Source organism: Benincasa hispida, chromosome 10 (assembly GCF_027475165.1).
Source record: "Benincasa hispida cultivar pf3 chromosome 10, pf3_genome.v1.1, whole genome shotgun sequence".
Lineage (NCBI taxonomy): Eukaryota > Viridiplantae > Streptophyta > Magnoliopsida > Cucurbitales > Cucurbitaceae > Benincasa > Benincasa hispida.
The window spans coordinates 20,377,971-20,450,059 of NC_143487.1; the positions used below are offsets into that span (position 1 = coordinate 20,377,971).

Here is a 72,089-nt window from a genome sequence, read left to right on the forward strand (position 1 = left end):
ATATAACTCAAACAACAATATATTTGATACACAAATGATACACCTAACATATATACTTTTTTCCCCCTTTCAATGAAGAAGAAAGGAAAAAAAAAGGAGTCATTGCTATCAAACTTGACATGAGCAAAGCTAATAGGGTTGAATGGTCATTCTTGGTAGTTTTGATTACTAAAATGGGATTTGATGATTGGTAGATCGAGCATTTCATGAATTACTTGAATTCTGATAGATACTCTACTCTTATCCAATAGAACATTCCAAAAAGAGTTCAAACCTAAGAGCGGCTTGAGATAAAGAGATCCTCTTTCCTCTACCTGTTCCTTTTCTGTATTGAAGGAGTTTCAACTTTTTTTAAACATGGAAGATTCTCTATCTAATATTAAAGGTTTTAAAATCAATAATTATTGTCCAACTTTGACCCATCTCTTTTTTTTAGACATCAGCCTCATTTTTTCCAAGGTGAATGAGGAAGTGTGCGTGAAGATGAAAGATGTGCTACAAGTATATGAAAAGGCCTATGGAGAAACTAAACTTCAACAAATCCTCTTTTACAACTAGCAAAAAAATTGACAAGACAAATTTGAAGATTTCAATAGGACTTGGGTGTTAAGTGGGCTTTAGGCCTTAGACAATATGTGAATCCTTGAACTTGTTTTACTAGTTAATTAAGTTTAAGTTTCCTTAATTATGTGTTAAAGATGTGTATTAATATTAATGCAAGAGCAAGCTAAGTGTATTTAATGAATGATGCGTTTATAATATTTAAGAAAAGGAAAATCTTCTAAGTGTTAGGAGTATATGCTCCTGAGTTGTAAGAGCAGTTAACGCATAGAGAGTTTAAACAACGAAAATCTCGAAAAATAGCAAGAAAATATGCTAAGTGTAGAATGTTGAGTTCTCGGGTAAAGTAGAAAGAAGTTAACACTTAGAAAAAGTAGAGGACTCCATGCGTTTGAGCTATGAGACACTATGCGGCCAACTCTATTGAACTAGGCGGCCAGAAGTCCAAGGAAGGGATGTTATGGCTAAGTACAACAATGCGGTATAAGGGAAGTGTGCGACCAATCTTATCTGCCAATGTTGAGGCTAAGTTGACAAGCGAGGCGGCAGAAGATCATGTATTGAAGGTGTTACTCAGAGGATATGACGAAGAGTAGAAGTATGCGTTGATCAAGAAAAGGCTTAAGTGGTCACAAGGCCATGCGATGAAGTTAAGTTGAGGAGTTTGGCTTAATTAGCTGGTAAGTAAGCCAGGTGGCAGTCTTAGAGATGTCAATTGAAAGATAAGTATGCCAGATGGTGTTTAATTTATTGGGAATGTCCTAGAACTCGTAGTTCGTGTTAAACATTCTATTTATCAATAATAATGACTTGTTAATTTTGCATCTTATTATGAAAATTCAATAAACGTATCCTTGGCTTTGACCCTTTGGGTATAATCCTTTCCCTTTGGGTATAACCCTTTGCTACAAGTCTAGCTTTGAAGGTATGTACCTTCCCAGCTACATTTCTTTTTCTAGATCCATTTACACCCTATGGGTTTGACCCCTTCAGGTAAATCTACAAGCTTCCATACTGAATTGGAGTACATGGACTCCATTTCAAGGTCCATGACTTTGACCTGGTCCTTATCTATGTCATTCATTGTCTGTTTATCGGACAAAGGATCCTCAACACCATCATCTAGTATGACAACCTGAGTTTCAGTAAAACCCAAGTAATAGTCAGGTTGTATCACAACTCTCCCACTGAGTCGAGGCATTCTCAATGATTGAGAAGTACGAGACTGACCTGAAGTGCTGGCTCCTTCATTAACTCTTGATGAAGGACCATTTTCATCAACCCTTGTTGATTCTTCAGTAGCTTCACTTAATACCACTTTGCTATGTGGTTTATGATCTCTCGTGTGGTCTTCCTTTAAAAATGTAGCATTTGTCAATACAAACACTTTATTTTCTTAAGAATCATAGAACAAACCACCTCTCGTCTTCTTAGGGTACCCAAAAAATCAGCATTATCTTGAATGAGGTTTCAACTTCTTAGGATTTGTCACTAACACATGTGCAGAAAAACCTCAGATTTTGAAGTAACGTAAACTCGGTTTACGCCCCCTCCATAACTTGAAAGGTATTTCAGAAACACTCTTCGAGGGAACATTGTTCAAGATGTGAACTATAGTCTCTACTGCATACCCCAAAAACAAGTTAAGTAATTGAGCATAGCTCATCATAGAACAAACCATATCTAATAAGTTTCTATTTCTCCTTTCTGATACATTGTTTTGCTGAGGTGTACTAAGTGTTGAGAGTTGGGTTTGAATTCCATGTTCTATCAAATAGTCCTGGAATTATAAATCCATGTACTCTTCACCCCGATCAGATCGAAATGTTTTAATTGTTTTACCTAATAGGTTTTTCAACTTCAGCCTTATGCTCTTTGAACTTTTCAAAAACATCAAACTTATGTTCCATTAGGTATAAGTAACCATACCTCGAATAATCATCTATAAAAGAGATGAAGTATTCATATCCTCTTCTAGCCTTTACATTCATCGGACCACAAAGATCCGAATGTATGAGTTCTAAGGGCTCTTTGGCTCTATAACCTTTTCCATTAGAAGGTCTTTTAATCATTTTTTCTTTGAGGCAAGATTCACATGGAAGTAATGAATCATCTTCTAACTTATTTAGAAATTCATTCTTTACCAACTTCTGATCCTATCGAAATTTATATGGCCTAATCTCAAATGCCAAAGGTATGCATCATTGTTACTTGGAGAAATTCTTTGCCTTTTAGTTTGAGTATTAATAGTTTTAAACATCTCATGATTTAAAAGTGCTTTTGATTCAGTTGGTCTTAACATATATAAGTTGTTTTCTAGTTTAGCCGAACATTGTCACACCATTTTTCACAATGAACGCTTCATTTGAATTAAAAGAAACTGAGTATGATTATTCAATTAAACAAGAAATAGAACCAAGGTTCCTCTTCATCTTAGGAACAATGTATAAGTTTTCTAAGAACAAAAATCTATTTCCAAAAGATAACTTAGCAGCTCTCACTACACGAGCTGAAATGACATCTCCCATTCCAACCTTGAGTGTCATTTCACTCTCTAACTGCTAGAAGGAACTAATTCCTTGTAAAGAAGTACAAACGTGATTAGTGGCTCCTGAATCAAGTCTCCATGCATCATGGTGAGTTTCCACTAAACAAGTTTCCAAGACTAGTAAATCATATTTACCTCTCTTCTATTTTTTCTTCTCAGTAAGGTATTCGGGGAAAATGTGTTTTCAATGACCATCCACATTACAGTGGAAACATTTGCCCTTGCCTTTGCCAGCAGTAGGAAGCTTCCCCTTTCCTCATTTCTTTTTCTAAATCCTTTTAGTACTAGAACTTGAAAGAACAAACTTAGTTTTAGAGGATGAACCCTTATGAAACTTTTTGGAATGGACAACATTTACCTCTCCTTCTTTTGGTCCCTTACCTTTCATGAGGGACTAAAAAGTCTGTAACTCGTTCAGAAGAGTAGTCAGATTGTACTGTATTTTATTCATCACCACATTGCTGCAGAATTGAAGAAACCTCTTTGGAAGAGATTCCAAAATAAAGGACACCTGACTCTACTCGTCTAGACCACATCGTTCATTTTGACGACATTAAAATGGACCATCATTTCAACAACATGTTCTCTCACTAATTGACTCTCTTTCATGCGCACATTGTAAATGTACTTGAGGGCCTCGTACTGGATCTGAGTGGACAGTTGTCCAAACATCTCTTGAAGGGACTTCATGATTTGACATGCAGTCATCATGTCATGGCCTCATGCTTCTTGGTAAGAACGTCAAATAGACTTACTAAGATGTAGATTCAAGCTTTGTCATTGGCCTTTGTCCAACAGTCATAAGCATCCTTCAATGCTTGAGATGTATTTCGAACGGGGACTGGAGGATATTCCTCCGTAAAAACAAACCATAAATCATCAACAACCTGAATCATATTCAAGTTAGATTTTCACATCGCTAGTTTTCACTGATTAATTTCTCATTTTTAAGCAAAGATATGATTGTGGAAGACATGTCGAAACATATAACAATCAATGGACCTTATTAGTTATATTTGTCATAACCCATTACTTAAATATCCAATCAATTTAGCAAAAACACATGTAACCATAGAACCCTAATTAAACTATTGATCTTAGATTTTGCAACGATACTTCAGAAGTTTAGAGCAACAACCACGGAAGGGTGATCAGCTACTCCTCCTTGAATTGAGACAATCTTAGCCAATCACTAATACTAGAATAACTCTTATTCCTATAGTTCTTAGCTACTGATATTTCAGTCAAGGATTCATTAACTAACTTAATTCATCCCGTAAGTGTGACCTTTCCATTTTCTGATCCCAAAGGTATTCTTCAACATGCTACCAAAGGGAAAGACAACGGTTGAAGATTAACCTAAGAAACCCTATCCAATACTGGAGTTTGCATTGTTCCGACCCCTATGATGAGACCCTTCGAAGGGATGGTCGCTCTAGGATGACATGCATGCGGACCATAGAAATATCACGATGCAATCTAATAGAGAAGACCGTAGCGTAGCATACATTAACATGTGTCCCTCTCCCACTTACTATAAACACTTTCCCCATTCACCTTGTTATTGACCCATGCAAACACTTTTCAAAGGGAGGTCGCGCCTAAGGCGACTCTGCATGGATTTTACGGTGTGAACTCTTGGGGACATGAGAGCTGACATTTGATATATCATATATACCAACTTTCTCCCACTAAAGTATTCTAATATTTTATTAGGATTTTGTTATACTTAGTTAAAGCTCAACTAACAAATTTATCTAAGTCATTTAAATTTGCTTAATATAATATTCATATTAAATAATTTAACAATACTTGATTTCATTTATTAAACTTTTTTAATAAAATCAATTATTTATTGCATGCTTATAAAATATTTTCCCAATTCAGGTCGGTTCTCAAGTAGAGATGTTCCATTTCTGTCAACTTAAATATCCCCTCCTAGACAGAACTTTCCTTAGACAAAGCTCCTTTATGGACAATTATTTTATAAATTTAATCTTTTATTGAAATTTATTTTAATCCTATTAAACGAGTTAAAAAGATTAACCTATTCCAAATCCCACTAGAAATGATATAAGTCAATTTTAAACAATTTTAAAATAATTTGTACCTATGTTTGTATGCAATCTAGATTATAGATTTTAATCTATTTCATTAATACTATAACTCTTTATAAATTAATGAATTATTAAATCTATAAAAACTTTAAGCATTCACATACATCATTCCACTATTTATTGGAACAACTTTAATATATAGTATGATGCATGGACCGAAGGGATGAAATCCCTAAGGCACAACGAAAGCCAAAACACAAAACTATTTTATTTTTTAAAATTGGCATTTAAAAACAAAACAATTTTGCATTGGAATAAAAAACAAAACCGATTAAGCATGCAATTCCCAAAAAGACTAATTATACAAGGGAAGAAACCCTACCTTACAAAACCTTTTGACATTGTAGAATTTCTTTGAATTGGGATTGGGTGGAAACTTCCCTATTCTTGCATGGACTTGAGGTTATGGAGAATTATGAGGTTCTCTCTTTTAGAATTTGAACGATTTTTCTTTCGAAGAAGAAAAAACACACCTAAACCTTGAGACCCCTATCTTGCTCTCGGATGGTGAGAAAGGGAGAGAAAAAACTGGGATTGATCCCACGTTTTCTCGTAACTTTCCTAAAATTGAGAGTTAATTTGTTTAATTTAAATAAAATAAAATAAAATATAATTGATTAATTAATCATATTTAATTAAATGATCATTTAAATCATATTTAAATGATTTCTTCTCAAATAACCTGTAGTTTTAATGTGCATCTAATGTATATTAATTTTAACCTATAGTTTTGAATTAATCAATTTAATTAAATTAAAAATTAATTAATTAATTAATTAATTAATCATCCAATTAAATATCACATATTTAATTTAATTTCTCATTTGAATCATATTAAAAAACATTTATCTAATTTAATCTATAGTTTTAATGCGCATCCATGCACATTATTTTTAACCTATAGTTTTCAGTATGGATCTTATTCATATTAAATTAATATTTGAACTCCTTTCAAATATTTCGTTATCTAATTTATTAAATTTGAATCATATCCAAAATTAACAATAAAGTCTAAAATTAAACTTTTTATTAAAATGTATTAACATACATTAAAAAAAATTCCAATTCTGAATTTGAACATTTCAAATTCAATTTAATGACATATTACCTTAATACCCTTTACAAGCTAGAAAGGGGACCTAATGGACATCCAGATCAGAAGCTCCAGGATGTGAGATTAATTGGCTAAACTCATTTACCAAATTAATCAATATTCGTTAACTATAGATACACTCCATTAAAGACCCATAACTGCACTCTTTTCACTACAGATATGTTTATGTGTCTATGAATATAGACCAATAACAGCAAGTTAGTCCTTCACGAGTGTTCATAACACCAGTTAGGTCAAATTGCCATTTTTACCCCTAGGTTAACTCTACATCCTTAAGTACCAGTGCTCCTCTAATGAACAACCTGTTTATAGCCCAACCATTAAACAGAAACCCCTCTTACGCCAGTGGGAGGGTAAGACCTTTGTTCAAGTTCTGGAGACACTACTTAAAGGAACACTCATCTACTTACCTTGAAGTCGGGAATGAGTGAAAGCCATCTTGTATAGTTATGTTCCCAACTACCCACTCGGTCTTATCCCCAAAATGGTAAGTATATTGATTCAGTGAACTAGTCACTTTCACCCATACAAATCAAAGGACAATCCCTCTTGAATAGGAGTTCATAATATACTCAGAGTAAGACCAAGTTGCATAGGTCATCCTATTGAAATAGAAACCTAACTAGTCAATGGAGTTATATCTAATGGTTACTATTTCGCGGTCCAGTCTTGTACAAACTCATTGCACAGGACACCCCCACTTGTAAGTCTCCTACACAAACGTGTTGGATCATTGCGTTTGTATCAAATACAAAGTATGTCGTATCTATAGTATTACCAGGATAAGGTACCCAATCTTATCCCTATACTATAGACCCTTTAGGTTGTATCTTGAACATTGATCCCTATATGTTTCTACGTATAGCTCAAGATTCATAAGACAACCTAGGATGTTAGTTTATTGGATTTTAAGGTTAATAAGATAAAATTAAATAAAACTCAATAACACTTATTGATAAAAACATTTATAACTATTCTTAATGACAGTCATTTAATTACATTCATTGTCTACGAGTTTTAGGGTATAAAACTCAACGTGCTAAGTTAATCATACATCACTAACATAACACTTATATTATGATGCATGAATATGTTAGTTCAATCACGCATCTATAAAATATAACCCTTTATATTTAATTATGATGCATGTATATGTTTATCCTAAGGTGGTTATTTTTTAATCTCCATGGCATACAATATGTAATATGAATTAAAAATAATAATCAATAAATCATACAACCAATGCATAATTAAATTAAACAATAAAAATTGGGCCGATTTTTGGCACCTTAATGCAAAATTAATTGATTAAATTAATATAACTATTATACTAATTTAATTAATTAATATTAAATTAAAATTAAAAAAAAGGAAATTAGGTTAAAGCTGCCGTCGAAGACGTCTCGCGCGTGCTGCATCGCTCCGTCCATAACTCGGAGTGTTGCAACGTTGAGGGTAGTGTTGCAACACTACGACTGCAATACATCGCCTCTGCCTTTCAGTGGTGCAATGCCGCGATAGTAGCGTCGCGACACTGATCGATAAAACACTCCCGTTTTGCACGATTTCGACTCCAAACTCACCTCGAACACTTCATTTTCTTCTCGATCTCATCACTGGATTTGACCCCCTTCGTCCCGCTAGTCTTGAGTGTGGGGGCAGGGCAGGGGCTTCCCAACCATTGCTCTATCGATCGACATAGAATTACAAATTCAAAACAAGAATTAAATTGTCCAAAAATACAACGACCCCTTATACTTTAATCAAATGAAAGAGTAATCTAAAGTCAAAATCGAAAACATCCAATTTTGCAAACCAACATACAAACATTCATAATGCAGATTGTGAAAACCCACCTCTAAATGATTTTGTTTTGAAAAATAAGAAGAACGAAGATGCGAGGAATTGACTCTGATACCAATTGTAAGAGTAGATCGGATCCCACAACAGAAGTGTTTTGTTAGAATGCCTTGCATCCCGCAATCTATTTTTTTACATGAACATAATCATTGAATTAAAACAGAAAATAAACATGTAAATTAGCATGCATTAGGAAAAATATTAGAATGATTCTTACCTTTGTGAATTCCCAAGTGCCACGAACAATCCTCTCCTAGTTCCAACGAACGGATCTCCAACGATATTGATCACGAACAATTTCTTGAACAATCTCGAAAATTACCACGAGAGGAACCTCGTTATTCTCTGGTATTCCAATTGAGGGATAGGTGGTATCAAACTATTGGGAGAGAGAGGGGAGAAAATGGTTTTGGAGAATAGAGAGAATTTTCTTTATGGCTTAGAGAAAATTCTACACAATAACACTATGGTGTTGTTGTGTATTGTATTTTGTGTTTCAGTGTCTTCCTAAAGAGCCATAAGGAGGTCTTTATATAGAGAAAGATCAACCCCATTTCCTAATATTTTTCTTTTCTATAATTAATTAAATAACACCTATTTAATTATTTATTTAATTAGCCTATTTAATTCAATAGCACATATTTAATTAATTAGCCTAATTAAATAACACTTATTTAATTTTAATTTGCACAATAATTAAATAACTATTTATACATTAAACCCAATTTAATGTATATATATAACTATCATATACATCCCATGTATATATGCAAAACCTCTCTATTCATTAATTCTTTGTGATTCTAATTCATTTGAATTAAGTAATTTGAATCTTATTCAAATATTACTTTCCAATTTAATTACAGATTATATCCATAATTAATTGTAGATTGATCACATTAATATATAGTTTTCTCTAATTAATTTGAATAATTCAAATGATCCCTCTTAAGTATCCTTTAGTGAGCTAACGAGGGAACTTGATGGACTTGTAGATCAGAAGCTCCAACAATATGAGATTAATTAGCTAAACTCATTAACCAAATTAATCAATATTCGTTAACTGTGGGTACACTCCACTAAAGACCCACAACTGCACTCTTCTCACTATAGATATATTTATATGTCCACGAATATAGACAAATACCAGCAAGTTAGTCCTTCACGAGTGTTCATAGCTCCAACTGGATCAAATTATCGTTATACCCTTGGGTTACCTCTGACTCCTTAAGTATTGATGCTCCTCTAATTAACAACATGTTTATGTTTCAACCAATAAACAGAAATCCTTCTTAGGCCAATGAGAGGGTAAAACTGTTCAAGCCCCGGAGACACCACTTAAGGGAACACTCATCTACTTACCCTTAAGATGGGAATGAGTGAATTCCATCTTTTATTATTATGTTCCTAGCTCCCCGCTCGGTCTTGTCCCCAAAATAGTAGGCAAATTGGGTCGTAGTCTAACCACCTTCACCTATACAAATCAAAGGACAATCCTTCATAAATAGAAGTTCATAATATACTTAGGATTAAAACTAAGTCGCCTAGGTCATCCTATTGAAATAGAGACCTAACTAGTCAACGGTGTTACATCTAGTGGTTACTATTTCGCGGTCCAGTCTTATGCAATTTCATTGCATAGGATACCCTTACTCCCGTGTCACCTATAAGAATGTGTTGGATCATTACGGTTGTATCAAATACAAAGTGGGTCGTATCCATAGTATTATCAGAATAAGGTACCCAACTTTATCCCTATACAATAGACCCTTTAGGTTGTATCTTGAACATTGATCCTTGTATGTCTCCACATAGAGTTCAAGACTCATAAGACAATCTTGGATGTTAGTTTATTGACTTTAGGGTTATTGAGACAAAATAGACAACAACACAAGCAATGAAATTTATTGAATTAACATTCATAACTCTTTATTGATGACGGTCAATTAATAACATTTACTATCAACGAGTTTTAGGACATAAAACCCAACAATGGTAAGATACCCAGTTATATGATGATCTTTGCTACCGAAAGAATGGTAAGGTAAATAGGATCTTATTTAGTTCTATGTGTACATAAGACTAATGTTATCGACGTTGATAAGATCGAGTAAAAGAACTCTCTCTCAACTAAGGTTAGTAGGGATTGATAAAAAAGAGCTCTCCCACATGTTCAGGCAAGGGAGTAGAGGAATTCTGCAGGATATGTTGATGAGTTTTAAACTAGGATTTTCATGTTATGTTTTCTTTATTTCCTTATTGTTATTTCTGAACCTTGGTATATTAACAAGAATGTTTTTATTATTAAATTGTTTATACTATGAGTTATAGAAGCATGTTTTCTTAAAAGAAGTCACTCACTGGCCGTTCTAGCTCATTCTTTTTAATGCTTTCCTCCCCAGGTAGCGATCGACATCTGTCACTTCTCAGACTCTTAGAAAATTGAAGCTTAGGTGGCTTATCATGTTTTATTAATCTAGTCTTTATGCTCATGTCATGGGAAATAGGGTAGACTTGTGTCAAACAATGGTTGTAATTGACTTGGTTTTCTAGAGTTGTTATGCGTGTTGAAGTTGAGATTTGGTTAATAGTAATTTGTATGCTTTAAGTTGTTGTTGAGATTGTGTGTTAAAGTGAATTATGAACTGCTAAACAAGTGTAACAAGTGCGAAGGACATAGGTTTACATGAGTATATTGGGCAGTAGTTGCCATATGAGAGTTGGAAACTGTTGTATTCACATCTCTTCTCAGATTAGGAGGGTAATCTGGGAGGGGTGTGATGCAATATCTCAGGATGCCTTCTCAATGTAGGCATAATAAGTATATAATTATGGGCAAAGTGATGGATAGAGTTTAGAAGGTGCTTCAGAGTTGAAAGATCAATATGTTCTCTTAGAGTGGAAAAGAGATCCTTATTAAGGTTATTGCTGAAGGCATCAAATCTTACAGCAGAATCGAGTAATCGCTATGCTTTCGATTTTGTTTTGAAAAATTCAATACATAGAACAGAAAAAATATACATAATATTCACATATTATAAATTTAGCTAAGCATACTTTATAGGGAAGAAGTGGAAACTTACCTTTAAAGATCCTCTTTAAATTTTTAGCAATTCTTCTTCCTCAAAGAACGTCCATATCAGTGGATCTTTTCACAAACAATACCATCAGTCTCCATAGAATCTTCCCTGCTATTCTCTGGCAAAGAATTGATTGGTGGGAACCTCTTTTTGGAAAAGAACAGTGAATTTTATTGTTTGGAGATCCATCTTATAGAGAAACTTATTCTTTATGTTTTCTTGAGAGAGTTGAAAAGGTATAGAGAGGTTAATTAGACTACAACAACTTTTCCTTCCCTCTGTCCTCCCTTCATCCCAAGTTAACGTGAAGTGAGTTTTCATCAAGGACCACCCACTCACATTATTTTACTTAAATTGAATTAAAATTAAAATTTAAATTAATTTAAATTAAATAACAATTAATTAATTGATTTTTGATTAGATATCTCATATTTAGTTAAATGTATATTTGAATTATATTCGAGTGCACATGTCTCTCATAACTAATAGTTTTAATATGAATTATATTCATATTAATTTAATATTTGAATCATATTTAAATATATTAAATTTTCTTTTATTATATAGTTTAATTTTGAATATTATCTAAAACTAAATACGTTATATTATAATGTATCTATATATATTATATTAATTGTATCATATATATTTAATGTATATTTCCTTAAACAATTGAACATTTCAAATTCTTTAAAAAAACTTATTGGTCCTTGTTAATTCGTGGTGAGCTAGTAGGAGAACCTAATGGACCTACCGGTATAAGCTCCAACGATACGATGTTAATTAATTAAAATTTTTAATTAAATTAATCAACATTCATTAACTATGGGGTACTCCACTAAAGACTCATAGTTGCACTTTTAGCAATGTAGAACATGTTGTGTCTATGGATTTAACTATTATAAGTAAGTCGATCATTCACGAGTTGTTCGTAATTACACTTGGGTCAAATAACCTTTTGACAACTGTAATTACTTCTTACTTCTTAAGTATCAATGATCCATCTAATGGATAATCTATTTATGGGTCTACCATAAACCAAGTCCTTTTTGGGTTAATGAGAGTGTGGGTACACTTTGTTCAAGACCCAAAATCAGCACTTAAAACAACAAATCATCTACTTACCCTAACGGTGGGAAGATGTGAATTTCATCTTGTGTAGTTATGTTTCCAGCTTCCCATTTAATCTCATCTCTAAAATGGTAAGCTTATTAAGTCGATGATTTGGGTCACTCTCACCCATACAAATCAAATGATAAACCCTTACAGGCAAGAGTTTATAACTCACTCAAGATTGTAATCAAGTTACACATAGTTATCCTATGAAATATTAATCTCTTCAGTCAACAACATTACAAAGAGAGACTAAGTATTTTACGATCCGGTCTTATACAATCTCATTGTATAAGATACCCCACTCGCATGTCTTTACACAAACAATTTTGATCATATCGTTTGTAACATTTACAAAGTGAGTTGTATCCGTAATGTTACTTGGATAAGGTACCTAACCTTATCCATATACTATAGGTCTTTTAGATTATTACTTGAATACGATCCACATGTATGTCTATTACATACTATTCAAGTCTCATGGAATAATCTGGTTTAGGCTCCCTCAGAGGATTTTGGAGGAGACTGGTTATTATTGTGTGTGATTTTGTTGGAGATCTTAACGAAAAAGAAAGGCACACTAGATGAATTCAGAGAATCTTTGTGTGAATAAAGATCTTGGAGGCATGGAGTTTGAGAGCTAAACCTTTTTAACCAAGTCATGCTCGTAAAACATAATTAGAGAATCTTTAAAAAAAAAAAAAAACTCAGATAACGTTCTTGCTAGAACTCTATGAGGCATGTATTTCAAAGATGGGGACTTTATGAAAGCTCCCTTAAGCAAAAACCCTCTCTAAGCTGGAGAAGCATTATTTAGAGCAGAGATCTGTTTGTTAAAGGGTTCAGATGGAAAATAGGAAATGGTAAGACTTATTCTGATTGATCAGGATCCTTGGATTAGCAAGAGGGCAGTTGTTTACCCTTGAAAACCAAGGAGGAATGGAAAAACAATAAAATTTGTGAGCTTATGGATGAGAAAGGAGAGTGGTGTGCTCAAGTAATCAGAAATTCCTTTACCGCCTTTGACACTGTAGATATTCTTAATATCCGTGAAGAGTGCATATCACCTTGCGAAACAACTAGCCTCCTCTCGCAATGCTTCCCCATCTAACCATGGTGGTTTAAAAGCTATCTAAAGGAGATTCTGGAGAATCAATACCGTTCCTCAACCCAAAATTTGTGCTTGGAAGATCATTAAATATATTATCCACACCAAAAGCAACATTTGCAAAAAGGGGATGGACACTAATCGTTTATGCTTATTTTGCAGGAAAAATGTGGAAAACTTCTAGCCATGTGATTTGGTCCTATAATTAGTTCATTAGGCCTGGATTTCGGAAAAGCTTAATATGCAGGAGATCTCTAAAGCTATTATCATCGGTGGCAACTTAGAACCTTTTGCAACCTTCTAAATCAGATTTAAAAAGATGTTGATCTCTGGAAGATTCATAACCTCATCGACAGATCAATTGTGGAGCTTGATCGGTGAAAGAGTGCTTAGAAGAAGTCTAAGAATCATGTGAGTCAAAAGCACTTAACTCCTCCCTCAGCCAACTCTTGGAAGATGAACTCTGATGCGTCATGGTTCCAAATGCGAAAAGTGAACAAACTTGGTTGTTCTTGCGATTTGTGTTGATTGTTCACCAATCAAGAAAATTCGGTCCATTAAAGCTCTTGAAGGGCTCAAGAATATCTTCAGATTGAATGGCTTGATCCTCCCGATCCTTGTTTAATTTGACTCCCTTAAAATTGTGAAAACCCTAAAGAATATCATCGAAGCCATTCTAAAGCTTTTATCTCAGCTCGATGGGGGTTCCATTGGTTTTTGTCCAAGAACTTGCAATAATGTCAACATGTGAAGTTTGATGTGGATAATTTTTCTTCTTTTTACAACTTGTCTTCTTCTAATTTGGAAGATGAAGTGTTTTTCTTTTTTGGCATTCTAACTATTCTGAATGGATGGTTCGACCTTAAAAGAGGATATGGTGTATATTTCTTATGGCTTTTAATGCAATTTTCTCTTTAAAAGAACATATATGCTTGATTTGATATACAATTGATACAATAGATTATGAGTGTTGATATATAATTGATATCAATCCTGGCACATATATTCAGGAAAGGCTTGCATTAGGTTTCGCAGCCAGCTATTGCCCTGCCACATGCAGGTGAAGCTGAGGAGTTCCAAGTTATTTCTGTCGCACTTCGAGTTGACATCATCCAATCTCTCTCTCCCCCTCACGTTTCGGCCATCCGTTATGCTCGTCGTCTCTATCTAACCCTAGAAGCCACTATACTTTGTCAGAATCTGTTGTGCATCGCCAGAATCTCATGGAAGAATTTTCTATGGGACATGGAAGAGTTCAAGGTTGTTTGTGTCTTGAATATAGGATATATTAGATATATATAATTGATTTGATATTATTAGTTAATGTTATCTCTAAGATTGTCCAAGAAGTTTCTTTGGAGGTTAATTGGAACCGTTGGATCTTACACTTTACCCAATCCTAATTTTGTGACCATTAGATCTTCCACACTATCGAAAGTCAATCTGTGGTCATTAGATCATCTTTCATATTATTCAAGATTAATTTGGGGCAAGTGGGTTTGCTTCAAGTTTCTTTGGCTATAAATAGGTGGAAATCTATATAGTTATCAAACCATCCCAAATCAAGTGAGTCAAAGTGTGAGATAAAATAGAGAGAGTTTCTTTTTATAAGAGAGTTTGATCTTCCTCTACAAGAAAGAGAGTTTATCCTATTTTATATAGTGTCGAATTCTTCTATCATTATTATTCATTATTATTCTTCTCAATTATTGTAGATGCGATATTTAGAAATGTTCAGAGGGTAGGGCGAGGATAGGAAAGGTCCCCATCCTCGCCCCTATTTTAATCTCGAAATTTCCCCTTTAGTTTTGTGAAGATCGAGGTGAGAATTTGTGTGTAGAATTTGTGGGGATCGGGTTCCCGTCGATCATTTGTTTTTTTAATTTATTCTCAACCAAAAAAATTCAATATTTTTTTTTTATATATTAAAAGGGTCATTTCAAATACAATTTTTATTTAAAGAAAACATTATAAAATCTCTTACTAAAAGCAAACAATGTTACATGCGTAAAAGATATAATTAAAATGTTTAATTTCCATAATTTCTAAAAATTAAAATTTAAATATTACAACAACATATTCAAGTCTTCAACTTAGTATTATATATATAATTAACTAATTAATCAATTAATTAGGTGGATCAGGGTAAGGAATTCGGGTCGAGGAATATAATACTCGTCTCAATCCCTGTTTAGCCATCAAGAAGAAAAGTCCCTACTCTGTCTGTCATTTTTCGTCTAATCAGGGATTTTTGGTTTCGTCGGGGTGCGTCCCCACAAAACTAGGAACATCTCTAGGATCTTAATCTATTCAGCCACAATCCTTTCGCAATAAGTAGTATTAGAATTTAGTTTTAGGTGTGAATATATACTTATCGGACGCTCTGTGAGTGCCACTAACAAGTGGATCCTCCACATAAAAAATTAAGTTAGATATTTTCACCTTTGTTTAAAGGTACGAGGATTGTTTGTTTGTGATTGAAGTAATGGCGGAAAAGTTTGAGATTGAGAAGTTCAATGAAACTAATTTCTCGTTGTGGAAATTGAAGATGAAGGTTATATTGAGAAAAGAAAATTGGCTTATTGCCATCAGTGAAAGGTTGGCAAAAATAACAGTTGACAACAAGTGGAAGGAGATGGATAATAATGTTATTGTAGATCTTCATCTAGCACTAACGTATAATTTATAATCAAACATAGAGGAGAAGAAAATCGCAAAAGAGATTTGGAATCATCTCACAAAATTATACGAGGACAAATCACTTCATAACAAAATTTTCTTTAACAGAAAGTTGTATACTCTTCAAATATCAGTATCTATATTAATGACAAAGCACATGAACACGACGAATTCTCTATTTTATCAACTCATAGGGTGGGGTTATAAAATAGATCCACGTACATGTTCTATTTCAAAATCTTCTTAATTCGCATGTTCAACTTGGACTATCTAAACTTAATTTTTTTAAAAACTACAATTAAAAGGTAAAAGAAATAGAAATTAAAGAAGGGGGTAAAATGGTCCAAGGGAGGATTAATTTGAGCCCAAGAAAAGTCTCAGGCAATGGCTAATAAATGAGGAAAATCAAGAGTGGGGCCCCAGAAAAGGACAGATTAAACCTCCCCCACTCACCAACAAGAGAAGGAGAGGAATGTAAAATTAAAATTCAAAATTTTAAAATTAAAAAAGAAATGAAAAATTGATTTATTTTTTGTTTGGCCATTATTTTATTTGTTTTTAAACCCTAAAATATCTTCTTTTTCTTTTTGTGTTTTGTTTTCACACTCTCTCACTCTCACTCTCGGTGGACGCTCTCCTTCTTCTTCCTGTCTCCTTCACGCGCTTACTTTTTTGTTATTTTTCCACGCGCCATTTGCCTCCCGCCACGTGTCGCGAATCTCCGTCCTCTTTTCCTATAAAGTATGTGAATCTTGGACGAACGCCACCGTTGATCCTCTACTCTTTTTACAGCTGAACTCGGATGTACTTATTTCTAATTTTCTAATTTCTCCACTATTAATTATTCATAATATTATTACATTAAATAAATCCGGGTTCTTCCATGTAATTAGTGTAGATGTGTCACATTTATTACCATTGAGAATTGTGTCCAACATCGATATGATGTTTCATGTTTGTCACAACGATAATATTAGTGACTTCGAGTTTAAATGGTAAGTGTAAATAAAATGATTACGTGAATGACATAAGTATAAGAAAACTCAAACATTAAGTAAGACCGTTGGAGATGGCATCATTTGAGCCATGTTGTATGGTTGTGAACAAACGTAAGCTTTTAAATTGTGTATTGTCACATTGAGTGGTTGGTTTGAGTATAACTAAGACAATTAACACTCAAACATGACTTTTATGATTCTCAAATACATTTCAATTTATCATACATCATTATATTTTAATAATTTGTTACATCATTTATCAAAATAAGTACTGTTAAAATTTAAAGATTTTATCACATATAGATCAATTCATGAAAAAAAAACTTGGGTGTAGCCTTCATCTTGGACTGCACACCAATGTAACTCTACCATGTGGTTGATTTTTCAAAAAGTAATCAATTTTTTTTTTTATTGTGTATTAGAATGAACTGCATGTAGTTAGACTTTATCTAATCATTGCCCTAAATTGATTAGGAATCAAAACTATTTACAAAATACAAAACCTACTTGGTAAAATAATAATAAAAAAAATACTTAATTTTGATGAGATTTTTCACAAAAAATATTCAAACATCAAAAATAACTTTTACCCATTTTGAAATGAAGGGAATCGATGTGATATAAATGACATAAATATGAAATATTTGAAGTTACTATAGTATACTAAAATTTCATAAACATGAAAAAACCTATCAATTTCTCTCTCATGGGATTCTAATGAAGATTATTAAGGGTGTTAATGGGCAATGGGAGGGTAAATGGGACAAAGACAGAGGTCAAATATTTGAATTTTGACCACTTGACTTGCTGACTCCTATTTATAATTTTTCTTTGTGAGGGAATCTTGTGTACGAAACACTTAACCCTACCATTGTGCCAAATACCTATTCTTCATTTTTAAATTGACAATCTTCACACGCAATAAAGACACCTTCCTTCCATACACTTTCTTCTTCTATTCCTTCGTTTCTTATTATTTTTTTATTTATCTTTTTTTTTCCCCCTTCTGTTATTATTAAATTGGTTAACTTTTTCCCCCTTTACGGCAACGTTTTTCTTTTTCTTTTTTGTTGTTTGACAGCACGTCAAGGGGATAACCATACAGGAGAATTTGGTTTGGTTGGGACGGGAGAATGGGATAATCCATATCTTAATTCTTATATTGGCTATTGAATTTGAAAATAAAATTAAATGAATATTCATCAAATATATGGGGTTACCCTTTTTTCAATAAAGAAGGAAAAAAATTCATTAATGGTTAATTATCTAAAAGAGGATAAAAGAATGCGACGCTAGCAAAGACAAACAGAAAAGGGATGATTTTCTTTCTTTCTTTCTTTCTTTTTTAAAAAAATTAATTAATTAATTAACATTAATGGTAGCGGGGCCCACTTTATTCTCAGAGATATTAGTTGCCTCAATGCTAGTCCCAAGAGATGACAAATGATGTTCCATTCAAAGGTTAAATTTATATAAATTAAAATTAAGCCATACCAGAAGTTTATAAATACGTCAAAATTAGCCCAATTCAATTGACATAAAACTTCCACTATCAATCTCGGAGTTAAAAGTGACTCCCAGCCCACAAATTGTTGAAGAAAAAAAATATTAATCTCATGAGCCGAATAAGCTTAAGACTTATAGAAACCTACCTTTTATACTATATTGAAAATTTTATGAGCCATAATTCCGGCAAACTAAGCTTCAATTGTACACAAGTATAGATTTTCTGTAACTACCAACCTGAACAAAGCGTAATTGACATAAAATTTATTGATCTCGAGAGATCTAGCTTAATTGGCTTAAATCCATAAAGCTTCACTCCCCAAAAAGATATAAAATAACTTCAATGCTACTGGAGAGCTGGAGTATGGTTTTTTTTTTTTTTTTTTTTTTTTTTTCAAATAGTCCTTTAATAGCCACATCCGCAGTATTCACAAAATAATAATATAATAATGATATGATACTAAAATAAATAATAGTAGAAAACTATTTTACATTATGCTACGGCCATAATACAAGAAGTTGTCCTTAGCACCAAGCCACCTCCAAGTCCAAGATGAGGTTTTTGGGGATGATCAAATTGAGTCATTGACAAAAAGATTAAGGGGAAACTAAAGTTTAAAATGAGATGAAAGAGGAAAGTGATGACAAAAGCATAATTAGCATTGTTATGTTAAAAGGCAAGCAGTTGGCAGTTGGTCAGGGAAGTTAAAGCAAACATCAATTATTGAAATGAATAGGTCAAACCTAAAGCAGAGGAAGTCAGTACTCAATTCATGCATGAAGGTAAAAGGAAAATAAACAATAATAATCATAATAAAGGTCACCTTCAAACTATAGTTTTTAGTACTATAGGGATATTCAATATCTATGGTCCTCAACTTTAGACCAAAATAACCAAAAAGTTCTAGGAATGGGTCATTCAATGACACCCTTTTTTGCTTCTAGTCAAAAGCAGGCTTGACATATCTATGCTGCTGCCGCTTCTGCTGAATCATCCAAAACATCGAGTTCCTAATTTTGTTTTTAAAGCCTAATTCTAGGAGGATTACAAGCGCAAAGAAAGGGCTAAGTTGACAAATGGGATATTTCAGAAGCGGGATCCAGAGAATTTCACTGAATTGTTGACCCCGCCCAAACAGAAACTGTCAATTTGTGGTTTACCGGTAATTATCAAGAACATTCTGAACAGAAAAAGGATAGAGAAACTCCTAGATTTTAGAGTGCAATATGGTCCAAAAGTTAATAAGATTGAAATCAAATACTTGAATAATGCACTGGTCAAGTCCTTTCTCTCGCTGCCTCACAGCTCAACCCCAAACTACCCCATGTTCTCCATTATCTTTTGATGAATCATATACAAGTGAAGATGCTATTTCAAGGCTTGTTATAAGTACAAGGGCATTCTATTTAGTAGTTCATCATATTCATAACCATTTTAAAGAAACAATCTTAGCTTTCAAACCGATGATTGGTTCGAGGACATATTGACTATTGCTAATAGGGTGTGGATAGAGGAATAGATGGTCACCAGAGGCTAGGTATAAAATAACCCACCCAGGTTTTTGATGGGTACACATAGCTTTAACTCAAAAAAGGCCCATCTGTGTTGTATTTCCCTAATATGTGGACTATCGTGAGCATTACATACAATTGAGCTAAAGACGCATCTCTATAGAATTTCTATTCCTAAAAGGTCAAACTGAACTTATTAAACTGCAAGAACCAGCACCTTAATTGTTCCTCGACTGTTAGCAGTGAGGATAGTAGGACTGTCACTCTTCCAGCAAACAGCACTGATGAAATAAGATGCCACATCGTCCTCCACATCAGCTACATCAGGTGAACCAAACCTATGCCACGTCAGAGGTCTGGATATTTCCTGAGACAGAGGTAGACTCTATGTTAGTTTTAAGATGAAGAATGTAAATCCAAGGCTTTGCATATAACTAACCTTGTGGTAGACAAAGACTTCATTTGTTTCACTGCCACAAGCAATGTATTCATTATTCACGGTCAGCCCAACGAAGTTTTTCTCATTTGTATGGCCCCTAAAGGTACGAACCTATCAAAAACAAGATGTAAAGAATTTAGATAATTCCTTAACAAAATTTTATAAATTGGATTTGATGAATTATATACTCACTGGCAGATTTTCCTTTACATCCCATAATCGTAAAGTGCTGTCTGTAGATGCAGAAGCAAGCTCACTGTTGGTTAGAAATTTTACATATGACACAGCTTTCTTGTGACCAGTGAAGATGTGAAGTGGATGGCTGATGTTTCTTAGATCATAATAATGAATATTATGATCTGCTGAACCAACCTGAAGAATAGCCAACGATTTCATGCCTCAAGCCTCCTTTTTCATAACTATTTTAGAAAACCAAATAGTGGTGCTATAAGATGACTACATGAGTACTGAGTAGTGCCATTGAAAAAGCAAAATCCAATTAATTCTGTATACTTTAATCACTTCTCGAGAGAATGTGATGAATACCATAGAGGATTCCCAGCTGTAATTCTAAAATGGTATTCACATATGTTAAGTAATTTTTATGTTATTTCATCAAGTCGGGATTTCACACAAAATTCATCCAAGGAACATCCTAGAATTAAAGTATGATAATAGATTAAACAGCAATTTGTACTTGAAACAGTTTCTTGAATGTTGCACAATGGCAATTTGACAAAAACTATGAAACTATAAGAAAAACATGATATAAGGCATCACATATTTAAAAATAGGACTTCAACAAACTAAACCGCAACCATGGAGTGAGTGATCTGATCATAGAATAAAAAGATGCATGATAAGCAAAGGCGGACAAAAAATCAGATAAATTCCTAAGCAGAAATGAAATGTGATGGTCAGATAGGAAACTCAACAGACAAGTACAAAAGGCAAAGAATAAACTCCAGAAAAATTAACTGAAGGAGCATACAGCAATGTGATTGCCGGATCCAGGATTGAATTTCACACAACATATATTAGCTTTCATGTCAATATCAAGGACACTGGCCTCCTGTTTCATGCACCAAACTTTGACCTGCATGAGAAGTTGAAAGCAGATGCATCAAGCCGTTAGGAAACAGTCAACCCATAACCATCATAAGATTCCAATAAAATCAAGAGTTGCTTTGTCTGTCCCACCCCCACCTCCACCACAACGAGGACAATCCTATCAAGTTGAGGCACTTCCTGCTCAAATCTCACCTTCACTAGTTACTCTAGAAATCCTCCTGGTCCTAAAACTAATTTTTGGCCATTGGGCAAAAACATTCTCGATAAGGCTCAAAATTGTAGGTTTGAGAAACGTAAAGTAACTAAACAAGAGAGGTACAATGACGTTATGAGAATGATACATTCTGGAGATGCCAAATGCTAGGTATCGATTTGCTACAAAGGTCGTAGAAAAATTGAACAAGAGACTAATAAAGACAGGCACAAGACACCATTCCAAACTTGAAACTTTATGTTATTAATTCATAAATATGCTCCTAAGCATAATAAAATGACTAAATGGGTATTCATATCTAAAGCAGAATTTGGTTCACACATCACGTGTCCGTATATTTCTTTCTTTCCTTTCCTTTCCTTTTGTTTTTCGGACTCATGATATCTAATTCTTTATGTAGTTTCTATTATGTCCATATGATTTGAATGCATTTTGGACACCTGGTTTTTAGTTCTTGTGCCGAAGACTGTTAATTGATTTAAAACATTGACAATTACATACTTTTATTTTGACAGGGGGGCGATTTAAGGGCAGTTTTATCCTTCTCGAAATGAACAATGATCAAATTGAAAGAAAAAAACTTTTTTTTCATTAAACAAATAAACAAAACAAAATTCAAACATCTCATTTATATATAAATGTGTTAAAAGATGGAGATAAATGAGGAACACAAACTTTTCAGCAACCACTAATCCTGATGTTTTTGCAAAGAAATGGAAGCAGCAAGAATATCATCCAATCAAATAATGATGCTACGCTAAGAGTACATCATGTAGAATCACATAATCTTCAATCTACAGACTACAACTCACATCTATTTTGAAGCATATCATCAACTATTCCATCTTTTAAAATACGAAACAGCCCTACAAACAATTATGAAGAAATAGTTCTCTAAAATAAATTAATTAATTACCTTGCAATCATCACTACCAGACACCAGCCTTGACGGTTCTGTGCGGGAAAAATCAACACTCCAAGCACGTTTTTCATGCTCTTCATACTCCATCACACTCTGAGACACAATGTTCGACAAGTAAGCTATTCTAGCATAAACTCCAAATCGTATATGAGAAAGGTAGTCATTGTAAAATTTAAGAAACCATATAGTTATGACTTACCTGCCCTCTATTTACATCCCAAACTGTTACTATACCCTCATAGTCGCTGCTTGCTATAATGTTTTTTGATTGCTTGTCCCAACTCAAGCAACTTAATTTTGCACGTGTTGACATTTCCACTATAGGGCAGTGGACATCGGGAGGTTCATTTACAGCCTATAAAACAACAGCAAGAAGGTCATAGAGCAGTTGCATAGCATCATAGAAAGACCTTTCATCATCATCTTCATCAGTACCATGAAATGAAAAAAGTATGCCAATCATAGTCCGCTGGGAAACTCTCCAAGGGCTAATCAACACCAAAAGCCCCGTTCATTAAATCCAATTATGTCAATGATCGTTATATGGAGAGGAAGATCATAGTATGGCAATAATTTTATCAAATCAACCATAGTTTGCATGCTAATGACTAAAAAAACAACCAAGGAGAAATACAAGCCTTATTTATAGGCTTAGACACAATAACCACTTAATTAAAACAAACTTCTCAACAGACTGACAGCTTGACAAAATTAACAATATTAAAACAATTATTCTGATATTAGATTTGACATGTTCACTGAATACAGAAAATGATTAAGAGAAACACCACACGACAGAAAGATCAATGAGTAAAGAATCCAAATAAAGACATTACCGAAGAGAAGTCAAAGACTTTTATGCATCGAGAAACACCAGCAGTAGCAAATAACTCATCATCTCGGTCAAATTCAATGCTGAAATATGATCAAACCAAACAATCAACTTGCAGAAACTTGAGGAACATGATATTGTGACAGCAATAGTCCTGATGAATAATTTCAGTTATATGACAGTTCCAGTTTCAATTTGCATTCTCACCAATCAAATTAAATTTCTGACATTCTTGACAACAGACTGACTTACCTTGATACTATGTTGGTTGAGTGAAATAAGTCCCCATGTCTAAGTTCAGCAATGACTCTCAAGCGACTATTTAGTCAACAGAAAGAAGTTCCAACATGTTAGTCACTTCTGAAATTTTAACCACAGTTATTGCACCAAATATATACACTTCTCTAACAGGACAATAACCTCCGTCAACCTTCCTACCTGTATCGCGTGAAGGTAGTCAATACTGATTGAAAATCTGAAAGGCCTGCATTATATCCTTCTCTGTGTATTACATTTTTATCCTTTTCCTGCGGGTCAAGCAGTTGATTTGGCAGCTGACGTCTCTTTTGCAGATAACATTCTTGTAGGTCATTGAACTGAATCCACAGAGGGAACTAGAATCAGAAGAACAAACATAAAGAGGAAGAGGAAGGTAAGAAAGAAAATAGAACCATGCAATACAAAGATCTGACAAAACCCAAAGTCCTCAATCGAAAAGGGAGAAAAAGGAGAGGGCAATACATTCTAAAATTGTTATGATGGAACCATCGAGGCTGCTATGATCGAAATCAAATCCACAGGAAGATAAAAATTTGGTCTCTTGGTTTTCATCTAAGAAGCACGGACACAAATACGACACGACACCGACACTACAACATATCATTTTTTAAAAATCTAGGACACGGACACGGCAAGGACACGTTCATTAAAACATACATTTTTAAAACTATATATCATTTTTAAACAAGAAGGAAATTCAAAGTTAACAAGTATATTAATTTCTATGCTTAAAAATTAGTTTGATGTATTTTGCTCTCAAATTTTATTATTTTTTTGTGTTGAACTTAATATACGTAAGAAATGTTTGAAGCATGTATACTAAATGTTGGTCCTATTTTGACTTTGTACAAATAGTGTCTAACACATCTATTACACTAATAAGTGTTCGATACGTGTCCAACAAGTGTCGGAGTGCCCAAGTGTCTGACAAGGACATGTTAGCCAAACTAAAGTGTCCGTGCTTCTTAGGTTTCATGAGCAACTAAGTCAATGTTGTTCCATCTACTTGAACCATAATACTGACAGATTTTTCTGTTGCGAAAAATTTGACAAAATGAGTAGCAACATAAAGCCACGAACCAGAGCCCAAGAAACAGGTTCTCTCTCTTTCTCTCTCATTCTTTTTTGAAAAGAGAAATAATCATTAAAGAGAATGAAAATTGACAATTATCATTACACGCCAAAAAAAGCTTAATCCAATTGACATAGACAAGAAGGAGAGTAACAATAAAATTACAAGAGGATTCACCAATTTGAAAGAACAAAAATAACTGTCAAAATGCTCATCAAACTATCTAAGTTCATCATATGTGTAATTCATTCCCCTAGCCTTCCGCACCCCCACCCACCACAACACCGAAAGTTGACCAGTTCATTGTTAGAGCTTCCTTTGGATTCTTTCTGACCAGTTACAGAAAGAACGCAGGATTCCCTCCCTACTCAACCTTACATATGAGAAAGGCCCAATTTCCTTTATATTAACTGAATTTTTTAGCCCCCGAGTCTGAGCAACAAGTAGAAATATTGAGATTGCATAAAGCTCTTGTTATGGAGAATGAAGCATAAGTTATATATATTTGGGTTTTAAGCTTCTCATTCAAATAATCAAATCCTATTTAATCTAGCCACTAACAATGAATATAGAGTAACTAAAAATAACCATATGGCGAGAATGGATGGACTCAAAAGTATACATTGAAAAAAAAAATTTGATGAAAGAAGTATATATTGAAGAATGAAAAATTGTCAACCTGAGCATGGACGCGTTTTTTCCTTGCAACAGATAGACCAGTATGATTCACTTGTGGTTCTGGTGCATTTAATGCATCCTTTTTGTAGAGTCCATAAGTGCTGACATGACTCCTTGAATCTGCTTTCTTATTTTGAAAATTCCCGGCAGACACGACACCCCAAGTATTCAAAGAAGTAGAGGTAGGCCCTTCGTTTCTCTTATCCATTAATGATGACCAAGGTTCCCTAGCTTTCATATCATTTCCAGCCATTCGTAGCTTCATGGAATACCTGTCCCTTGCACAAGACAGCTCCATCCTATGTCTCTCCACTGCACTTATGTCCTCCTTAATAAACTGGAGATCAGTTTGCACCTATCAAAATAGTAATAGAGAGTAAATTAGATAAATGATCGCATAGATAGAGTGCTGAACAAACCAAAATCAACCGGAAAGTTTTTCTTCAGTACAGGTTAGCTAAGACTCTCTTCTAGATGATTGCTTACCTCATGCCCTCCTGCTTGCCAGTTTAAAAAGTAAATTCTCTCTTCTAATTATAACCTAAAATTAACCTTTTTGCACCTCACACATAAGTATGGACTGGAGGTCTACCATAATCATACCACAACTACAACAAATCATATATATTTGATCAATTGATAAAAAGGCAAGTACATAACCACCTGCCGAAATTTAAAATTGCCCAAATAGATAAGGGTCAAGTAATGTGAAATGCAGTAGAAGACTACTCTAAACAGCATAGTCAACAAAATGTAAAAGATATTACTGAATTAGTGGGAAAAAGAAATACCTCGTTGAGTTCGCTTACTTTTTGCTTCCTCAGGCAATGTAAGAAATCTGTTAAAATTTTCATATTTCTATCAGATTCTTCCTGTTCCATCTTTCTCTTCTTCTCAGAAAGCATTGCCAAGAGGGAATCCAACTCCTTAATTGACACATTACAGCCCTAGCAAGAGAATAAGAATACTGTAACGTATATCATTGCTCCATGATGAATAATTTGAAATGCCTGAAGTACATAAACCTGAATACAACTCCTATCAGAGAACCAAACAATTCAGAAACATTTTCAAATGAGTAAATTGAGACCATAGGTGCTAAGATATTAAACAGTACTTCCAATTTAAAATTTATGTAAATGCAAATCAGATGTAGTGGCCCTTGATGACTAACCTCTTGTAAAGCATGACGAAAAAGTTCAATGGGGGTTGCAGTTTTTGCTATTTGATGAGCAGATGTCTTCTTCAGTAGCTACAATGTGGTACAGAGAAACCGTATCATGATAAGCTGCATTTCCAAATAAATCATTTCAAAACAAAGATGTTCGTATCTGTTCACTAATGTGTATACATTAGATACTTCAACTAACTTTTGGCTGCAGTAAAAGAATAGACAAAGAATTAAGTGTATTCATCTGGAAAAATAATATTCTTTTAAGAACAAAAGAATAATCATTTTGATTAGGAAATTAAAAACCATATCAATATGAAGAATCAAAAGACAACGACTGCACAGATCTCAATTGTACTTTAGTCTCAAAAGTAGTAGAATGATATTGGCATTTATATATGTGCTCCACAAAATTACAACAGTTTAACGTTTGCTATAAATGTTGTAAAATTTGATGCTTAAACTGCATCATCAATGAAATTAATCAAGAATATCAATAGAGAAAACGTGCAAGCCAAAAAATGAAAAGTGTAAATAACAGAGGATTTCTCTGGGGGATGATATTCAATATTGCTATATGGAAACATAATATAGCAATATAATGTTCAACTCATCACCAGAAATCAATCATTTTCACTGAACTTCCATTAGCAACATAGTTTTGGTCAATGATCATTCTTAGACAAATCTGTACATAGGACCTTCGCATTTCAAACACCGAGATCACCACATTGTCATGTCCAGCGTCTAATTATATAAATTGACCAAACATTTCTTCTAGACCAATAAAACGCGACACCGAAGAGTAAATGTCTTACATCGCTTTCTGAGATATATGTTACGCTTAACTAGAATCTTAAACTCGACTACTCTAAGAACAAAAAATAGGCTTAAGTGACGCCGTAATGATATAAATCGATAATAGAGGCACCATTCAAGAAACAAGACAAATTACCAATGGAATTCGAAGAGAAGAGGTCGACAAGCTAGTAATCTTATTCATCATCCAGAAAATAATTGAATACGCTATAAATAGCACCCATATAAGTAAAATGATCGAAAGTTTTTCCTATTTCAGAAATAGTTTCGGAATTTCCTCGGGACCGAAAGTAAGTAATCCACAACACAGTATATAAAATCTTCAATCGCAACAAACGGTGCATAGAAACGCGAAATGACAAGTGAATCATAGAAAACAAACCTTGTCAAGCAAGAAGTTAGGAAACAGCTGGTCGGAGGTGAGATGTTGAGCACAGCAAGGGCAATCACTCTTGTTGCGAAGATGAGTGATGATACACATATAACAGAAACTGTGACCGCAGGCAGTGAGGAACGCATCCCTAATGATCTGCATGCAAATTGGGCAGAGAAAGTCCTTATCCAACTGAGCTGAAGCCTCGACGACGGTGTCGAGCTCGGCAAGTGAGCAATCGGGAATTGAAGGCGCTGAAATCGACGAAGACACAGGCTCTGTCTTCACCGCCGGAACTAAGGCTCCGGTTGATCCCTCGTCCATTTACCTTTCTGAGGACCAAGTTGTCTGAACGAAAGAGCAAAGTAGGAGAGAGAGTGGAAAGGGGAGGAAGAGAGAGAGAGAGAGAGAGAGAGAGAGAGAGATGGGGAAGATGGAGAGTGGGACCCATGATAGTCTTTGTGAGGGTTACAACGCCCCACGTGATCATTGGTTTGTACGACGTCGTTTTGTTAAGCAGATTATTTGGGTTGGGCTTCTTGTTCCAATTCTTATATTGACTGCCAGGTCGCCACGTGGGACAATAGAGATTTGGTTTCATTTTTTATTATATATTTATATATTTATGTTCAAGTGACTTCTTAATTTAATAATAGTATTATTAATTACGATCTAAAATATATACTTCAACTTTAAATCTCAAAACGAACATAACTACTAACTTTTATAAAGTCAGAGTTCGAATCCATCTATTTCTATTTGTTGTTCTCGTTAATTGTTGAAGAAAATGGTATATGTTAAACTGAAAACACTAACAAACTGATTACACCTCAGTTACTAAAAACAATATACTCAATGGATAATATTCAAATTCAAACGAAAGCTAGATTGTGTGACAATGCTTAGATATGAAAGTAATAAAAAAACTTGAAAGAACCTCAAAACCTTTGGAGACTCAAACCATAGTCAAGGCACGCTTTTGATAAGCGCAATCCTAAAGACAATTATTCGCTCTACACGGGCTGCAAGCAAACTACAATAATCGTCCCAACAGGATACAACGACTAACTCCGATAAAATTGCAACCTCGAACTACTCAGATCTGGCAGAACTTTTGGATACTTGCTCTCAATTAAACTCAAGAACAAAAGAAAGAAAGAAAGAAAGAAAGAAAGAAAGGAGAAAACTATTCACTTTGGAATGGGATGCTACAAATGAAGAACCTGTTGGGGTTGATGCCCTAAATCTCGTGGGTTTTGTAGTTTGTAATTGTAATGTACAAATAATTTTATTTATTTAATAAAATATGCGATATTTTATTCGAGATTTAGTAGCATTAACCTACAAAACCAATAAACTAACATGCAAGGTTATTTTCTGTAGCTTAAACATGTATGTAGAGACATACAGGTGGATCATGTTTAAATGATAACCTAAATGGCCTGTAGTAGATGGATAAGGTTGGATATCTTATCCTGGTGATACTACGAATATGACCCGCTTTGTAGATGTTACAATTGTTGTAAAGTACTACAAATGATCTGATCTTGATCATTCATGTAGAGACATGTGAGCGAGGGTGTTCTATACAAAAGGGTTTGTATAAGACTGGACCACGAAATGAATAGTCTCATTATATAATTGTTAATAGTTGAGACTTACATTTTACCAAGATAACCATAGGTGACATGACCTGAATCTTGAGTGAGTTGTGAACTTCTGCCTAAGAAGGTGGTCCTTTGATTTGTATGGGTGAGAGTGATTAGATTGCCGACTCAATAAGCCTACCATTTTAGGGATTTGTCTAACTGGGAAGCTGGGAACATAGCTACACAAGACGAAATTCACTCATTTCCCGAATATCGGGGTAAGTAGATAAATTGCTCTCTTAAGAGGTAATTCCAAGGCTTGAACAATGTGGCGCTACACCCTCTTTACTCCAGAGGGATATGGTCATAGTTGGACTAGGACTTATAATTCATTAAGGGAATCAGTGGTGCTTAAGAAATTAGATGTAATTACAGGGGCAAAACATAATTTTAGCCCATAACTTACGAGCAATTTGTGAAGGATCATCGCACTGTTGACTGGTTATATCCAATAGACACAAAAATATATTTGTACTGCGAAGAGTGCAATTGTCGGTCTTTAATGGAATAATCGGTAGTTAATGGATGTTGAATAATTTAATTAATTATTCAAATACCATTGGAGCTTCAATCTACAAGTCTATAAGGTCCCTTTTGTAGCTCAATAAGAATTACTGAGAATTAATTTTGGATTAATTTAAATTGTTCAAATTAATTGAGGGAATTAATTATATTTGATACATTATAATATAAAGTTTATTTCGAAAGGAATTAAATATTTGAATGTGATTCAAATACTAATTATATGGATGAGATTCATATAATTAAATTTAGTATAAATGTGATTTATATTAAATGTCATGCATTATTAAGAGAAATACAAACTATAGTTTATTTTATACTTGATACAATATTAAAACTATAGGTTGTGTGTTATATTTGATATAACATATAGTTTAATATATACTAATGATAAGGTGGTTATTATATATATATATATATAACATTAAATAATTTATTAAATAGTTTGTTATTTATTAAATTAATTTTATATAATTAATTTTTTTGAAAATTAATTTGAGGAGGGAGTTGTGACTCCCTCTCCTCTCTCAATTAATCGTGCTAGTGGAAGATCAATTTTTTCTATCTTAGTCATCTTCTTCACAGAAAGGCTCTATGTTAGTTCTACTGTTTTGATCTCCCTGGAAAAATTCCCCTCTTAATACCTTCTCTCTCCCAAAAAGAACACAAAGCCCACACCTCCTGTGATTCTCTTCCCCTACAGAGAATACAGAGGAAACTTTTGTGGTGGTGTTCTCATTGGAAGTTTTTTTGGTTTGTGATTGTTTGTGACCGGAGAGGAGGATTTCGTGAAGATAATTACGTTCTTCAAGGAGTAAGTGTTTTCCTAACTCTTCCTCCTTTTTTTTTCTAAAGCATGCTGCAATTTAATGTTAATGCATATTTTTTGTACTACAAATTATCATTATGTGAAAATTGGGAATTGGGAACGATCCCCGCTTCCGCAGTGAACCTAATGGTTCCTTCAATTGGTATCATAATAGAGGTTTTTTTAATCCCAATTTTAATTTTCTAGAATTGAATTTATATTAATGGTGGGTTCTGTATATTTACTGCATTTATGGTTGATTAATATATGTAGAATGCAAATGCTTTGCAATTTTGGATGTTTCGGGAATAGATTGTTTAGTTTTATTGCTTTTCTTTACAAATTGGTTCATAAGGGCCCAATTTTTTGGGCATTTAATTTGCAATAGAGACTACATTTTCATTGTCCTATGTTGTTCATGCTGATTCCAGTGATTTTTTTTGGAGAAAACGAGGCCCAATTTGGAGCAGAATCGATGAAGATCGCGACTGTACAACAACGTTGCAATGTTGTGCCCTAGCTTGCAACACTGCGATGAGGTGGATGGATCATTTTTTCTATAGCATTGCAAAGCTAGGTCATAGCGTTGCAATGCTCTGAGACGGAAAAAAATAAACCGATTCGCGCGCGGTTCAAATTGTGGCTCAACTGGTTTGCGTCCGGTTCACTGGGTTCGAGTGGTTCGCAAGCAGTTCAGGTTTTGGGCGGTTCGGTTTGTGCGGTTCAAGGCTTGGTTCACTTGTTTTGAACCGGTTTGACTATTATTTTCGAAATAGTTAGTTTTTTATTAATTAAATTAATATAAATATTATATTAATTTAATTAATTGCTCAGGAAGTCCAATCTCGATCCATAAATTGTCGTTTAAATTATGCATTTGATGTATGTTTTAATTTTATTTATATATATCATAATGTATGCCATATAGTAAAATCCTACCATAGGTTATGCATTATTCATGCATCATTTATATTATAAATGTTATATATATATAGTTGCATGATTTTAATTTTATACATGCCCATGCATCATATAATATAAGTGTTATAATATATTTATGCATGCATAATAACATCGTTATGCATCATTTATATTATAAGAGTTATAATATATAGTTGGGTGTATGTATGTATGTTATTATTTGAATTTTATTACTTTAGCATATAAGTGTTATGTATGTTAAGTAATAAAATAGGAATTGCATGAAGCATGACATTACTTTAGATAATTTTATAAATGTTATAATTTTATTAAGTATATCATTCAATGCAAAATATGGTTTTATTTTGTTTCATTTACTTTATAATTGTTATAATTAAATGAAATTAGAAATTAAAATCAATAATTCAGAATTACATGCAAACTTAGGTTTAAATCATTTTGAAAATAGTTTTAAAATATGATTCACATAGACTTAAGATCACAATATTTCTAATGAGATTAGAAATTAGTTTAATCTTTTAATTAGTTTAATAGGATCAAATTGGTTTTAATTAAAAGTTTAATTTGTAGCAAACGTATCTGTAAGCGATCTTTTGTCTAAGGCTAGTCATGTCTAGGCTGGGGTATTTAAGCTGACGAAAACGGAACACTCCTACTTGGGAACTGATCTGAAAAGGTAAATTAGATAGCTACAAGTATGCAATTATTGATTAAAGTTTATTAAAATATTTAATGATCATTAATCAAAGTTGTTTAACTATCCAAAGTAAGTGTTACTCTTGGGCAAAATTTAAACTATCATTTAATTAAAATAAATAGCCGTATTTTTCCTAATTTAAATTAACTCTAGGTAAAATACTCAGTGGGAGGAAAATGAGGTATATGATATTTCATTTTTTCTTTCACGTTTCTCCTTCAAAGTTCACACCGTGAGATCTATACTCAGCCTCGAGACACCTTTGTTTGTGTCTTGTATAGGTTAATACCAAGGTGAATGAAGAGAGGGTTTATAATAAGTGGGAGCAGGACATGTGTTAACACATCCCTTGGTCTCTCTCATTAGTTTGTAGTAAATTTTCATGCTCGACCTCAAGGCACCTTTGTTTGTGTCCCCCTATGGATGGCATTTACTGGACTATTTACTCAAACTCCAGAAATGGATATGATTGTTTTCGTTTTTGCCCCAATCAGTTTTTCCCTACAGTTAGCTCATTGAGGCAGAACTCCAGAATCTAAAATGAGGGGTTATACTTACAAAAAAAAAAATGTTAAGCTAGTTAACAATTTCTGAATCAAAGAATGGTGACTGATATTTACAGGAACAAGGAGTTGTTCTGTATATTGGTTGAGATGGTCTCATTTCAGTGAAGGGGTACCTGATCACCCTACGATGGCTTTTACCCTACCTCATTGAAATATCATTGTAAAATAGATGTCACATATGGTGCATTAAATTATTTTGCTAAATTTGATTGGTAAATGGGTAATGCATAAATACTAATATAAATAAATTGTATGTTTCAACAAATTACAAAATGACTTCCGCAACTCTAAATTTACTTGCTACCGACAAACTTACCGGTGAAAACTACACTGCATGGAAAAACACTACAGATGATTATTCTCCTTTTTAGCTCAAAACACCACTCAAAATGTTCGGGAGGCATATGAGCATTGGGTACGGGAAAATGAAAAGACCTGAGCATATATCTTGGCAAGCCTTTCTGAAGTCTTGGTCAAGAAGCATGATCACATGATCACTGCCCATGAGATCATGGAGTCCCTATGGGGAATGTTCGGATAATTGTCCGCTTAGCTCAGGCATGACGCTCTAAAATACATCTTCAATGCTCGTATGCAAGAAAGGACATTTGCTTGAGAACACGTTCTCAACATAATGGTCCACTTTAATGTGGCGGAGATGAATGAGTTTGTCATCAATGAGGCTAATTAGGTTAGCTTTATCCTGGAAACTTTATTTGAAAGTTTCTTGCTATTCCGTAGCAATGCTGTTATGAACAAGATTGACTACAACCTGACCATCTTGCTTAACAAGCTACAGACTTTCCAATCCTTGATGAAATCCAAGAAACAAAAGGGAGAGGAAAATGTTGCCTCATCCTTTAAGAAGTTCTTCAGAGGTTCGACCTCTATAATTAAGTGTCTTCTTCTTCCGACACCAAAAAGTTGAAGAAAAAGAAGAAAGGTGGAAAGGGAAAAGCTAACCCACCAGCTATTGCCCATAAGGGCAAGAAGACCAAGGTTGCAAAGAGAATTTGTTTCCATTCCAACCAGGAGGAACACTGGAAAAGGAATTGTCCCAAATACTTGGTAGAAAAGAAGAAGGCCAAGCAAGATAAATGTTATTTACTTGTTTTGGGGTCTTGTTGTGGAGAATGATGATTCAACCTGGATAATAAATTCAGGCACCACTAACTATGTTTGTTCTTCATTTCAGGGAATTAATTCTTGGCGGCAATTGGAGACTGGGGAGATGATGATGCGTGTTGGAATAGGGCATGTCGTCTCAGCTACGGTAATGAGAAGGCTTCAACTCTGCTTACATAAATCTTATACTTTATTAGATAATGTATACGTGATTCTAGGATTGAAAAGGAACCTAATTTCTGTAAAATGTCTTCTAGAATAACAATACTTTTTAAATTTTCATGTAAATAAAGTGCTTGTTTACAATAAAGGAGTACATGTTTGTTCTGATAATCTCAAAGATAATTTATATGTGCTAAGACTGTTAGAAACTAAAGCTCTCATAAATACTGAATTGTTTAAAACTGCGATAACTCAAAATAAAAGATAGAAAATTTCTCCTAAGGGAAATGCTCATCTTTGGCATCTAAGATTAGGACACATAAATCTCAAAAGGATTGAGAGACTGGTTAAGAATTGACTTATAAGTGAGTTAGAAGAAAATTATTTACCTGTATGTGAGTTATGCCTTAAAGGCAATATGACTAAAAGATCTTTTACTAGAAAATGTCATAAAGCCAAATAACCCTTAAAACTTGTACATTCAGACCTCTGTGGTCCAATGAATGTTAAGGAAAAATGAGGATTTGAATATTTCATCACTTTTACTGATGATTATTCTAGATATGGGTTTGTTTATTTAATGCAACATAAGTCTAAAACCATTGAAAAGTTCAAGGAGTATAGGGTTGAGGTTGAAAATGCATTAAATAAAACGATTAAAACATTTCGATCTGATCAAGGTGGAGAGTATTTGGATCTAAAATTCCAACACTATTTGATAGAGCATGGAATTGTATTCCAACAACTCTCAGCACCTGGTACACCTCAGTAGAATGGTGTATCAGAAAGGAGAATTCGAAACCTGTTAGACATGGTTCGGTTATGATGAATTATGCTTCCTTACCTAACTCGTTTTTTGGGGTTATGTAGTACAGACTACAACTTACATTTTTAACTGCGTTCCTTCTAAGAGTGTTACTGGAACACCTTTGGAATTATGGAATGGTTGTAAAGGTAGTTTATGCCATTTCAAGATCTGAAATTTCCTAGTACATGTGCTTGAGGCATATCCTAAGAAAATGGAACCTCGTTCAAAATTGTGCCTATTTGTAGGTTACCCTAAAAGAACAGGGGATGGTTAATTCTATGATTCTAAGGATAATAAAGTGTTTGTGTCGAAAAAAAATACCTTTTTAGAAGAGGACCACATAAGGGAGCATAAGCTCCACAGTAAGATTGTGTTGAATGAATTTTCTAGTGAAACTACTGAACCTTCAACAAAAGTTTTTGAAAAGCCCAACACCTCAACAAGAGTTGTTGAAGTTGGTTCATCTAGTAGGTCACATCCACCTCAAGCATTGAGGGAGTCTCGACGTAGTGGGAGGATTGCGAACCCACTTATTCATTATATGGGTTTAACAGAAACCCTAGATATCGCAACTCATAAATATATTAAGGATTTATTGTCTTATAAGAAGGCAATGGAGAATGTCAACAAAGATGAATAAATCAAAGTTATGGATCTTGAAATGGAGTTTATGTACTTCAATTCAGTTTGAGATCTTGTAGTCAACCTCATGGGGTAAAACCTATAGGTTGCAAGTGGATCTACAAGAGAAAATGGGGTGCTCATGAGAAGGTGCAAACCTTCAAAACTAGACTTGTGGCAAAAGGATTATACCTAAGTTGAGGGAGTCGAATATGAGGAGACAGTCTCATCTGTTGCCATGATGAAGTCTATCTAGATTCTCCTGTCCATTGTCTCATATTATGACTATGAGATTTACAAATGGGCGTTAAGATTGCTTTTTTGAATGGCAATCTTGAGATGACCATTTATATGGAGCAACCTAAGGGATTCATAACCCAAGGTCAAGAGCAAAAGGTTTAAAAGCTTAATGGGTCCATTTATGGATTGAAGCAGACTTCTCGATCTTGGAATATAAGATTAGATATGGCTTTGATCAGAATATTGATGAGTCTCGTGTTTACAAAAAAATCATCAACAATTTAGTAGCTTTTTCTTGTGTTATATGTAGACAATATCCTACTCATTGGGAATGATGTAGGCATGTTAACTGAAATTAAGAATTGGCTAGCGACCCAATTCCAAATGAAAGATTTGGGAGAGGCACAATTTTTTTGGGGCATTTAAATCTTTAGAGATCGAAGGAACAAAATGCTAGCCTTATCTCAGGCATCGAACATGGATAAGATGCTTGTCAAGTTCTCGATGCAAAACTCCAAGAGGGGTTTACTCCCTTTCAGGCATGAAGTTATTTTATATAAGGAACAATGTCTTAAGACACCTCAAGAGGTTGAGGAAATGAGACAGATCCCTTATGTATAGACTGTTGGTAACTTGATGTATGTGATGTTGGGAATAGTCAGTAGATAACAGTCTAATCTAAGATTTGATCACTGGACCGTCATTAAGAATATCCTAAAGTATCTATGGAGAATGAGGGACTACATGTTCGTGTATGGTTCTAAGGATCTGATCCTTACAGGATGAACAAACTTTGATTTCCAGATTGATAAGGATTCTATGAAATCCACATCAGGATCAGTGTTCACTCTTAACGGAGGAGCATTAGTCTGGAATGTTGGGGTTGATGTCCTAAATCTCGTAGAGTTCTATAGTTTGTAAACACGTGTATGAACAAACATTTGTGATGTAATAATATGAGATATTTTCTTCACTGTTGTCTATGAAATATGGGATATTTTAGTTGCATTAACCACAAACCAATAAACTAAGATCCTTTGTTATCATTGTAACTTAAGTAAGTATGTGGAGACATATAAGTGCATCATGCCTTAAGTGATAACCAAAATGGTCTGTAGTATATGGATAAAGGAGGGAAACTTTATCCTTGTGACACTATGGATATGACCCGCTTTGTAGATGTTACAAGTGTTGTAAAGTGCTACAGATAGTCTGATCTTGATCATTCATGTGGAGACATGCGAGCGAGGATGTGCTATACAAAGGAGTTTGTATAAGACCGGACCACGAAATGTTTAATCTCATTATATAATGCCGTCCATGACAAAGACTTTCATTTCACTAGGATGACCATAGGTAACATGACCTTAATCTTGAGTGAATTGGGAACTTTTGCCTATGAGGGCAGTCCTTTGATTTGCATCGGTACAAGTGGCCAGATTGGTGACTCAAACCTACCACTTTGGGGATTCATCTGATTAGGGAGTTGGGAACTCAACTACACAAGATGGAATTCACTCCTTCCCCGAAGTAGGGGTAAGTAGATAGATTGCTCCTTTAAGAGCTGATTTCGGGGCTTAAACGATGTGGCGCTATACACTTTCTCATGGCCCAATAAGTGTTCACTCATAGTAGGACTATGATGTATTATTCATTAAAGGAATTAGTAGTACTTAAGTAGTTAGATGTAACTACATGGGCAAAATGGTAAATTAGTCCAGTTGTACTTATAAACGATATGTGAAGAGTTATTGTACTGTTGATTGGTTATATCCAATGGACACAGAAATATATCTGTAGTGCGAAGAGTGCAACTATCGGTCTTTAGTGGAGTGTCCGACAGTTAACGGATGGTGGATATCGTGATTAAAGAGTTTAGTCAGTTATTCACGTACTGTTGGAGCTTCGAGATGAAGGAAATCGGATGCGAAGAACGATAATTCCAAATTACAATCATAAATGAACAATACATTTACAGTCGACTTCTAACAAGCGGTTATACAATTCAAATGCAGAAATTACAACATGAATAATACAAATGCATAAAGAGATCAAACTCTACGCATAATGGCAGAAGCGTCTCCACACAAAACAACAACCACGAACGCCCGATCTACACGACTTCAACACCGCAACGAACATAGCACGAACACTTTGCGCTCATCTTCAACGTTCGCCTTGGCCACGAACTCCTCAACAACACGAACGGCTTCCACAACACCATGAATGACCTCCAGAAAACCTCGACGGTGTCGAGTTGAGTCTAAGACCACCAATAAGGTGACCTTGGTATTCTCAGTGTGAGAATTTAGAGGGTGGACTGTGTTCGGACTTGGTATGAGGTAGACGAAGGAGAAAAACATCGTACACAACTGGGCAAGTGGGAGATGGCAGAGACCTATCGTATAGGTCAATGCCCAATCGTTTAGATAAAGCTAAGCGATCGTCTAGCAAAAGCTATGCGATCGTTTAGCTCATTGTTTAGCTCGGTCTGTCGCCTACAGACTCTACACGATCATTTACGTAAGGCAAGTGATCGTCTAGCAAATCTATGCGATCGTTTAGTAAATACTGCACGACCGTTTAGCTCGCCACTGCACGATTGTTTAGCTTGCCCAGCCGTCGTTTAGTAAATCCGAATTTACTTGACGACTACGTGAGTTTCTTTTTTCTTTTTTTTTTTCGCGAGAGAGAAAATTCAAAACCTTTTCAATCTCTTGTAAAAACTTCTTTTCAAAATAGGAAAACCATTTTCCTTTTAAACTCACGGATACCATGATTCAATAATCACCCACTACTTTGGTTATTAAAAAAAAAAATTAATTATCCAATAATTAATATAATTATAAATATAAATGATAACCAACTTATCATTCTATATTTATAACCTATAGTTTTAATATTTCATCTCATGAAACATATAAACCATAGTTCTTTTTCTATTCCATGGTATTTAATGTAAATCTCATTTATATCAATCCTCCACTAGATGTATCTTATACATCATATCGATTATATCATATATAATCAAAATACCTTTTGTCAATTTGAAAATTCAAATCAACACCAAGAACTGATCCTCAACTGAATCCACTGAGCTACCAAGGGAACCTCATGGCCTGTAGCTCGAAGCTTCAACGATACGTGAATAACTGACTAAACTCTTTAGTCACGGGATCCACTATTCGTTAACTGCCAGGCACTCCACTAAAGACCGACAGCTGAACTCTCCTTACTACATATATATTATGTGTCTATCTTAACCAATTAACAGTACAACAACCCTTCACATATCGCTCATAAGTACAGCTGGGCCAATAACCGTTATGCTCATGTAGTTACATCTGTCTCCTTAAGTACCACTGATTCCTTTAATGAACATAAGTCATAGTCCTTAAGTACCACTGATTCCAAAGAGAAGCTGTGGCCACTATGCTCAAGCCTCGGAATTAGCCCTTAAGGGAGCAATCTCTCTCTACTTATCCCTGCTTCGGTAAAGGAGTGAATTCCATCTTATGGATTGAGTTCCCAGCTCCCAAATCAAGCAAGTCCCTAAAAAGGTAAGCATGCTGAGTTGGCAATCTGGCCACTCTCACCCATACTAATCAAAGGACCGCCCTCAAAGGCAGGAGTTCCCAAAACACTTAGGATTGAGGTCATGTCACCTATGGTCGTTTAGGTGAGATGCAAGTCTCTAGTATCAACGGCGTTATATACAGAATCTAGTCATCTCGTGGTCCAGGTTTTATACAAACTCTTTGTATAGGACACCCTCGCTCCACGTCTCCACATGAATGGGCAGAATCTACCATCTGTAGTAGTTTACAACACCTGCAAACCTCTACAAAGCGGACCGTATCCGTAGTGTCACTAGGATCAGGTATCCCACCTTAATCCTTATGCTACAGACCTATTTAGGTTATCACTTAAGGCATGATCCACTTGTATATCACATATACATACTTAAGTTCACATAAGATAACCAAAGAGCTTTGTTTATTGGATATGAGTAAATGCCATAATTAAATAACACTTATTTTATTCATTGAACAATTTGTATCTTTACAAAACAACGAGATTTCGGGAGAATTAGGACACCAATCCCAACACAAGCTACAGGTTCATAAGGTCCCCTTGGGAGCTCAATGGATTCAAGTTGAGAATAAGCTTTTGGGTTAGTTTGAAGTGTTCAAATTAACAAGAGGGAATTTGATTATATATGATATAATTAAATTGGTTCAATTATATGTGATATAATTGATTTGATATATTAGATACATTAATTAGAGGATTTGATATAAATATGATTTATATTAAATAAAGGAGAAAATAACTATGGTTTAAATATTACATATGATGTGATATTAAAACTATAGGTTATAAATATAATATGATAAGTTAGTTATTATATTTATTTATAATAAACAATTATGAGATAATTATTTAGTTGGTTATTTCTTTTTTCTATTAACCGTGCAAGTGGGAGGTTAATTTCAGTTTTTAATAATTGAAGAATAAAATGAAAAGAGTTTTCACTTTTACAAAATGATCGCTTCATTATCATACTACTAATCGTTTGAGCGAAAGAAAGCTACACGATAGCCCTTTCGAGAGATTAAACGATCGAGCGAGAGATTGCTAGACGATTGCTCACGAGAGCGAAAGTTGCTACACGATCGTGGTTACTCGACCAACTTTACTAGACGATCACATGGAAAAGCTACACGATCAGGAAACGAGGCTTTGCTCGAGCGGTTCAAGACCCAGTTTGCCTATTTGAACTAGTTTACTCGATGGTTTATATAATAGATAGTTTTTTATTTTATGTTTTTTAGGTTAATCATCCCGGTCCATTAATTTTGGTGAATGTACATGAGATGTATGTTTAAATTATATGTCATGTAGTATGCCATATAGTTTTAAATCCCACCATAGGTTATGCATTTGTCATGCATCATCTCTATATTGTAAGAGTTATGATATAGTAGCTTGCATGATTAAATTACATAAGAGCATGCTCATACATCATATAATATAAGAGTTATATTTATGTATGCATTAAGCATATTCATACATCATCTTTATATTATAAATGTTATAGTATAAGGGTGTATGGAAGCATGTATACTTAGTTCATTACTTCTTAATATAAGAGTTATATATAGTAATGAATGGACATTGCATGAAGCATGACACATAGGTTAAATTTATAAGAGTTATAAATACGTAGTCTAGCTTAGCAATGTGGTTGATTTTAGTTGTTTCTTTTTTATAAGAATTATAATGGAAATTAGAACTAAAATCAATAAGAAAGACATGCATGCAAACTTAGGCTTGAATCATGTTTTAAAAGAGTTTTAAAATTTGATGAAGATAGACCTAAGATCACAGTTCTAATGAGATTAGACACTTAAGGTTAATCTTTTAATCAGTTTAATAAGATTAAATTGACTTAAAAGATTAAATGTGTATCAAATCTATCTATAAAGGGCCTTTTGTCTAAAACGGGTTCTTTCTAGGCTGGGGTACTCAAGCTGACCGAAACAAACCACCCTTACCTGGGAACCTACCTGGAAAGGTGAATTAGATAGATTTTTTGCACGCATGCAAATTTGATGATAGTTCGTTAAAGTGTTTAATGGGACTTGATTCAAACTTATTTAATTATCAAAATCAAGAGTTGTTTTTTAGCAAATTAAACTTACACTTAGATAAAATCAGTAGCTGGATTGTCTAAGTTAATGAAGCCCTAGGTAGAACATTTAGTGGGAGGTACTTGGGGTATATGATACTTCACTTAAACCTCTTCACGTTTCTCTCTAATGTTCACACCGTGAGATCTATCTTTGGCGTCGAGGCACCTTGGGAGTGTCCCCCTAAATGATGGTGTTTGGGTAGATCAATACCAAGGTGAATGGAGAGAATGTTCATATTAAGTGGGAGCGGGACGTGTGATAACATATTCCACGGTCTCTCTCATTAGGTTGGATAAAATTTTGTGCATCGCCTTGAGGCACCCTAGGAGTGTCCCCCTAAAGGATGGCAGATTTGTACGACTCTTTATCTGATCTCCTGTATAGGATAAGGTCGCTTTAGTCTCTTGTCCTAATCTTCTTTTTCCCTACGGTGGACACATTAGGGCGGAACTCTGGGGCCTAAAATGAGGGGTTATACTTATGCATAATTAACAGTTCTGGACTGAAAAATGGTGACTGTTAGAGTTGATGCCCTAAATCTCGAGGGTCCAAAACTGTTAGAGTTGATGCCCAAAAAATGGTGACTGTTAGATTTTGTTCATACACCAATGACTTTTGTCCTGCTTCGCTGAGGCATCATTGCAAAATAGATGTCATTTCACTTAGGGTACATTAGAACTATTTTGCTAAAACTAAAATTGTTGTGAAAAGTGGTAATGCATAGACTTATTAAGTTTTTTCATGTTTTTTCAGCAATTTTAAAATGGCAACAACCACATTAGCTCTATTAAGTGCCGACAAATTGACTAGTGAAAACTACGCTAGTTGGAAAAATACGATTAATACCATTTTTATCATCAATGTCCTGAAGTTCGTCCTTACGGAGGAGTGTCCTCCTATTCCTACTTAAACTATCGCTCGAAATGTTCGGGAGACATATGAGAAATGAACACAGGCGAATGAGAAGGCCCGAGCTTACATCTTGGCTAGTATGAAAGACGTTTTGGCCAAGAAGCATGAGCTTATGGTCTCTGCATGTGAGATCATGGAGTCTCTACGGGGAATATTTGGACAACTGTCTGGACAGCTTAAGCACGAAGCTCTGAAATGCATCTCCAACTCCAAAATGGAGGAGGGTACATTTGTTCAAGAGCACATTTTGAACACGATGGTCCACTTCAATATGGCAAAGATGAATGGGTCCCGCATCGATGAGAGCAGTCAGGTTAGCATAATTTTGCACACGTTGTCAGAAAGTTTCCTGCATTTTGTCAGCAATGTTGTGCTGAACAAAGTTGATTATTCCCTTACAACTCTCCTCCATGAGTTGCAGACATTCCAATCCTTGCTGAAAAGTAAGGAGAAGAAGGTTGGTGAGGAAAATGTTGCTTCATCATCAAAGAAGTTCCATCGGGGTTTGACCTTAGGAACTAAGTCTGCACCTTCTACTTTTAACACTACCGAGTGTAAGAAAAAGAAATGTAGTAAAGGAAAAGGGAAGGCACCTGCTAGCCCACAACCTGCCACATAGTGGGGTAGACAACCAACGTTGGTTGAAAAAGGAAAATGTTTCCATTGTTAACAGGATGGGCATTGGAAGCGGAACTGTCCTTGCTGGTTAAAGGAGAAGAAGATGGCTAAGGCCAAGACAAAACAAGATAATATGATTTACTAGTTTTGGAAGCTTGTTTAGTGGAGAATGATGTTTCTGCCTGGATCATAGACTCAGGGGCCACTAATCATGTTTGTTCTACTTTTTAGGGGATTAGATCCGAGCGACAGCTTGAGGCTGGTGAGATGACGATGCAAGTAGGCACCGGGCACGTCGTCTCAGCTGTGGCAGTGGAAGGGATCCAGTTGGCTTTACAGAATAAATTTATCATGTTAAATGATGTGTATGTTGTTCCTGAGTCTAAACGGAACTTAATTTATGTAAAGTGTTTGATTAAATGTAAATATACTCTCAACTTTTCGATGAATAAAGTTTTTATTCTGAAAGATGGTGTTGAGATTTGTTCAGCAAAACTGGAAAATAATTTTTATGTGCTAAGGCCATTAGCAATAAATTCCCTCCATAACATAGAGATGTTTAAAACTACAGTAACTCAAAATAAACGACTTAAGGTTTCTCCTAAAGAAAATGCCCAACTTTGGCACCTTCGATTAGGGCATATCAATCTCAATAGGATCGAAAGGTTGGTGAAGAATGGACTTCTAAGCGAGTTAGAGGAAAATTATTTGCCTGTGTGGGAGTCATGCCTTGAAGGCAAGATGACTAAAAGACCTTTTACTGGAAAAGGTTATCGAACTAAAGAGCCTCTAAAGTTAGTGCATTCAGACCTTTGTGGTCCGATGAATGTGCGAGCCAGGGGAGGCTACAAGTATTTCATCACTTTTACTGACGATTACTCCCGGTATGGGTATGTTTATTTGATGCAATGAAAGTCAGAATCCTTTGAAAAGTTCAAAGAGTTCAAGGTTGAAGTTGAAAACGCATTGGATAAATGGATTAAAACACTTCGATCAGATCGATGTGAAGAGTTTTTTGACTTGGCATTCCAGGACTATTTGATAGAATATGGAATCGTTTTCCAACTCTCAGTGTTGGGTACCCTTAGCAGGATGGTGTAGCGGAGAGGAGAAATAGAACCTTGTTGAACATGGTTCGTTTGATGATGAGTTACGCTTCCTTACCGAACTTGTTTTGGGGTTTCGTGGTAAAAACTGCGGTATACATACTCAACTATGTTCCCTTGAAGAGTGTTGCGAGAACACCTTTGAAGTTGTGGTACGGGTATAAAGCTAGTTTACGTCACTTCCACATTTGGGGTTGCCCTACACATGTGCTTGGGCAAATCCCAAGAAGTTGGAACCACGGTTGAGGTTATGCCTCTTTGTAGGCAACCCGAAAGGTACACGAGGGGGTTATTTTTATGATCCGTCGGAAAATAGGGTGTTCGTTTCCACTAACGTTACTTTTCTGGAGGAGGATCATACTAGGGAGCACAGTCCATGAAGTAAAGTCTGTTGCATGAGCTTTCCAATGAAACTACTGAAACTTCAACAAGAGTTGTTGAAGAGCCTGTTTCATCAGCAAGAGTTGTTAATAGGAGTTCATCTAACAGGTCAGTTCCATCTCAAGAGTTGAGGGAACCTCGACGCAGTGGGAGGGTTGTGAACCCACTCATTCGCTATCTGGGTTTCATGGAAATCCTTGTTATGGTAGCAGATGGCGACGTTGAGGATCCGTTGTCTTATCAGAAGGTAATGGAGAATGTAGACTGAGATGAATGGGTCAAGGCCATGGATCTTGAGATGGAGTCAATGTACTTCAACTTAGTATGGGATCTTGTAGATCAACCTAATGGAGTAAGACCAGGTTGTAAATGGATCTACAAGCGCAAACGAGGTACTGTTGGGAAGGTGCAAATCTTCAAGGCTCGACTTGTGGTAAAAGGTTATACCCAGTTAGAGGGATTCGACTATAAGAAGACTTTCTCGCCTGTTGCCATGTTAAAGTCAATCCGCATCCTCCTGTCCATTATAGCTTATTATAATTATGAGATCTGGCAAATAGACGTCAAGACGGTCTTTCTGAATGACAATCTTGAGGAGACCATTTACATGGTGCAACCGAAGGATTCATAGCCTAAGGTCAAGAGCAAAAGGTTTACAAGTTGAATCGGTCCATTTATAGGCTGAAACAGGTATCTAGATCTTAAAACATACGGTTTGATACTGCGATCAAGTCGTATGACTTTGACCAGAACGTTGATGAACCTTGTGTCTACAAGAAGATCATCAATGCTTCAGTAGTATTCTTAGTGTTATATGTAGACGATATACTACTCATTAGGAATGATGTAGGTTTACTAACTGCAGTTAAAAACTAGCTAGTGACCTAATTCCTAATGAAATATTTAGAAGAGGCTTAGTTTGTTCTGGGTATACAGATCTTTTGGGATCGTAAGAACAAAGTGGTAGCACTGTCTCAGGCATCGTACATTGACAAGATGTTGCTCAAATACTCGATGCAGGACTCCAAAAGAGGCCTACTGTCGTTCAGGCATGGAGTCATTTTGTCTAAGGACATGTGTCCTAAGATGTCTCAAGAGGTTGAGAAGATGAGACAGGTCTCATATACATCTGCTATTGGCAATTTGATGTACGTGATGCTCTATACTCATCAAGATATCTGCTACGCTGTGGGCATAGTCGGTCGGTATCAGTCCCAGGCCAGGGTCATTGGACAACAGTGAAAAACATCCTCAAGTATCTTCGGATAACGAGGAACTACATGCTCGTGTATGGATCTAGGGATTTGATCCTTACTGGATACACAGATTCTGACTTTCAGACTGATAGAGACTCTCGCAAGTCCACTTCAGGGTTAGTATTTACTCTTAACGGAGGAGCTGTAGTGTGGCGAAGTACTAAGCAAGGGTGCATTGCCGACTCCACTATAGAGGCGGAGTACGTAACGGCTTGCGAAGCTGCTAAGAAGGCTGTCTGGCTTAGGAAGTTCTTGACAGAACTCGAAATTGTTCCAGATATGTCTAAGCCCATTACCTTCTATTATGATAATAGTGGGGCTGTGGCGCACTCCAAGGAGCCTAGGAGTCACAGGCGCGGAAAACACATATAGCGAAAGTATCATCTGATCCGCGAGATAGTGCATCGAGGGGACGTGATCGTCACGAAGATTGCTTCGGAGCACAATGTTGCTGACCCATTTACGAAGGTTCTCACGGCTACAGTGTTTGAGGGTCACCTTCAGAGCATGGGTCTACAAGATCGCCTGTGGCTAGACTAGGGCAAGTGGGAGATTTTTTTGTACTGGGCTTTTATGCCCTAGTTTATTGTTTTGTACTACTTTTTGTACACCCCACTTCGCTTTAGGACAAGTGGGAGATTGTTGAGGTTGATGCCCTAAATTCTCGTATCTTGTAGTTTGTAAACATTTTGTACGGACGCTTGTGATATATAATATATGATATTTTATTTCACTTCTTGACTTTGCTCAGTTAATTGTTCTATTTGCTTTACCACAAACAAATAAATCTAAAATCACTGGTTATCTGGATATAACTTAAGCATGTATGTGGTGACATACAAATGGATCATGACTTAAGTGATAACCAAAATGGTCTGTAGTATATGGATATAGGAGGGAAACCTTATCCTGGTAACGCTACGGATGCGACCCACTTTGTGGAATGGTCACAAGTGTTGTAACTTGTCATAGATGGTCTGATCCTAATCATTTGTGTAGGGGACATGCGAGCGGGGGCGTCTTATATAAAGAGTTTGTATAAGACTTGACTACAAAATGTTAACGTCTCGTTGTATTACATCATTCATGACAGAGACTTCACTTCACTAGGATTTACTATAGGTAACATGACCTCAATCCTAAGTGAGTTGGGAATTCCAACCATTGAGGGTGGTCCTTTGATTTGCATGGGTGCGAGTGACCAGGTTGCCGACTCAAGCCTACCACTTTGGGGTTTGTCTGATGTGGGAGCTAGGAACTCAGCTACACAAGATAAAATTCAATCTTTCCTCTAAGTAGGATCAAGTAGATAGAAAACTTCCTTAAGGGTTGATTCCAGGTGAACGATGTGGCGCCACACACCTTCTCTTGGCCCAAGAGGTGTTCACACATAGTTGAACTATGTTGTATTGTTCATTAGAGAAATCAATGGTACTTAAGAAGTGAGATGGCACTACAGGGGAAAAATGGTAAATTGGCCCAGCTATACTTACGAGCATCTGTGAAGGGTCATCGTACTCATGATTGGTTATATCCGGTGGACACAAAAATATATCTGTGGTAAGAAGAGTTCAACTGTCTTTAGTGGAATGCCTGGTAGTTAACAGATGGTGGATCTCGTGGCTAAAGAGTTTAATCAACTATTCACGTACTTAGAGCTTCGAGCCACAGGTCCATAAGATCCTCTTGATAACTTGAATAAAGTTGAGAATCAAATTTTGGGTCAGTTTGATATGTTCAAATTGACAAGAGGGAGTTTGATTATATATGATATAATTAAACTGGTTAATTATATATGATATAATTTACTAAATGTATGAGATACATTATTTTGGAGAAAATTGGATATAAATATGATTTATATTAAGTAGAGGAGAAATTACTATAGTAGATTTATGATATCAAACTATAGGTTAAGAATATAATATGATTATATTCTTTTTTTAATTAATTAGGCGGTTATGAGATAATTAGCCGAGAATTTCTCTAGAAATGTGCAAAAGTGGGAAAATTGAATTTGATTCTTGTAACTGAAGAATAAAATGAAAATTGGTTTCATTTTGTGAGATACACAGAAATTCGCTCACGGTGTGAATCCATATGATCGCTTAACGTTGAGAGCCTATGCGATAGCGCCCATCGTCGTAAAACGATCGCACACCCGCGCACTAAACGATCGCTTATCTTTTCTAAACTACCGCTTAGCGCACCGAGCAGACCTAAACGATCGCTTACTATTTACTAGACAATCGCTTAGTAAAACCTACATGATCGTGTACCTTTTCCTAAACGACAAGTACCCGACTATACGATAGTCATCTACTATCTCCCACTTGCTTGTTCGTTCCACACGATCATCTTTTCCTCCTTCCTCTACCAATTCTATCAAAGTCCACCATTTGGATTCTCGCTCCGAGAATACCGAGGGCTTCGAGTGGTGGTGTCGTCCCCGATTGCTATTGGTTCGTGCACTGCCGATCGTGTAGACGACCGTGGTGCTGCTAGGTGACTATTTACTGGGCCATAAGGTGCGTAGAGGAGTTGCTTCCACTAGACTGAGTTCGTTTGAAGATTGTCTTCAACTGGTATGTTTACACTTGTATTTTAATTGTTATAGCATGCCTATAATTAGTGTTACAATGCATATCTGTTAGATAGAATGTATGTGTGGTAATTCGGTCATAATGAAATTGGTAAGATCTGCATGTGCTCATAGATACTCTTGTTTAAGAGTTCCATCAATAATATGAGATATTTTCTTCACTGTTGTCTATGAAATATGGGATATTTTAGTTGCATTAACAACAAACCAATAAACTAAGATCTCTGGTTATCGTTGTAACTTAAGCAAGTATGTGGAGACATACAAGTGGATCATGCCTTAAGTGATATTCTAAATGGTCTGTAGTATATGGATAAAGGAAGGAAACCTTATCCTGGTGACACTATGGATACGACCCGCTTTGTAGATGTTACAAGTGTTGTAAAGTGCTACAGATGGTCTGATCTTGATCATTCATATGGAGACATACGAGGGGGGGGGGGGGTGTGCTATACAAAGAAGTTTGTATAAGATCGGACTACGAAATGTTTAGTCTCGTTATATAATGCTGTTCATGATAGAGAATTTCATTTCACTAGGATAGCCATAGGTAACATGACCTTAATCCTGAATGAGTTGGGAACTCTTGCCTATAAGGGTGGTCCTTTGATTTGATTTGCATGGACACATAAATATATTTGTAGTGTGAAGAATGCAGCTATCAGTCTTTAGTATAGTGTCCGACAGTTAACGGATGGTGGATATCGTAATTAACGAGTTTAGTCAGTTATTCACGTTCCGTTGGAGCTTCAGGCTATAGGTCCATAAGGTCCCCTTGGTAGCTCAATGGATTCAAGTTGAGAATCGACTTTTGGGCTAGTTTGAAATGTTCAAATTAACAAGAGGGAATCCGATTATATATGATATAATTTAATTGGTTCAATTATATGTGACATAATTGATTTGATGTATTAGTTACGTTAATTGGAGGATTTGATATAAATATGATTTCTATTAAATAAATGAGAAAATAACTATGGCTTAAATATTACATATGATGTGATTTAAAACTATAGATTATAAATATAATATGATAAGTTAGTTATTATATTTATCTATAATAAAACAATTATGAGATAATTGTTTAATTGGTTATTTCTTTTCTCCATTAATCGTGCAAGTGGGTGGTTAATTTCAGATTTTAATAACTGAAGAATAAAATGAAAAGAGTTTTCAGTTTTACAAAATGAGCACTTCATTATCAGATTACTAATCGTTTGAGTGCAAGAAAGCTATACGATAGCCCTTTCGAGAGACTAAACGATCGAACGAGAGATTGCTAGATGATTGCTCACGAGAGTGAGAGATAGCTAGACGATTGGCTAGATGATTGCTCACGAGACTGAGAGATTGCTAGAAGATTGGCTAGACGATTGCTCACGAGAGCAAAAGTTTTCTAGACGATAGAGTACCCACTGTCTATACGATAGACTATACCTTTCTCCCATTTACTCGATCGTGTAACTTGATCGTATACATCCTTCTTCCCTCTACCAAATTTACACAGAGCCCACACCTCCTGGATTCTCACTCCAAGAATACCAAGGTTACTGAGTGGTAGTGTCAAGGGTTTCCGTTCAAGGATCAGACAATTCGTGTTTGTGACGAGAGCGAGATTTTGCTAGACGATTGCAACGAGAGCGAGATTTTTCCAGAAGATTGCTCCTCGTTTCTTTGCATTCGTGATTGTTGAGAATTCTCTGAGACGCTTGACCAGTGTAGATCGAAGGAATACGTGAAGAAGAGTTCTTCAAAGGTATGTCTCTTGGTTCCCTTTGTTTCAGTAAGAAAGCATTGTAGTTTTCTCTGTAATGCATAACTGTTCTTGTATGTTTGTGAATGCATTTATTCTTTCTCAATGGACTTGGAAAGATCTTGCTTTCGCTCACTGGTTCTCTTGAATAAAAGTTCATTCAATTGGTCGATGAAGCACCTAGCAGGGATGCATTGTTGACTCCACTATGGAGGCTGAGTACATAGCGACTTGTGAAACTACTAACGAAGCTGTGTGGCTCAGGAAATTCCTAACAGATGTGGAAGTAGTTCCAGACATGTCAAAGCTGATCACCCTTTATTATGATAATAGTGGTACTGTTTCTAATTCCCAAGAGCCTAGGAGTCACAAGTGCGGGAAACACATAGTGTGGAAGTATCATCTCATCTGAGAGATTATGCATCGCGGGGATGTGATAGTCACACAGATAGCTTCGAAGCACAACGTTGTTGATCCATCTACAAAGGCTTTCACGAATAAGGTGTTTAAGGGTCACCTGCAAAGTATGGGTCTATGGGACATGTGATATTTAGTCTAGGACAAGTGGAAGATTTTGTACTGGGCTCGTATTATGCCCTAGAGACATACAGGTGGATCATGTTTAATTGATAACCTAAATGGTCTGTAGTAGATGGATAAGGTTGGATACCTTATCCTGGTGACACTACGAAATACGACCCGTTTTGTAGATGTTACAATTGTTGTAAAGTGCTACAAATGATCTGATCCTAATCATTCATATAGAGACATGTGAGTGGAGGTGTTCTATACAAAAGGGTTTGTATAAAACCGAACCACGAAATAAATAGTCTCATTATATAACGCTGTTTATAGTCGAGACTTACATTTCATCAGGATGACCATATGTGACATAACCTGAATCCTGAGTGAGTTGTGAACTCCTTCTTATGAAGTTGGTCCTTTGATTTGTATGGGTGAGAGTGGCCAGATCACCAATTCAATAAGCCTACCATTTTAGTGATTCGTCTGATTAGGAAGTTGGGAACACAGCTACACAAGACGAAATTCACTCATTCCCTAATGTCAGGTAAGTAGATAAATTGCTCTCTTAAGAGCTGATTGGGGCTTGAACAATGTGGAGCCACACCCTCTCTTGGCCCGAGAGGGATTTGGTTATAGTTGGACTATGACTTATTATTCATTAAAGGAATTAGTGGTACTTAAGGAGTTAGATGTAACTATAGGGGCAAAGAAGTAATTTTGGTCCAGCTGTACTTACGAGTAATTTGTGAAGGGTGATCACACTATTGACTGGTTATATCCAATGGACACAGAAATATATCTGTAGTGTGAAGAGTGCAGTTGTTGGTCTTTAGTGAAGTGACCAGTAGTTAATGGATGTTGAATAATTCAATTAAAGAAGTTTAATTAATTATTCAAATACCATTGAAGCTTCAATCTACAGGTCTAAAAGGTTCTTTTTGTAGCTTAACGGGGATTATTGAGAACTAATTTTGGATTAGTTTGAATTGTTCAAATTAATAAAGGGAATTAATTATATGTGATATAATTAAATTAAAGTAAATTAATTATATGTGACATAATTAATATAATGTATTTGATACATTATAATATAAAGTTTATTTTGAGAGGAATTAAATATTTAAATACTAATTATATGGATGAGATTCATATAATTAAATTTAGTATAAATGTGATTTATATTAAATGTCATGCATTATTGAGAGAAATACAATTTTATAGGTTATATTGTATTTGATACAATATTAGAACTGTAGGTTATGTGTTATATTTGATACAACATATATTTTAATATATACTATATGATAAAGTGGTTATTATATATATATAATTTTTTATTTATTAAATTATTTTTATATATAATTAATTTTTTGAAAATTAATTTGAGGAGGGAGTTATCCTGGGATTTGTCCTGGTTAAGGAGTGTCTCAAGTCCCACCTGCCAATGCCACTCAAAATATTTGAGAGGCGTATGAGCGATGGGTCCTGGAAAATAAAAAGGCCTGAGCATACATCTTGGCAAACCTATCTGAGGTCTTGGCCAAGAAGCATGTGAAGGATCTCTTGCCGAAGAGTTCCATGAGTGCGTTCGGATCGCTCCGATCTCACCGTGACCGAAATACACATTAACATTCAAAACATATAGTTATGTAAACAAATCTTAATTATGCATGCTATAAACAAGATATAACAAAGGAATGAGTTGCCATACCAGTTGAAGACAATCTTCAATCTTCGAAACTCAATGCACGAAACCCTCCAAGCGATCTACCAACGCCTAGCAGTAGCGTCAACAACAACAGTATGAACAACCGCATGAACACGAACGCCGTGGGGATGACACCACTAGAAAAGAGCCCCGGGTATTCTCGGAGTGAGAACCCAAAGCTTGGTCTTTGGTGAATTTAGTAGAGGAAGGAGGAAAACCAAATCATGTAGGTGATAAGCAAGTGGGAGGGAAATAAGGCGCTATCGCATAGCACGATGCTTATCGTTTAGAAGAAGCTATATGATCATGTAGGTTTTACTGAACGATCGTTTAGTAAAATCATGATCGTTTAGAGAAGCTATGCAATCGTGTAGGAAATAGTGTGCGATCGTTTAGGCACGAGTGGACGATTGTATAGACGAAGAGCGACTATTGCATAGGCTATCGAAAAAACTTAACCGATCGATTATTTTTTCACCAACGGGCGCCTACGATTTCTTTTGGACGATTACGATGAACTTTTCAAAAAATGAAACCATTTCATTTTTATTTCATCGGTTACAATAACCGACTCATTCCCACTAACCCACGTCAAAACGTGATTTTTGGATTAATTATCATATAATTAATCAGTTAAAATATTAATAAATATAATCATATTATATTTTTATCCTATAGTTTGATATCACATATCTACTATAGTATTTTCTCCTCTATTTGATATAAATCATATTTATATCTAATTTCCTCTAAAATAATGTATCTCATACATTTAGCCAATTATATCATATATAATTAACTAGTCCAATTATATCATATATAATCGAACTTCCTCTTGTCAATTTGAACATTTCAAATTAACCCAAATACTGGTTCTCGACTTTATCCAAGCTACCCAGGGGACCTAATAAACCTGTGGCTCGAAGCTCCAACGGTCCATGAATAGCTGACTAAACTCTTTAGCCACGAGATCCACCATCCGTTAATTGCCAGGCATTCCACTAAAGACCAACAGCTGAACTCTTCTTACCACAAATATATTTCTATGTCCATCGAATATAACCAATCATGAGTACGATGATCTTTCACAGATGCTCGTAAGTACAGCTGGGCCAAATTACCGTTTTGCCCCTGTAGTTACATCTCACTCCTTATGTATCACTGATTCCTCTAATGAACAATACAACATAGTCCAACTATGTGTGAACACCTCTTAGGCCAAAAGAAGGTGTGTGACGCCACATCGTTCAAGCACTGAAATTAGCCCATAAGGGAGCTATCTATCTACTTACCCCTGCCTCGAGGAAGGAGTAAATTCCATCTTGTGTAGCTGAGTCCCCAGTTCCCAAATCAGATGAATCCCCAAAATGGTAGAAAATTGACGACCTAGCCACTCGTACCCATACAAATCAAAAGACCGCCATCAATGACAAGAGTTCCCAACTCACTCAGGATTGAGGTCATGTTACCTATAGTCATCCTAGTGAAGTGAAGTCTCTGTCATGAACGGTGTTATATAACAAGACGTTAACACTTCGTGGTCAGGTCTTATACAAACTCTTTGTATAGGACGCCCTCGCTCGCATGTCCCCAACACAAATGATCAGGATCAGACCATCTATGACAAGTCACAACACTTGTGAACATTCTACAAAGCGGGCCGCATCCATAATGTTACTAGGATAAGGTTTCCTTCCTATATCCATATACTACAAACCATTTTGGTTATCACTCAAGACATGATTCACTTGTATGTCACCACATACATGCTTGAGTCACATACAGATAACCAAGGATTTTATGTTTATTGGGTTGTGGTAAAGCAAATAAAACAAGCAAAAGAGCAAAAATACAAGATGTGAAGTAAATATCATATATTAACAACACAAATGTTTGTATAAACTGTTTAGAAACTACAAGACATGAGAATTTAGGGCATCAACCCCAACGACATGATGGTCTACTCAGCTCAGGCACGATGCGCTCAAGTACATCTTTAATGTTCACATGGAAAAGGGGACCTCTGTTTGAGAACATGTTCTAAACATGATGGTTCACTTTGATGTGGTGGAGATGAATGGGTTTGTCATTGATGAAGCCAGTCACGTTAGCTTCATCTTGGAAACTTTACCTAAAAGTTTCCTATAGTTCCATAGTAATGCTGTTACGAACAGGATTGACTACAACCTGGCCACCTTGCTCAACGCACAACAGACATACCAATCCTTGGTGAAAATTAAGGAACAAAAGGCTGAGAAAAATGTTGCCTCACCCTAAATAAGTTCCACAGAGGTTCGACCTCTAAAACCAAGTTTGTACTCTCTTTTTCTATAACCAAAAAGTGGAAAAAGAAGAAGGGAGGCCAGGGGAAGGATAACATCCACCTCAACCATTGAGGGAGCCTCGATGTAGTGAGAAGGTTGCAAACCCACCTATTCATTATAGAGGTTTGATAGAAACCCTAGCCGTCATTAATGATGGCGACATTGAGGATCCATTATCCTATAAGAAGATAATGGAGGATGTTGACAAAGATAAATAGATCAAAGCTATGAATCTTAAAATGGAGTCTATGTACTTCAATTCAATTTGGGATCTTGTAGATAAACCTGATGGGATAAAACTTGTAGGTTGTAAATGGATCTACAAGAGGAAATAGGGTGCTGATGGGCAGGTGGAAACCTTTAAAACTAGACTTATGACAAAAGTTATACCCAGGTCAAGGGAGTCGACCATGAGAAGACTTTCTCATCTGTTGCTATGTTGAAATCTATCTAGATACTCCTGCCCATTGCCGCATATTATGACTATGACATTTGGAAAATGAATGTTAAGATGACCTCTCTGAATGACAATCTTGAGAAGACCATCTATATGCAGCAACCTAAGGGATTCATAACCCAGGGTTAAAAAGAAAGGGAAGGGTTTGAAAGCTTAATCGGTCCATTTATGAATTGAAACAAGGTTCTTGATCTTGGAATATAATATTTGATACTATGATCAAATCTTATGGTTTTTATCAGAATGTTGATGAGCCCTGTGTTTACAAGAAAATCATCAACAACTCAATAACTTTCTAGTTTTGTACGTAGATGATATCCTACTCCTTAGGAATGATGTAAGCCTATTGACTAACATTAAACAGTGGTTGGCGGCCCAACTCCAAATGAAAGATTTGGGAGAGGCACAGTTTGTTCTTGACATTCAGATCTTTAGAGAGCGAAATAACAAAATGTTGGCCTTATCTCAGGCATCATACATTGACAAGAATCTTGTCAAGTGTTCAATGCAAAACTCAAAGAGATACTTGCTACCTTTTAGGCATGGAGTTTCTTTGTCTAAGGAACAATGTCCTAAGACACCTCAAGAAGTTGAGAAGATGAGATAGATCCCATATGCATCAACTGTTGGTAGCTTGATATATGCGATGTTATGTACTAGACCTAACATCTACTATGCAGTGGAGAAAGTCAATAGATATCAATTAAATTCAGGATTAGATCATTGGACTGTAGTTAAAACTATCCTCAAGTATCTTCGAAGAATGAGGGACTACATACTCGTGTATGGGTCTAGGGATTTAATCCTTACAAGATACACAAACTCTAATTTTCAGACTGATAGGGATTCTAGGAAATCCACTTCTGTAGAGATCGAATCCTGAGTGGAAGTGTTAGAATTGTCTTGCATTTGGTTTTTCCATTTTAAATGAAACAAAAACAGCAAGTTAAAACATAGAATAAAAGGATACACAACATACATTAAATCATACAACATGCTTTAGGAAGGACGAAACAAAGAAATGAACTATTCTTACCTTTGTAGACTCCCAAGCTCCTCAAAATTCCTCTTGTTCTTGGCACAAACGTTTCCTCAATGATCATAAACACTACCACAAGAATAACCTTGTTATTCTCTAAGATTCCAAGAAGTCGATGAGTGGTTTCCAACCCTTGGAAGAGGAGGAGGTAGAGAGATTGTAGAGAAAGTGTAGAGAGGAATTAATTTGTGGAGGCTAGGGTATGTTTTTTTGCCAAAAACAATTCTTACTCTAAATGGACTAATGAGATAAATTTATATGGAGAAAGGTAATCTTTCTCCAAGTATTTCCCTATTTACCTTTGATGCCAATTAATTAAATAACCTCTTATTTAATTAATTGACATATTAATTAAATAACCATATATTAAATCTAATTTAATATATATGGTTAATTAATTAATATATATAAACATCACATGTTTATATTCTTCCACATCTCTACCATTTCTTAATCAATTAATTAACAATTAATTAATCAATTAAGTAACTACATTAAATCCTATTTAATATGAAGTTAATTAACATATAAATATCACATATTTATATGTATACATCTCTTTAGGAATCCAATTCATATAAATCTAATAATCAAATCTCATTCAAATATATCTTTCTTATATATTTTTGAATTATAGATCTATAATTAATTATATATTAATCACATAAATATACAATTTCCTCAATTAATTTGAACAATTCAAATCATTCCTCATTAATATTCTTTAGTGAGCTAACAAGAGGACCTAGTGGACCTACAGATCAGAAGTTCCAAAGATGTGAGATTAATTGGTTAAATACGTTAACCAAATTAATCAATATTGGATCGACACCATATAATTATCCCTAATTCATATGTTGGATCGACACCAGCACACAGTGGAAGAAATCAGGATCCATAAGCATTCTAATTCATTAATTTTGATTGAAAAGAAACATGCTAAAAACATAGTATAAAGGGTTTCACGAACATACCTTGGCCGAACCAATGAAATCTCCATTTCCAGCTGCAAAATCCTCCGAATCCTTGTGTAGACCACCATAAGATCTTCCCTACTATCCTCTCGGTACTCTAGATTGAGTTGTGGGACTCAAAATAATCTGGAATCAAAGGGAATATGGAGAAAGCTCACTGAACAGAACCCATTGAAGAACACCTTTTTCATCCAAAATTTTCAGCAAAAATTCAGTCGGTTCTAACCTCTTTCTTCACTCCAATCTCTTCAATATATTGCAGACTATCATGCAAAGAGATTTGTTACATGGGATGCGGCTCATGCTTGGAGTAAACCAAAGGAGAAGGTGGGTTCCTTGTAAGCTACTTGAAGATGAACTTTGAAAAACCCATTTTCAAGTTTTGTGTAATTTTCAATTTTCAAAATCCATTTTGATTTTAAAATCATATTTTATTTCTAAAATCAAAATTTATTGATTTTACAAATTAATTTCAAAAATTAATTTTCTAATAAAATTAATAAATAATTATTTAAACAATTTAAATAATTCTAATTAATTTAATATCTAATATTAAATTAATTTTTACACAAATTCATCTTCATATATTTAAATCATATTTAAATATATTTTCTCTAATTTTTATTTGATTCTAATTTGAACGTTTCAAATTAACTTATCACACTACTCTAAAACTATTCCATTTCCGAGCTAGTAGGGGGACCTCATGGACCTACAGATCATGGGCTCCAACGATCCGAGATTAATCGGCTAAATTCATTAGATCGATCTAACCCCCATTCGTTAACTAATGGGTCACTCCACTAAAGCCATAGTTGAACTCCCCTCACCGTAGATATATTATGTCCACTCGATATAATCATGATTAGTAAGTTAAACCTTCACAGGTTGTTCGCAATAACGGTTGGGTCAAATCTCTATTTTACCCCTGAAATTACTTCTTGTTCCTTAAGTCCTCACTGATCCCCTAATGAACAATTGTTTTGTGATCCAATCACAAAACTGAGTCCCTCTCGTTCCAAATGAGAGGGCGGGATCCCTTATTCAAGCCCTAGAATCAGCACTTAAGGGAACAACCTCTCTACTATCTCTAAAGAGGGTAGGAGTGAATTCCCTCTTGCACACTATGTCCCCAGCTATCTATCCAGTCTTACCCCTGAAATGGCAGTCATATTGAGCCGGTGCTGTTGAGCCAACTCTCACCTATGCAAATCTAAGGGCAATCTCAGATAAACATGAGTTCATAGTTAGCCCAGGATTAAGGTCAAGTTACCTAGGTCATTGCTTTGAAATAGTCAGTCTTAAACATGAAACAACGTTATAAAGTAAGAGTGACTTATTTTGTTGTCCAATCTTGTACAAACTCTTTTGCACAAGGACACCCCCACTTCTCATGTCTAACATGAACGAATTAGGATCATTTCGTTTGTAGCACTTTACAACTCCTTGTAACAACTATAGAGCAGGCCGTATCCAATAGTGTTACCAGAATAAGGTACCCAACCTTATCTATGTACTATAGATCATTTTGACTATTTACTCGAACTTGATCCACCTTTATGTCTCCACATAAAGTTCAAGTACTCATCCAATAGTCAAGGGACTTTTAGGTTTATTGGATTTCTATTCAAGCAATAGATCTATTCAATAATACCTTTATTGAATTTTCAGAATAAGCTCCATTATTTACATACCACGAGTTTTATGACATAAAACCCAACAAGATACGCTTCAACAAGCTACAGGGAAAGATAACCGTTGAAGATTAACCTAAGAAACCCTACCCATCACTGGAGTTTGCGTTGTTCCAAATCTTATGATTAGGCCCTCCGAATTGATGGTCACTCCAGGACGACACGCAGGCGGACCATAGGACTCTCATGGTGCAACCTTATGGAGGAGACCATAGGATACGTTGACATGCGTACTTCTCCCACTTACTATGAATACTTTTCCTATTCACCTTGGTATTGACTCATGCAAACACTTTTGGAATTAAACGACACGAAGCCGAGCATGGATCTCATGGTGTGAACTCTTAAGGACATAAGAGCTAAAAATTGGTATATCCCATATACCATTTTTCTCCCACTAAAGTATTCTATTATTTTAGGGTTTTATTATACTTAATTAAACCTCGACTAATGAATCTATCTATGTCCTTCTTAATTTTCTCAATATAACATTTATATTGAATGTTTTAACAATGCTTGATTTCATTTATTAAACTCTTTAATAAAATCAATCATCTATTTGATGCTTATAAAATATTTGCCCAATTCACCTTCTAGGTTGGTTCCTAGGTGGAGGTGTTCCACTTCCGTTAATTTAAACACTCCTGCCTAGATAGAATATTCCTTAGACAAAGGTCCCTTATGGACAATTATTTTATAAATTTAATCTTATTAATGGAATTCAATTTAATCCTATTAAAACAAATTAAAAGATTAATCTATTTCTAATCTCATTAGAAATACTTTTAACATAAGTCTAGGTGAATTAATTTTAAAACCATTTTAAAAATAATTTGGACATATGTTGGCATGCAACTCTTGATTATAAATTTTAATCTATCTCATTAAACATATAACAATATGTTTTAATATTATATTAAAACCTATAATTTGCATTTAGCGATGTTGATCAAAATATAACACTTATATTTATCTAAGTGGTATCATGCTCAATGCAAGGTTCATTTTCATTGGAAAATATAACATTTATATTTCCCATACATGAAAAAAAAAACATACATATTCATCATTCCACCATACATTATAACATTTATAACTTTGTATGATGCATGAACATGCTTAATTAATCATACATCAAAACAATACAACACTTATATTATGATGCATGGGTATGTTAATAAAATCATGTATCCATAAAATATAACACTTATATTAAATCATGACGCATGAATATGTTTATCCTAAGATGGAATTTTTAATCTATATGACATACATTATGTAATATAAATTCAAACATTAATTTAAACATACATTCCATGCACAATAAATTAAAACAGCAAATATTTGACCAAATTTTGACATCTAAAAAATTAATTAAATAAATATAACTAATTTATATTAATTTAGATAATAAAAATAAATAAAAATTACATAAAATCAAGAAAAAAATGTTGCAAACACGAAATGGAGGCTCGAGCCCATGACTGTCAGATTCTTCACACGCACGTGTGAAGTTCGGAGCATTACAACGTTGCGGATGATCGTCTATCTCCCCTGGTCCCTTAACGTTGCAACGCTTCGATAGCAACGTTACGACGCTATTGGGAATTTCCTAAAACTAACAGTTCGTAATCATGGAAACATATTCTATTTATCAATAAAAGTATTATTGAAGAATTTATTCAATAAAAGTGTTATTGAAATTGCATTATGCTATAAAATCCAATAAACGAATCCATGGCCATAGTATAAATACTGTGACTTTATGTAGAGACAAAAAAGAGGATCAAGTTATAGTATATAGCCAAAAAGGTCTATAAGTATATGGATGAGATTGGGTACCTCGTCTTGGAGACACTATGGATGCAGTCTACTTTATATATTGATACAAACGACGTGATCCCGAAATTGTTCATGGAGACATACGAGTGGGGGCATCCTATGCCAAAGAGTTTTTGCATAAGACTGGACCACAAATAGTCACTTTTTCTTTATAACGACCGTTTACTGTTAAAACTAACTATTTCAATTCGATGACTAAGGTAACTCGATCTTAATCCTGAGCTAACTATGAACTTCTGTTTATTCAGGATTATCATTTGATTTTCATATGTGAGAGTAGTTCAATAACACTGCTCAACAAGCTTCTCATTTTGGGGATAAGACCGAATAGATAGTTGGGGGCATAATACTACAAGATGGAATTCTCTCCTACTTGTTTTAGGGTTAGCAAATAGGTTATTCCCTTAAGTACTGATTCCTGGTCTTGAACAAAGGGGCCCCGCCCTTTCATGACTGAGAGGGACATGATTTATTAGTTGGACTATAAACTAATTGTTCAATAGAGGATCAGTGGGAGCTTAAGGAGCAAGATGTATTTATAGGGGTAAAACGGTAATTTTGACCTACCTGTAAATACGAATGACCTATGAAAGATCGACTTACTAATCATGGTTAAATCAAGTGGATGTAAATATATCTACAGCGAGGAGAGTGCAACCATCAAGCTATAGTGGTATGTCTCGATGGTTAACGAATATTGATTAATTCGATTTAAAGAGTTTAGCCAATTAATCTCAAATCATTGGAGCTCATGATCTAGAGGTCCATAAGGCCCTTCTAATAACTCGTAAAATATTACACCTTGGATTAGAAAATTGAGCGAAATTGAAGTGTTCAAATTTAGAATTAATGTCTGAATTTGAAACGTTCAAATTCAATTTAGGGTTTGGATAATTATATTCGATATAATTAAACACTTAATTTATTGAAATTAAACATAAATTGGAGAGTTTAAAATATTTAAATATTGATTTAAATATAATTTACGTGAATAAGGATTCATATTTAAATTAGGTGTTTAATTAATTTAATATTTGATATTAAATTATTAATTAATTAATTTTGTTTAATTAATTAATTAAAATTAAATGATTTTTTCATTTTTTTAAAATTCAATTTATGGAAATTGAATTAAGTTTTAAATTATTCTTAATTTGAATTAATTGAAAAATGAAAAATGAAATTGAAAGTGAAATTATACAAGATTTGATCTTGTTAGTAGATTCATCCTATTTTCAACACCTAGGCCACTCACTTAGTGCTAATTGAAGTGTCAATTAGAAGATTAAGTGAGTGCCTGCATGTATTAACTTAATAAAAGCCTCAAATTTCTATGAATGAAAAAAAGGAATGTTGAAATTTGAAAAATATATGTAGAAAACTCTTTAATTCTCAAACTCTTTCCAATCCCTTGTCCAATCCATCTTAATCTTGAGTTTCCACCACTCAATCCAAGGTTGAGGATAGTAGAGAAAATTCTCTTGATGGTCAACTAGAGTTTTGGAGATCCAATTTGTGGAATTCAGCGAGGAATTGAAGTGATTCTACAAAGATATACACACATGAAACCCTTTTTTCTGTAAAACTATTTTTAGCATGCTTTGAACTCAAATTAAGTGTAATTAGAGTGCTTAATGATTTTATTAGTTTTTGCTTTATGCATGTTTATCCTATCAATTACAATCCAGAATGCTCTATTTTGCTTCGTTTTTCCTTGAACTTGGATTGAAAACCTCAGTTTTCTCACCAATCTCTTTAGCAACTATTGCTCCTTGATCGACATGGACTTATAGACTCGATAGCAAAACATAAATGCCCAAAAAAAGGGGGTTTACATTTTAATTAAATTAAAACGTAAAGCTAAGTGCTAAACACCAATATTGCAAACCTTCATTCAAAATGCAGATTATAAATCCACCTTTCTACACTGATTTTTGTTTCCGAAATGTGAAAAACCAAAATGCAAGAAATTGGCTCTGATACCAATTATAAGGATTGAATCTCGAGCAGAAGCATTAGAATCGTCTTGCATTCGATTTTTCCATTTTAAATGAAACAAAAATAGCAAGCTAAAACATAGAATAAAAGGATAAACAACATACATTAAATCTTACACCATGCTTTAGAAAGGGCGAAACAAAGAGATGAACGGTTCTTACCCTCGTAGACTTCTAAGCTCCTCGAAATTCCTTTTGTTCTTGATACGAACGTCTCTTCAACGATCACCGACACTACCACAAGAATAACCTTGTTATTCTCTAGGATTCCAAGAGTTGGATGAGTGATCTCCGACCCTTGGAAGAGGAAGAGGTAGAGAGCTTATAGAGAAAGCATAGAGAGAAATTAATTTGTGGAGGCTACAGTATGTTTTTCACCAAAAACAATTCTTATCCTAAATGGGCTAATGAGATAAATTTATATGGAGAAGGATTTTCCCCTTCTCCAAGTATTTTCTTATTTACCCTTGATGCAAATTAATTAAATAACCTTTTATTTAATTAATTGGCACATTAATTATATAACCATATATTAAATCTAATTTAATATATATGGTTAATTAATTAATATATAAACAACACATGTTTATATTCTTCCACCTCTTTATCATTTTTAATCAATTAATTAACCATTAAGTAATCAATTAAGTAACTACATTGAATCATATTTAATATGAAGTTGATTAACATATAAATATCACATATTTATATTTACATGTCTCTTTAGGAATCCAATTCATATAAATCTAATATTCGAATCTCATTCAAATATATTTCCCTCACATATTTTTAAATTATAGATCACATCTATAATTAATTATATATTAATCACATCAGTATACAATTTTCTCAATTAATTCGAACAATTCAAATCATTCATCATTAATATCCTTTAGTGAGCTAACAAGGGGACCTGGTGGACCTACAGATTAAAAGCTCCAACAATGTGAGATTAATTGGCTAAAATTAATAACCAAATTAATCAATATTCGTTAACTGTGGATAGAGTCCACTAAAGACCCACAACTGCACCATTTTCACCGTAGATATAATTACGTGTCCATGGATATAGACCAATAAGAGTAAATTAGTCCTTCACAAGTGTTCGTAACATCAATTGGGTTAAATTATCGTTTTACCCTTGGGTTACCTCTGTATCTTTAAGTACCAGTACTCATCTAATGAACAACCTATTTATGATCCAACTATTAAATAGAAACTCTTCTTGGGACAGTGAGAGGGTAGGGCCCCCTGTTCAAGTCCTAGAGATACCATTTAAAGAACGCTCATCTACTTACCCTAAAGTTGGGAAGAAGTGAATTTCATCTTGTATTATTATGTTCCCAGCTCCCCACTCAGTCTTGTCCCCAAAATGGTAATCTTATTGAGTAAAAAAACTGGCCACTCTCATCTATACAAATCAAAGGACAATCCCTCGTGAACAACAATTCATAATACACTCAAGATTAAGACTAAGTTACCTAGGTCATCCTATTGAAATATAAACCTAACTAGTCAACGGTGTTACATTTAGTGGTTACTATTTCACGGGTCAGCCTTATGCAAACTCATTGCATAGAATACCTCCACTCGCATGTCACCTACACATATACGTTGGATTATTGTGTTTGTATCAAATACAAAGTGGGTTGTATCCATAGTGTCACCAAAATGAGGTACCCAACCTTATCCCTATACTGTAGACCCTTTAGGCTAGAACTTGAAATTGATCCCTGTATATCTCCACATACTGTTCAAGACTCATAAGACAGCCTTGATTGTTAGTTTATTAGATTTAGGGTTATTAAGACAAAATAGAATACAACCTAATCGATAACATTTATTGAAATAACATCGATAACTCTTTATTGTGACAGTCAATTTATTACATTTACTAGCAATGAGTTTTATGGTATAAAACCCAACAACTTCAATATCAATATTCACTCTTAACGAAGGGGTTGTGTTTGGAGAAGCACCAACTAAGGGTGCATTACTGATTCCACCATAAAGGCAGAGTATGTAGTGGTTTGTGAAGTTTCCAAAGAGGCTGTCTGCTAAGGAAATTATTGATTGATCTAGAAGTGGTTCCAGACATGTCAAAGCCCGCCACCCTTTATTGTGATAATAGTGGTGTTGTGGTCAATTCCAGGGAGCCTAGAAGTCATAAGCACGGGAAGCACATAGAGCGAAAGCATCACCTGATATGAGATATTGTGCATCAAGGGGACATGATTATCACGCAGATAGCTTCAGAGCACAATGTTGCAGATCCGTTCACAAAGGCCCTCACGGTTAAGGTTTTTTAGGGTCACCTGGAGGGTATAGGTCTATAGGACAAGCCACATCTTGTCTAGAGCAAGTGGAAGATTTTGTACTGGGTGCGTATTGTGTGTCGTAATTTCTTGTTTTTGTGTACTTTTATATTATTTTTACTTTTATGATGTACACTCCACTAGCTTTAAGACAAGTGGGAGATTATTGGGGTTGATGCCCTAAATCTCGTGGGTTTTGTAGTTTGCAATTGTAATGTACAAATAATTTATTTATCTAATAAAATATGAGTCATTTTATTTGACATTTAGTAGCATTAATCTACAAAACCAATAAACTAAGATCCAAGGTTATCTTATATAATTTAAACATGTATATGAAGACATACAGGTGGATCGTGTTTAAATGATAACCTAAACGGCCTGTAGCAAATGTATAAGACTGGGTACCTTATCCTGGTAATACTACGACTACAATCTGCTTTGTAGTTGTTAAAATTATTGTAAAGTGCTACAAATGATCTGATCATGGTCATTTCATGTAGAGACATATGAGAGTGTTCTATACAAAGAGTTTGTATAAGACTGGACCACGAAACAAATAGTCTCACTATATAACACGGTTGATAGAAGAGACTTACATTTCACTAGGATGACCATAATGACTTGACCTGAATCCTGAGTCAGTTGTGAACTTCTGCCTATGAAGGTGGTCCTTTAATCTACATGGGTGAGCATGGCCAATATTGCCGACTCAATATGCTTACCATTTTAGGGATTCATTTGATTGGGGAGTTGGGAATGCAACTACACAAGAAGAAATTCACTATTTCTCTATAGTTAGAGTAATTAGAGAAATTGCTCCCTTAAGGGCTGATTCCAGGGCTTGAATAATATGGTGTCACACCCTCTTCGGGCCCGAGAGGGGTTTCGTCATAGTTGGATTACGACTTATTGTTCATTAGAGGGATCAATGGTACTTAAGGAGTTAGATGTAACTGCTGGAGCAAAACGGTCATTCTGGCCTAACTATACTTATGAGTAATTTATAAAGGGTCAACACACCCCTGATTGGTTATATCCAATGGATATAGAAATATATTTGTAGTGCCAAGAGTGCAACTGCCGGTCTTTAGTGAAGTGACCAATAGTTAATAAAGTTGGTTAATTTAATTAAAGAGTTTAATTAGTTAACCAAGTATCATTAGAGCTTTCATCTATAGGTCCATAAGGTCCCCTCGGTAGCTTGACTGAGATTATTGAGAATCAAATTAATTTTGGATTAATTTAAATTGTTCAAATTAATTGAGGAAATTAATTATATATGGTATAATTAATATAAATTAATTATATAGGATATAATTAATATGTTGTATTTGATACATTATAATATAAAGTTTAATTTGAGAGGAAATAAATTATTGAATATGGTTAAAATATTATTTATGTGAATTGAATTCAATAAAAACTATAGGGTATATTTTATTTGATATATTCCAATTCATATTAAAATTTATATAATACTATAGATTTAATGAGAGAATTTCAAACTATAGGCTATATTTTATTTGATATAATATAAGTTATAGGTTAGATATTATATTAGATATAACATATAGCTTAATATATATTATATGATAAGTTATGTATTATATATATTATATTAATTAAATTAAAATTAGTTTAAATTTTAATTTTAAGGGAAGGAGTTATAATAACTCCCCTCCCCCTTAATTCTCTCAATTAATCGTGGGATAGGGGTGGTTGGAAGATTTTTTTCTTCTTCTCCATTCGTTTTAACAGAGAACAATCTCTGCTCTTCCCCAAATAATTCTCTAAAGAAAATATTCCTCTAAAATTTAATCTTCCCTCTCTCAAAATTAAGAGAAGCCCACAAAACTCCCTATTTGATTCTCAACCCTTGATAACACCAAAATTGTGCTATTTTTCTCTTCTTAATTCTCGGTCGTTACTACGTTTAATGTGTTTATTTGATGATTTTGTAGGTATCGAGCATCTTGGAGGTGAAATCTGTCGTTACGAGTTATTTGGGATTAATTTGGAGCAATTAGAAGAAAATTTGAGCAACCAGGCTTCAAAGGGATGTGAATGGACGAAAATACCCCTATTGGAGCGTCACAACGCTCAAGGTTGGCCTAAGTCTGACGCTCATGCAACACTTAGAGGTCATAGCTTGGAATGCAGGGGAGCGTTGCAATACTGGCCACAGCATTGCAACGCTCCGAATTTTCACCAACATTAGCGTCACAACGCCGCACAACTCTTCAACCCAACGCTCAGAGCGTTGCGACGCTCGACATTTGACGAAAGTGGAGCATAGTGCACACGCAAGTGAGTGTTGTAACATTGTAGTCAGCATTGCGACTCTACCTCGTTTTCTATAAATACATCCCCTCGACCCTAGGTCAAACGGTGCCGAATTTTGGAGGCCAAATTGATGGAGGTGGAGGAAAAACTTCATCCTTATTCCTTTTCCTTCAATTTTTTAGTATCTTTAGTAGTTAATCGAGTAATTTCGGATTGTAGCTTCTCATCCCCTATGGGAAGGTAAGATTTTGGTTTCTTAGTTGAGGGATTCGGAGAACTCGATGTAATTTATGAGATTTTAATTTAATGATTTATTCGAACTTGTTTACGGGTTTTGATCTGAATCTATATGTATGAATTGCATGATTTTAATTTTTGATTGACGCCCAATAATTTTTTCATGTAATTTTAACGCTTTTGAGATTACCTTGTAATATCTGACAAATATTTATAGGATAATCCCAATAGAAGCAATAGGTTGACGATGGAAATTAACATTCATCTTAGCATAATCCCTAGATCTTAATGCAATTTGTTAATTTGTATGGAGTGGATTTATTTTCTATGCATTTTGACTAATTAGATAATTAGGACCATTGGTTGGGATCTCGATTAATTGGGCTAAGCATAAGCAAGAAATTTAAGTCATAAATTGGGTCGATGATCTAAGTTACATTGGGTGAATCCATTCCTCCAAGCTAAGATATCTCGATTAGTTGTGTTTCTATCTTTACTTTTCTCACATTTTTACTTTCATGCAATTTCAATTATCCAACCATACCAATTCCCCCTCATTTTTCACTTTAACTGAAAACAAACTTGATGAACTAATCTTCTGCACTTTCCTGAGGTTCGACCCCAGACGTGCCGCTTGTACTACCAGGTAGTATAAGTAGTTCTTCGGTGATTTATAAATATTATTTGTATAGAAAGGGTTTGGGAGAGAAACCAAAATTTTCGCTATTAAAATTGGCGTCGTTGCCGGGGAGGCCAATTAGTTCTTCTTAGTTAGTTTTTAGTTAAAGTTTCTTTTTCTTTGATTTGTTTTCTTTTTGTGTTAGTTGAGCATGGCAGGATTTCTGAATCAGTCTTCGATGTCCAAATGTCAAGTTGCAAATTTTGATGACGAGGTAAGTGGCCTTCTCCACGAGCTTGCCGGACTTCCTTGGTTGGCCACTTGGTGAAAAGAAGATCACAACAAGTAGAGGTGTGCGAGAGTTGCCTACTCGAAGGGCATCCCACACAAGCATGCCCAAGCTTGCAGTGGATGCCAACACCATGTGGATTCGCCAAGGAGGGGTATTATGGTCCTTGGTACTACGAGCTTTACTATTCTTGGTGGGGGAGTCTTTTGACCATGGATACTCAGGATGACAACAGAGCTTTGGCGGCCAAGATTTCACAGCACTACACCAGTCGACTCACGCTCAGTCTTCAGGGTCAGGTATGTCTTTAGAGGCTTTGGGAATAGAGCTTCCTAACATATCTTTTAAGTTTGAGCAGAATAACCTTCGTAGGCAGCAAGAGTTTGAACGCATCCAACAAGAGAGTCTTTGCCCCGAGGCAAAGGCTAGGACTAATTTACAAAGTCTGAATGACCTTGTTGCTCGACTTGCAACTTTAGCTGGGAGGTCGGGCGAGTCATTGCCAGACCATTCCTTTGATTTTTCAGAGACCCAAAGGTTTGAGGTAGTCCACGTTGACACGGTAGAGAAGCAGGCACCACTTCCTTGAGATTCGTGCCCAGGTATGACTTTGGAGTTTTTAGTTTCTAAATTTGCTAATAGTACTTCTCAATTTCAGCAGGATTTTCAAGCTCGATTGCAAAGATTGATCACCCATGTTGCCCAGCTGAACAAGGTCATGCAGAAAATCGAGAGCACATCAGAGCAATCCATCGTCTATACCTCAGAGCCCGAGTTTTTTGCGAAGTACTATTACTCTAGTGATGATGAGGACGTCACTCCATGCTTGCTAGTTTGTGAGGTTAAGTATGAGTATGGGCTAATTTGGAAGAATCCCAAGTAAAAGAGTCAGAGGCTCTCAAGCCTCGTCCTATTCTTTGTACTGGTATTCCTCTCATTTTTAAAATTTTTCTCACCTTTGCCTCATGAGTCTTTATTTTCAGTTGAGTCAGAGTCTTTATTTTCAATTGAGTCAGTCCTTGAGTCTTTTGATTATTTCTTTTTACCTTTTTCGCCATATTCTAAAAATACAAAATTCGACCTCTTTGGTTCTCTTCAGAAGATGAAGAGCCTTATAGCCTTACTAGGCTATATAGACTCATCCAAGAAGGGACCAGAGAAATATGAAAATTTCATTATGCCTTGACAGGGGACAGGTCATGTCAAGCAACCTTCCTGGAGGGAGCCAGGTGATAAAATTTATTATTTTCCTTTACTACTTTCTAGTTTAACTTCTTGTTTTTTCTTTTGTAGGCTTTCCTTTCCTCTGCCCTAAAGAAGAAGAAGATTAATTTAACGCAACCCTCTTACCACTATCCCGTGTGCAAAAACATTATCAGGGGAGGTTTTCTATTTGCTTGACTATTTTATTTTTTTATTGGGCTTAGATTAGAGATACATTGGGGATAATGTATCATTTTAAGTTGGGGGTGGGGCATGTTGTAACTAATGTGGTCCTTGAGCACTATGCTCGGATGATGTTTGTGTGCTTGAATTTGCTTGCTTTCTCTCTTGCTTGGTTTGTTATGATGAGTAGTTGATGACACACCCTTTTGTGATTAGGTTTGCATGAAACTATGTTTAAAGAGCATGATCATGATTTTTAGCCCATTTTAAAAAAATTTCTTATCTCTCATGCATATTTAAGTCCCATGTCTAACGAAATTAGGACTTGCATGCTTAGAGTTGTATTATTGGGCTTATGTTTTTGTTGTCACCCCGAAAGGCCTAGGTGATACGTGGTAAGTGACTGAAAGCTCAACCTAGTAATACATACCTAAGTTTTTGCCAAACTCTTATTTTGTATTGTAAAAGCCAAGTCTAGAGTATGTAAAAAGCAGTTTTTAAAAGGCAGAGTGTGTTGTAAAGTACAAGAAAATTTGTATACCTCATAAGTCCATAGACAAATCCATGAAGAAGATCCAATCATTTGCTTACAATCCAAAAATAAAATGAAAAATCTAACCTAATTGACACAGAATTACAGAGGAGATGAAGAAATTTGGAGAGAAACACCTGACTCTATATGAAATTCTGCCTCTTTTTGCTAAAATGAAAGAAATCTTTTTATACTCGTAGGGGTGGCATTTCGACGCTGAGGATAGCATCGCGACGCTGTTACGCAAAAAAAAAAGCGTTAGGTGAACGGTGTGATGCTAGCGTGACGCTCGGTTACGCAAGGCATGTGCAAACATTTCCATCAAAGTCCATAGCATTGCGTCGCTACTCTGTTTGGTTGAATTATGCATGCTTATATCTTTCAACATTGCTCGGCGGTTTGAGGGTCGTGACACTGCTTCTTATGGTATTTTCATATTTAACTTGACTTCTTCAATTAAAATGATTTCTTGGTCCTTTTTTATCTTTTCTATTCCAAATTTCTTGCAATGACTCCAAAATGCTCCTAGGACTATTGAAGGAACTCTAAATCTAGAGAACCAATGAACGGAAGCGGATCGTTCCAAACTCCATTACGAAAGAACAAAGACATTTACAGTCATACAGAAATGATTATGCATAATAGATAAATTACAACATGCTACTTAAGAAAATACAAGGGAATCAAGTATAATGCCTTTGAAGAACTCTTTCTTCACATATTTCCCTCGATCAATCTCCAACGTGTCCAAACAGTATGAACGAAACTATCAACACAACAAACAACAAGAACTGGAAAAACTCGATCACAATCAAATGCAACTCGATCCTCGTTGAGTAAAACTTGATCCTCGATCACTAGCGAGTAAACAAGACAACCCCACAAGATTACCTTGGTATTCTCAGTGTGAGAATCCAAGAGTTGTGGGCTCTGTGTGATTTTGGATAGAGGAATGGAGGAGGTAAACGATCGAGTAGACGATCAAGTAAGAAATCAAACGATCGTGTAGAAGAAGAAGTCTATTGTATAGACTTGATACTCGATAGTGTAGCAACGAGTAACTATCGTATAGTAAACTCGATACTTGATCATTTAGTCTCTGTTAAGCTATTGTTTAGTAAAACACCTTTTACTCGATTGATGTTTTTGTGAGAATGATTGACTGAATTTGCACCAAATGATTTGAAAAAACAAAATTTTTCTTTTTATCTCACAATTACCATAGAATCGCAAATAACCTCCTACTCAAGTCGGTTATTAAGAAAAAGAATTATCAATTATCATATAATTAATAAATTATAAATAAATACAATAACTAACTTATCCTATTATATT

The 72,089-nt window shown here is 35.0% G+C and overlaps 1 protein-coding gene across 2 annotated transcripts; it reads right to left on the minus strand.

Moving 5' to 3' along the window:
• Positions 1–20,065: 20,065 nt before the first annotated feature.
• On the minus strand, positions 20,066–28,503 carry COP1 (Transducin/WD40 repeat-like superfamily protein). Of its 2 annotated transcripts, none has more exons than XM_039045705.2 (13): positions 28,076–28,503; positions 26,878–26,955; positions 26,495–26,650; positions 25,705–26,058; positions 24,113–24,270; positions 23,927–23,992; positions 23,679–23,757; positions 23,042–23,197; positions 22,837–22,935; positions 21,627–21,731; positions 20,828–21,007; positions 20,636–20,746; positions 20,066–20,563 (listed from the first exon to the last, which is right to left on the minus strand). In XM_039045705.2, the coding sequence occupies exons 1-13, from the start codon at positions 28,388–28,390 to the stop codon at positions 20,393–20,395; spliced, it is 2,028 nt and encodes a 675-aa protein (XP_038901633.1). In that variant the 5' UTR covers positions 28,391–28,503; the 3' UTR covers positions 20,066–20,392. The 2 variants fall into 2 exon arrangements, with proteins under 2 accessions (XP_038901633.1, XP_038901634.1); XM_039045706.2 differs by having other exon boundaries at positions 26,513–26,650; positions 28,076–28,484.
• Between the last annotated feature and the right edge of the window lie 43,586 nt (positions 28,504–72,089).

What these genes read in the sequence shown, in the direction of transcription:
- COP1 (XM_039045705.2), bottom strand. Translation starts at nt 28,390, where the DNA reads ATGGACGAGGGATCAACCGGAGCCTTAGTTCCGGCGGTGAAGACAGAG. An exon ending in AAAAACGCGTCCATGCTCAG is followed by an intron (nt 24,271 to 25,704) that starts GTTGACAATTTT and finishes CTGTGGATTCAG; the next exon opens with TTCAATGACCTACAAGAATG. An exon ending in ACTACCTTCACGCGATACAG is followed by an intron (nt 23,993 to 24,112) that starts GTAGGAAGGTTG and finishes TTGACTAAATAG; the next exon opens with TCGCTTGAGAGTCATTGCTG.